At 33.3% G+C, this 68,111-nt stretch overlaps 14 protein-coding genes and 1 pseudogene across 17 annotated transcripts in view; 5 read left to right on the top strand and 10 right to left on the bottom strand.

Moving 5' to 3' along the window:
* LOC110224780 (disease resistance protein RPS5) overlaps positions 1-119 on the bottom strand; it is a 3,231-nt gene extending 3,112 nt beyond the window's left edge. The window contains exon 1 of the mRNA XM_021011883.1: positions 40-119. The gene's annotated coding sequence lies outside the window, so the exon portion shown is untranslated. The remainder of the gene's footprint in view (positions 1-39) is intronic.
* A 1,287-nt stretch (positions 120-1,406) lies between these two features.
* Positions 1,407-5,336, bottom strand: LOC110224135 (disease resistance protein RFL1). The gene is made up of 2 exons (XM_002889875.2): positions 5,199-5,336; positions 1,407-4,469 (listed from the first exon to the last, which is right to left on the bottom strand). The coding sequence occupies exons 1-2, from the start codon at positions 5,232-5,234 to the stop codon at positions 1,938-1,940; spliced, it is 2,568 nt and encodes an 855-aa protein (XP_002889921.2). The 5' UTR covers positions 5,235-5,336; the 3' UTR covers positions 1,407-1,937.
* Positions 5,337-5,631: 295 nt separating this feature from the next.
* LOC9328742 (flavin-containing monooxygenase FMO GS-OX-like 2) lies at positions 5,632-8,193 on the bottom strand. The gene is made up of 7 exons (XM_002889874.2): positions 7,527-8,193; positions 7,155-7,225; positions 6,889-7,041; positions 6,706-6,788; positions 6,451-6,586; positions 6,177-6,353; positions 5,632-6,078 (listed from the first exon to the last, which is right to left on the bottom strand). Exons 1-7 carry the CDS (start codon positions 8,086-8,088, stop codon positions 5,863-5,865), a joined length of 1,398 nt encoding a protein of 465 aa, XP_002889920.1. The 5' UTR covers positions 8,089-8,193; the 3' UTR covers positions 5,632-5,862.
* A 5,138-nt stretch (positions 8,194-13,331) lies between these two features.
* Positions 13,332-14,550, top strand: LOC9325984 (putative F-box protein At1g12190). The gene has a single exon (XM_002892633.2). It carries the CDS (start codon positions 13,400-13,402, stop codon positions 14,510-14,512), a length of 1,113 nt encoding a protein of 370 aa, XP_002892679.1. The 5' UTR covers positions 13,332-13,399; the 3' UTR covers positions 14,513-14,550.
* A 1,971-nt stretch (positions 14,551-16,521) lies between these two features.
* Positions 16,522-18,018, bottom strand: LOC9328741 (14.7 kDa heat shock protein). The gene is made up of 2 exons (XM_021011630.1): positions 17,669-18,018; positions 16,522-17,557 (listed from the first exon to the last, which is right to left on the bottom strand). The coding sequence occupies exons 1-2, from the start codon at positions 17,706-17,708 to the stop codon at positions 17,250-17,252; spliced, it is 348 nt and encodes a 115-aa protein (XP_020867289.1). The 5' UTR covers positions 17,709-18,018; the 3' UTR covers positions 16,522-17,249.
* Positions 18,019-18,995: 977 nt separating this feature from the next.
* Positions 18,996-20,200, top strand: LOC9325983 (putative F-box/kelch-repeat protein At1g12170). Its single transcript, XM_021011629.1, is given in 2 exon segments — positions 18,996-19,390; positions 19,392-20,200. Coding segments are annotated over 2 exon segments (1,107 nt in total). The 5' UTR covers positions 18,996-19,006; the 3' UTR covers positions 20,115-20,200.
* Positions 20,201-20,413: 213 nt separating this feature from the next.
* On the bottom strand, positions 20,414-22,636 carry LOC9328740 (flavin-containing monooxygenase FMO GS-OX-like 1). Of its 3 annotated transcripts, none has more exons than XM_002889872.2 (5): positions 21,985-22,636; positions 21,824-21,894; positions 21,585-21,728; positions 21,274-21,492; positions 20,414-20,924 (listed from the first exon to the last, which is right to left on the bottom strand). In XM_002889872.2, exons 1-5 carry the CDS (start codon positions 22,526-22,528, stop codon positions 20,496-20,498), a joined length of 1,407 nt encoding a protein of 468 aa, XP_002889918.1. In that variant the 5' UTR covers positions 22,529-22,636; the 3' UTR covers positions 20,414-20,495. The 3 variants fall into 3 exon arrangements, with proteins under 3 accessions (XP_002889918.1, XP_020867285.1, XP_020867286.1); XM_021011626.1 differs by having other exon boundaries at positions 20,414-20,915; XM_021011627.1 differs by having other exon boundaries at positions 20,414-20,894.
* A 353-nt stretch (positions 22,637-22,989) lies between these two features.
* Positions 22,990-25,140, top strand: LOC9325982 (WEB family protein At1g12150). The gene is made up of 3 exons (XM_002892631.2): positions 22,990-23,073; positions 23,295-23,493; positions 23,645-25,140. The coding sequence occupies exons 2-3, from the start codon at positions 23,323-23,325 to the stop codon at positions 25,118-25,120; spliced, it is 1,647 nt and encodes a 548-aa protein (XP_002892677.1). The 5' UTR covers positions 22,990-23,073; positions 23,295-23,322; the 3' UTR covers positions 25,121-25,140.
* LOC9325981 (flavin-containing monooxygenase FMO GS-OX5) lies at positions 25,093-27,335 on the bottom strand. Of its 2 annotated transcripts, none has more exons than XM_021011628.1 (5): positions 26,763-27,335; positions 26,579-26,643; positions 26,069-26,221; positions 25,782-26,000; positions 25,093-25,699 (listed from the first exon to the last, which is right to left on the bottom strand). In XM_021011628.1, the coding sequence occupies exons 1-5, from the start codon at positions 27,307-27,309 to the stop codon at positions 25,310-25,312; spliced, it is 1,374 nt and encodes a 457-aa protein (XP_020867287.1). In that variant the 5' UTR covers positions 27,310-27,335; the 3' UTR covers positions 25,093-25,309. The 2 variants fall into 2 exon arrangements, with proteins under 2 accessions (XP_020867287.1, XP_002889917.1); XM_002889871.2 differs by having other exon boundaries at positions 26,579-26,649; positions 26,763-27,334.
* Positions 27,336-27,669: 334 nt separating this feature from the next.
* Positions 27,670-30,076, bottom strand: LOC9328739 (flavin-containing monooxygenase FMO GS-OX-like 6). Its single transcript, XM_021011631.1, has 5 exons — positions 29,450-30,076; positions 28,992-29,059; positions 28,735-28,881; positions 28,394-28,612; positions 27,670-28,240 (listed from the first exon to the last, which is right to left on the bottom strand). Exons 1-5 carry the CDS (start codon positions 30,003-30,005, stop codon positions 27,818-27,820), a joined length of 1,413 nt encoding a protein of 470 aa, XP_020867290.1. The 5' UTR covers positions 30,006-30,076; the 3' UTR covers positions 27,670-27,817.
* Positions 30,077-31,942: 1,866 nt separating this feature from the next.
* LOC9325980 lies at positions 31,943-34,622 on the top strand. The gene is made up of 3 exons (XM_021013076.1): positions 31,943-32,193; positions 32,839-33,000; positions 33,096-34,622. Exons 2-3 carry the CDS (start codon positions 32,887-32,889, stop codon positions 34,464-34,466), a joined length of 1,485 nt encoding a protein of 494 aa, XP_020868735.1. The 5' UTR covers positions 31,943-32,193; positions 32,839-32,886; the 3' UTR covers positions 34,467-34,622.
* A 3,429-nt stretch (positions 34,623-38,051) lies between these two features.
* LOC9328738 (protein NRT1/ PTR FAMILY 6.3) lies at positions 38,052-42,941 on the bottom strand. Its single transcript, XM_002889869.2, has 5 exons — positions 42,714-42,941; positions 42,353-42,530; positions 42,220-42,259; positions 41,464-42,038; positions 38,052-39,151 (listed from the first exon to the last, which is right to left on the bottom strand). Exons 1-5 carry the CDS (start codon positions 42,823-42,825, stop codon positions 38,287-38,289), a joined length of 1,770 nt encoding a protein of 589 aa, XP_002889915.1. The 5' UTR covers positions 42,826-42,941; the 3' UTR covers positions 38,052-38,286.
* Positions 42,942-54,249: 11,308 nt separating this feature from the next.
* Positions 54,250-54,677, bottom strand: LOC110225034 (annotated as a pseudogene).
* A 4,395-nt stretch (positions 54,678-59,072) lies between these two features.
* Positions 59,073-59,915, top strand: LOC9325979 (14 kDa proline-rich protein DC2.15). The gene has a single exon (XM_021012565.1). The coding sequence runs from the start codon at positions 59,198-59,200 to the stop codon at positions 59,618-59,620; it is 423 nt and encodes a 140-aa protein (XP_020868224.1). The 5' UTR covers positions 59,073-59,197; the 3' UTR covers positions 59,621-59,915.
* Positions 59,916-66,286: 6,371 nt separating this feature from the next.
* Positions 66,287-67,173, bottom strand: LOC9325978 (KNR4/SMI1 homolog). The gene is made up of 2 exons (XM_002889868.2): positions 67,036-67,173; positions 66,287-66,845 (listed from the first exon to the last, which is right to left on the bottom strand). The coding sequence occupies exons 1-2, from the start codon at positions 67,048-67,050 to the stop codon at positions 66,444-66,446; spliced, it is 417 nt and encodes a 138-aa protein (XP_002889914.1). The 5' UTR covers positions 67,051-67,173; the 3' UTR covers positions 66,287-66,443.
* Positions 67,174-68,111: the final 938 nt, after the last annotated feature.

Below are 68,111 nucleotides of genomic sequence, written 5' to 3'. Positions count from 1 at the left end.
AAAGAGAAATAGATTTTCACTTGAGAAAGGAGCACTTACAAAAAATTCTCCACAGAGACAATTCATCATACAAGTGGTGTGCACATTGTAAATGATCACATAGCATCCTTTTACTTTTTTTCTATCTTATACTTGAGGGAAGAGAGAGCAAATATTAAGCAACATAATTTCACATTCTTCTCACTTAAAATACCATCATAGCTACTGGAGATACATACATTACAATGAACACTCACACTCCAAACACACAACCTCACTGGAGTTGTTGTTAGAAGTTTGATACAAATCATGTGACAGATGAAGCAAAAAGCAGAGCAACAGAACAAAACTAACTACACCCTTTTGAGGTTCAATTTCGAACGGCTAAAAAATTATATTTGACAAACCAAACCGAAAATTATAGTATTGGCCCAGATCGGGGAGTTGAAAACTAGAAACCTTTAAATAATGTTGTGCCAAAAAAAAAAAAAGGTTAGGCCCAAATGACTTATATATACGTAGAGCTAGGGTTTAGGAGGGCACAAGACAAGAATCATGGGGAAGAGTCGCTATAGCTTGGGCCGTGGAAGGAGCGGGTGTATGCCAAGTTCGAAACGTTCCTCGACTACTCAACGTAACTTTAAAAAACTTTATGCTGGAAGAAAAATCCGGAGGTGTGCCAAGGGATCGGATCACTCTGATAAATTTGATATTCAGGTTATTTTTATCTACTTTCTCTTTTCGTATAAACAAGCTTTGCAATTGAGGAATATTTCTCTGTCATCTAGGCTTTTCATTGAATTCATTGATTTGATTCTTAAATTACAACTAATATTATTATAACAGGAAAACTTGTCCAAGCTTACTACTATAGCTACCACCATGCCTCAGTAGGTGTCAATTTATTTTTGATTCTCTCTCCAATGTATATATACTCCTTCTGTGTCATAACAAGTGATATTTTAGTCAAAAAAAAATTTAGCATAGATAAGGATGTGATTCCTCCACTACAAGCGCAAAGCTTTAGGAAAGAAGAAGAAACTCTTGATGATCAAGCAGCGCAAAGCCAAATCCACCACCTAAGTCACTAATTATTTCCGCCTACTTTCTCTTTTATCCCCGGGAAAATGTTTTCCAATGTTTTGTAACTTGAAACTTGCTATGCTTTATGACTTTATTTCACTCCTATTCTTTTATACAACTAAGCAAAAGCTAACCTGGTCGAATTTCACCAAAAAATGTTGCAGTCTCAATCTTGTTTATGTAGATACATGTAAGATTATTAACCTGCCATGGTAAGGCGGTCACTGAAAGACCAGGGGCAATAGCCGGATGCATGTTTATACAACGGTCACGATTATCGTCGACCGCGACGGTCACTTTGCCGTTCATGTCAAGGAACGGCAAGTAATACTTATACCTGGAGATAATCAACATGATCAAAAAGGTCAATGAAAACGTTTTTAAAACATATTTATGTAGATAACTAACATGATCATCATAATTCATATGCAGTATTGTCAGTTTGTCTCTATGGATTGTGTTTGAAGAAAGAAGTTCCTCTGTCCTATATTTAAGCTGTATCTACGAGAAGAATTCCTCATTTAGCCTAGAAAATGCAGTCATGATCTTCAGCTCAGACAATGGACTTAGTGACTCACAATAAATGGACTCACTTAAATAAGGATCACCCAAAAATTTAAAAATCTTAAAAAGAGTTTTTCTAATGAAATTATACAGCAACATGAATAATTATAGGATTCTTTTCAAGCTAAATGAAAAAAAAAAAACATGTATTTATAGGTGTAGCATTGTGTTGCATTATTTCCAGACCATCAGTTTTGGGTTCACTAGAGATCTCATCCACCTCAGTAGACAATTCTACTTGAGAACTGAGACTCTCAATATTCCTTCACATCACAAGAACCCTTTTCCCATTTTTTGGGTCATGGGGCTCCTCAACGCAGCCTACAAGAAGGTAAGAAACGCTGTCGTGTCGCTTCGTCCTCCCATTCAACTCTTTCTATCCATTTTTTCTCCTTGTATTTTATGACAAATTCTTCAACTTTTACAACACTTTTAGAATCCAGCGGAAGCTTTCTCAGCTTCGGACAATTGTTTAGTATGTCAAGACATCTCAAACGCTGAAAAGGCAGAGCATTCCAGTAGATGCTCTTCAGCTCAGACAACTGATACAAGTTCAGGCATTCTAGTTTCTGGAAAGGAAGAATCTCCTTATCTAGAACACTCGCAGCTTTCTCTTTGCTTATTATATCCTCCAGATGCTTACACCCCCAAACGCGAAGATTAATAAGGTTTGGAGCAAACAGCAGCCACGTCAAATCCTTTAAACCATCACACCCTTCTATACGCACATTAGAGAGGTTTGAGAAGTTGGGACTTGTTAGATTTTTGTTCCATGGTGTCTTCTCTATCATTATCTCCCACATCCAACAGTTCCATATGGAGATGTAACAGAGATTAGTTATAGCTGGCAAAACTAATACTCCTACTGATTCCTCTGGACGGCCCCAGTGGTCCCTAATAAAAATGTGTTGAATACATCTCCCTACTCTGGGATAATATACCAATTCCCCAACCAAACTTGAGGAGATATTTGTGGTTATGAGTTCTAAATGTTCTAAGAGCTGTAGTTCTTTCATTAGGCTCGTCTCTAGTGTCGTTTTTGAATCTCTTAGTCTTAATGTTCTCAAACTTGACAAATATGATATCCCTGAAATGCTCTCAAGTCTCCTCGTCCTTTCCAGTTTCAGATGTACTAACTTTCTCAACTTTTGTAAACCATGAGGTAGTCGCTCTATATATGTCCCGGACAAATCAAGATACTGCAAGGACACCAACTCTGATATTTCTTCTGGCAGTTCACTAAGACTGTGATTTTCTGATAGATCCAAAACAGTTAGACTAGGCATACACCGAAAGAATTCCATTGAGATGACTACCAACTTGTAGTTATTCTGAAGGAACAGAGTTATAAGTTCAACGCATTCGGGACAGCCATATATGTTTTCAAAATTATTATTCATTAGCGACATCCTTTTCACAGCTCTCCAATTCTTGACTTCAGGTAGTTCATCTAATCCAACACCGGCTTGCACAATACATCGCTCTTTATGCTTTCCAAGATCAGATGATATCCACAGAGCCATCTCACGAACCACATCATGCATACTCACAAAATCTTTATCCTCCAACAATAAAGATGAACGGACAAGAGTACCGAGTATATCATAACCTTGGTTGAATGCTTTTTCTCTACCTTGCTTTTCTTCTATGAATCCCTCACAAATCCAGTATTCAATAAACATCTCTTTTCTGATTTTAAAATCTTCAGGAAATAGAGAGCAATATAGGAAACACGACTTTGCATCCTCCCCATTCAAGCTATCATAGCTATATTTTAAAATTGGAAGAACCTCATCTTCCATTCCTGAAAAATCTGTAGCAGATGAAGTCAAAACCTCAATTGCATGACACCATTCTTGTATTGTCCTCTTGCATGACATGGTCTCACCAAGAACATTCAGTGCTAGTGGTAGACCACGACATTTTTCCGAAACTTTGCGTGCAAGCTGGGGAATGTCTGGGTGGCTTCCTAATGTGTTTTCCCCCACTTTCTTTTTCAACAAATCCCAGGCGTTTCTGGTGTCTAAACAACTGACTTCCATCGGGTCATCTACCCCCATGCGTCCACAAACTTCCTTAGAACGAGTGGTGAATGCTACTTTGCATCCGTTTTCTCCACTCGGATACGGGACTCCAATCACATTTAAGTTCACTTTTTCCCATATATCATCCAACAACAAGACAAACTTCTTCCTCCTAAGAACGTTGTGGATGTCAAGGGCTCTCTGGTTTTTGTTTTTCTCGTCCCACTTCTTCCCAACAAGGCCTAGTTTTTCCCCGATGCTTCTTTGAATCTTATGTACTGTTGCATTTTTAGACACCACAACCCATATCACGACATCAAATCCACCACCTAGTTTAGAAAACTTATTGTTGATCTGCGTGAGAAGGGTGGTTTTTCCTACTCCACCCATACCATACAGACCCACAATCCCGACTTTATCTTCCATTAGACAGTTCCATACCTTGTCGAGCATCGAATCCTGACCAACAATTGTGGATTGAATAGGCAACTCTTCAACCTCAGCTATCGGAGTTGCCTCAGTCACCACATCAAATTCTCCTTGAGAGCTGAGACCCTCAACCTCCCTCAACAACACAATAACTCTTTTCCCATAAAGATAGCTCATTTTCATATTTTTAGAGAAAAAACCACAGAGACACAACCTTTGAATCTCAGCGTTACAAGTGCTAAGAAGATCATTGAATTGGTTTTCGATGGTTAGGATACGTGTAAGCCATACCTGGACTTGAGCAAGCCTTCGACGATGCCCAGTAAACTCTTCTCTATCTACCCTTCCTTGCACGTCATCTCGCTTAGCCTTGAGCACTCCCATGGCTTTCTGCAGAGAAGCCAGATTCTCAGAGAGGTTATGAATATAATTACCACTGACACATAAACACTGAGAAATCTGATTCACTACTCGATCACATGACAACGAGACAGAGATACAACCTCCCATCTCTGCAAAATGGAGGGAGAGAGAAAGAGAGAGAAAATACTTGGGGAAAAGGAGGAACTGAGAGATCTTTTACCTTCCTAATGGGAAAGTATATGTCAATGTATGCATCGTAAAAAAAATATCTAGGACTTGTCAATGTGCAGTGGAAAAACGCAGACTTTTATACAATTCTAAGATGTCACTGTATAATGTATTGACTATTCATAAAACAGAGAACAACCACAAATGAAATTTTATCGTCACTTCATTCATACAAAAGAAAAACAATAAACCCAATCTGTAGAATTTCAATCAGATACGGCAGTTAGTAAACTCACAAGCCACATTTCCATTTTTCTACGAGCACTCGAGAAAGTAGCACTTTTCTTCATAGAGACAATTCATCATACAAGTGGTGTGCATATTAGAATTGATCATAGTGTTTAACTCAACACTGGCGAAACCAAACCCTAGACCAACTGAAACATAAACACAAACAGAGAACAACCATTTTTGCAACCTCTAAGCAGGTGATGAAATACAAAACAACAACCCCAATCCTATAGAATTGTAAAAATATGATTACTTGTCTCCTCATGAATGAATCTCTTTAATGAGAAAATTAAAAACCTCTTTCACTGTATCTTTGTTAACTCTGTTTCCCATGTATGCATTTGCTCTGTTCTCGTCAACAAGTGACAACAAAGAAAGATCTGTTTATTTTTCTTTTTCTCAACCAAGCACACAAAATAGCTAATGATCAAAGTATTCAGAGCTTTCTTACCACTTTTTGTATCAGTGTTGTCACTTGTCTGTTTGTCACTTATGGACATATCTGACGCCTCATTGTGTATATTACTGTACTATGTTTAATGGAATGTTTTCTTTTAAAAAATGGAATTTGATAATAATAGATTATGTGAAAGAAAGAAAAAGAAATAGATTTAGTGGGTCCGTGTAACACAAGAAACAAGTCAAGTCGTCTTCAGAAAGCCATAAAGTCACAAGTGCCAACTGATGTCATGGGTGATGACTGCACACAATCATGCAATGGCAAATTTGCTTTTTTCCCTTATGAAAGGCTCACTGCATTATTACATATTTATAAAATCGTTCCAAACATTATTGTTTTACATTTAGTCCCCATATACATTCCTTTTAGAACTATTACTCTACTTTTTCACATTTTGGAAACATAGCAACCACAAGTGACAAGACACACTTGCAATTACATTACATACACTATATACACACGCATCGTGTTCACATAACAAAGCTCCCACGTCAATTATCATTAGGTTTTTAGCATCGGCAAAAGTTCTTGATAGCTTGACATAAATTTGACGAAATCATCGTATGCTTCTACGATGAGATGATCATCGTCCCAATTATCCCTATATGTAGCGGATTGTGCATATATTCTCTTGAAACCTATGTAAAACATTTGTTCTCTCCATTTCTCTATCCGGGGATATTCACATTGATCCGCAAGCCAATTGTCGTATTCAAACTGCCACAATAATTTTACCAAAAAATTGTTTAGTTTAATTTCAACAATTTTTATCTAGACAGCATGCTATGTAATGTAGTGCTACGAAATATGTCTACCTGAGAGTCATCAGGCATCAAATGTGTATATCTTTTGGGAATTCCCGAGGCTTCGAGTTTATCGTAGAACGCCTTAGTGTCTTCCCTCATCTCGTCTTGCGATGGGAGAGATACCCGGCCGGACAAAACTGCTGCGACCCACTTGCTTTGAAGCTCAAACATCGGGAATGGAGTGATCTAAGAAACCAAGTCAAACCAAACAATGAGATCATGTGCAAAAGCATGACAAAGATATTCACAGAAGCAAATCAGAAACATTATTAAGTTTATTAACCTGCCATGGTAAGCCGATAAACGAAAGGCTCGGGGCAAGAGCTGGAGGAAATACATGCTTATACAACGGTCCAACACGATTATCGTCGACAGTCACTTCACCTTTCGTGTCAAGAAACGGGAAGTAATACTTGTACCTGATGAAGATAATTAACAAGAGTCAATGATAACGTTTTCAAAACACATTTATATATTCCATGTTCTGTGTTTTGATGTTTAATCTCTTTTAGAGATTTGAGCCAGAAGTGTATCTTACCCGGTACAATGCATAATGGTATCCGCGTAAACTGTCTTTCTGTTCTCGAAAACCACCGAACCGTCTTCGCGGGCAATTTCAATCTACAATGAACGTCGCAAGAAATCATTCAACGGTCTTATATATGGATTAATTGAATCATCAAACAATCAACATCATTCATTGGCCGGTTAGTTAGTATACCGTTGAGTGAAGCCATAGATTGTCGTAACCGGTAAGCTTCTCGTAGGTCTCTGGTGAAGTTGATCTAGATGATACGTGGACTTCTTTCGCGACCTGCGCTATATCTCTGCATATATCAACTCCACTCGCAGAGCTTCCGATCACTATCACCACCTACAAACACAACAACAAGGAAACGATCAAAGAGTTTAAAGTGAAGAGAAACGTTGATATATATGAGATCACGTACAAGATTCAATATAGTGATATGATTCTTTTGCAATTACCTGATCTTTGAATTGATCAGGAACACGGTAATTGTGGCTGTGAATTTGCTTGCCTGGCCATGAATCTATGCCTGAAAAAAAACTATTTATTATTATTATTCCCAAAAGAAAACCTAAATCTTGATATTGTTTGACGAATAAGCCATCCCTCAAGGAAACTCTGTTTTCTATATATGTTCACAAGTGAAAATTTCTGTTTTTTTATTGAATTAATATTTTTCATAATAATTTTTCTTACTTTACGGAAAATATTTTAAACCAGTTCATATTTCGATAATTAATAGTGTTTTTTTACTATGTCCATAAAATTCTTCTTAAATTGAACAAATAAAATACATAACTCATGACACGAGTAAGGTTTTTCCTTATTACCAGTGATAAGAGCATGACGAGGCTCTGTATAGTGTCCGTTACAAACCACAACGGCGTCGTATATCTCGTTGGCAATACCATCGGAGCTTCTCGATTCAACCTTCCACTTCCCTCTCTCCTCCCCTTCCGCCGCCATCTGCTCGGCCTTAACAACCTCCGTCTCGAACCTTACCATCTCCTCGATATCGAATTCTTTAGCAAAGTCTCGCAGGTAAGCAAGAACCTCAGTATGAGCTGGGTGTCTTCTCGGATCCCTCGACCCGTCGTGTGGTCGGGTCGCAAAAGGGAAGTCGGTGAAACCCATGCATTCTCTGGGGATGTTGGTACGTAAGGATTTGTAGAGACTCGAGTGGACGACGGGTCGGGTCGGGTCGAGGCTAAGCGGGTCAGGTTCGACTTCAGAGGTGTAAACCCACACGCCTCCGATTTGGCTCCCGCGCTCTAAGACGACAACTGAGTGGCCTTCACGACGTAGCTCACGAGCAGCCACTAACCCAGCGGCTCCGGCTCCGATTACTGCCACGTGGCGAGAGGTGGTTGGATCAGGATGACTCTGTGCCATGTTAGGTTATAGTGAAGTTTTGTGATCTAATGAAGAATAAGATGAAGAGATTGCAATGTTAGCGAAGAGAGAAATTAGGTGATGGTGTGTTTCGATTATAACGATGTGTATTATTATATACGAGGAAAAAGGTGACTCTGACGATGACGTGTCACTTCAGTGTGGACAATTCTTACATAATCTCGTAGGAATATTAAATTAAATTTAGTAGGTAGCATACCTTCTGCAGGCTTGAGAGTCATGTTTAGATGATTTTATCAGAGAATATAAAGAATATTATGAATTTTGTATCACTCTAAAAGTGACTATCAAATTTGTAGTTTATAAAAAAAATAGAATCCATCACTGATCTACCAGAATTTAAACTAAAATTGATTGATTATTAAATTTGAAGATTCAGATAAAAATTTGCAAGTATACATATATTTTGTGGGACTTTTATAAGAATCATGATATAGAGCTTTAAATCATTTGATCAAGTAGATGCCCTTCCACAATACATTTTAAAATGATTGAAGTAGTATTAATTAAGCTTTAAATTCGTTGTAATTAACTTTCCTTTATATGTATCTTTTAAATTTTTGAAGAAGATTGGTTACTTATTTAAAAGTGCAGCCCAATGTATCTACCCACCCAACAGTATCCAGGATCATGTGTACTATTCAACATGGCAAACCAAAAAAGAAACTTTTCTATTATAATATGTGTAGGATTAAATATATTCTTGTAGATATGTGGATATGCCTCATAAAATATTCAACCCAGTATTCACATCATATTAACCTAAATCATTGCAAAAATATATATATATATATATATATATATATATATATATATATATATATATATGTGTGCACAAATATCTGATTTTCATACCAAGAAAATATTTTATTTATAAATAAGAAAATATCTCAACAATGCACCTGACTAGTATTATGAGTAATATCCCAAATCTCACAAAATATATAGACATATCGGTTAGCTCTCTTTCCTAACATATGCCTAAGATAAGACATTTTAATGTGTATATATATATATATATATATATATATATATATATATATATGTCTCATAACATATTTACTTATGGAAAAAGGTATATAAACGTACTTGAAAAGTAAAATAATATATTATCCGAATTATTTTGTAAAACTAGTTTATTTATATATTATAAATAGTACTTAAAAAGTTTCTTTTTCAGATTATAAATATTAAGCATTATAGACGTATATCTCAAGAAATTTGAAAGTGAGCTTTCTTTTACACAAAATAAATGTCCAGCTTTGAATTAGAAAGTCTGTTTAGATTAAAATTAAGATTGATCATGTATATTTGGTTTTAGATCAAAAATAATATACAGAAATTAATTTTACGGTTGGACTATATATATTACAAAATCTAGTAAAAGCTATGAGGAGACGGCAAATATGAAATGACTACGTCATTGTTCTTTGAAAATGATAGACGCCTAATCGGAAAAATATCCATCAAGTTGCAAACAAATCCATTACCAAAGTAGTTTGAAAAAATGGAAATGACGTCTCTATTTTATCTTCTTCCTTTGCTTTATGGACACTTTCGTCTTTTTGTACAAAACACTAGCATAGATTATATATTTATGGTAAACGGTTAAAAATACTTCTTTTGGTGAGCTTCTTTTCAAAAATATCATTTTTAGATGTCTATTTTAAAAAATGTCCTTTTTTTAAATCTGAAATTTTTATAAAGTTTTATTAGGTTTATAAGGTATTTATGGATTGTAACTACTACTTGAAGACTCGATCCAAGTATTTATAAGGTTTTATAAGGTGTTTTTAAAGGTTTTACAAGTTATTTTAAAGGATTTTTAAGGTTTTTCAAAGGTTTTACAAGATATTTTAAAAGTTTTTAAAAGTATTTAAAATGCATTTATAAGGTATTTATAAAGTATTTATAAGATTTTAGATACATCGAAATATAGTTTGTGTATGTTTTAATAATATTATATACATATTTGGGTAAATCTTATATTTTTAAGAGTATTTTTTATAAGGTTTTATATTTTTGAAAAGTAGCATTGAAAAAGTGGCATTTTTGCAAAAGCCTCTATATTTATATCAAAATTAGAGGAACTTCACAAAGATTGATCAACCAATTAGGATTTAGCTTACAATTAATAGGTATGGTTGAATTGACGTTGTACATATATCCTTTATCTAAAACGAAGATGCGTTTATATATTTTTACATATATTAAAAAATATACTACTTAATTTGCAATTTCGATTTGTTTTTGTAGTACTTTATGCAACAATTTTTTTTTGGTATGTCTTATAAATTAAAATATTTCGTTTTCTTACACAAAAATTCAAGTTTAGCTTGAGAATTAAAGTGAAAAATTTGCTGCCGATGATGTGAGAGGGAGTTGCAACGTTAGTGTGAAGAAGACAATTTCTCTGGTTCCAAAATAACATATATATTGTAGCTTGGAACTTGGAAGAGGATGTGGATCATAATTAAAGGTCCTTGTTTGTTAGTAACCTTTTTATTCTTCATCTTGATTTTCCGTTTTCATTTCTTTTTTCCTCGGTTATCAATGTTATAAATTTTAATCAACCATAAGGTCGCTATAACTCGTTTCCGAATTTACTAGCAAAAAGCAAATGCATCCTTCCGAGAGTTATCAAGTAATGGATCTATAAGATTCAAAAATGTATAAGTGGTACACAAAATTTTTCTTTGACAAAAAGGAGATACACAAATTTTTTGCTTATTATGAAATACTAATACAAATTGACTATCGTTTTGTAGTTTTTTTCAAATCAAAACAGTTTCATCTCAGAATTAAAATCTCTATAATCGTGTATATATAATAAGAATTCCATATTTTTGGACTCACGTGGCCATTACCATAAAGATGTTTTAAAATAAGAAAAAAGAAATTGTTGGTGCTGTCAAAAAACAAAACAAACAAATTGTTTGTAGATATCATAATCCATGAACTTTAATTAAAATGACTTAAGTAGTTAGTAGGCATGGGCACGAATCGGATATCCAGAAAATTTGGGATATTCGTTATTCGATTCGATTTAACCGAATACTTAATTTTGTGATTTGCTTTGATCCGAAAATTTCTAGATATTCGGAATATCGAATATCCGGATTTTTTGTGATATTTGCGGATATCCGCTTCGATACTTCTGCACTTATTAAAACCCTAAAAAGCTAAGCGCTCGCATGTAAAACTACGAAGAAAAATATAAAATTTGGGAAAAAGAAGTCGTCACAGGATTCCAACTTCTTATTTTTAAGGGATATTGATTTTTTTTTTAATAAATTCTACTTCACTAATAAAAACTATTAAATTGTGTCACAAATACATGTCCGAATGATAAAAAACTGAGTTTACAAATACAAGCCAAAAATATATTACGATATACATATATATATATATATATATCGAAAAATACGGATCGAAGCGGATATCCGACTTTTAAAAAAACAATATTTGTTATTTGCTTCGGTTTTTACGAATACTACATTTTCCTATTTGATTTGCTCCAAAATATTACGGATATTCGGATTTTTCGAATCGAATCAAAACGAATATCGAGTCGAAGCGGATCTAACGAATATTTTGCCTAGGCCTAGTAGTTAGTAATTTTTTTAATTTCAATAGCTTGTCAATTTCCATTTGACAACCAAATGGTAATTATAACAACACTTATTTTGTAAGTACGGTTAAATAACTGTCCATCCATGTTCCTTGAAAGGCGAATCTATTGTTGATCCCCGTAATCTCTAGTACGGGCCCAAATTCTAAAGCAAGAAGGCGATGCGCATGCAGTCTTTGCAAGCCACCCCTTGTATTATTATATTTTGTTAAATAAACCCCAATATTTGTTTTTGTTTTTTTTTGCCTTTTAAAGATCTTTTATTCATCTTTGATCTTTCCTCAATATTTGTTTCTAATACAATTTCCTCCCCTAATTAGTTATAGGGTTGGAACGCATGCAGTACGATGAAACACGAGAAGAATCATTGAGAGAGACCAAACTACAGTAGGTGAGAAGATTGAACTCAGTTCTGTAAATTCGTCCCTCCTTAATCATGAAAATGTAAGACTGAGAGCATATCTTTTGAATATAATATATTTGTTCTATTAAATGTTCCACTGGGCAGTTCAATGGTGAGCCAATTACACCGTTCGATGATCCAATCAAAATACTTAGAAATATCGTGGAAAATATAGAAAAGCAGCCCTTTTTGACGAGACAAAAGAAGAATTATTGAAGCCACTTATAACAAAGTTACTAAATAAATTTTAAAAGAGGATAAGTGCTTGCTTTATTGATTGATATAATGCACGTCGTATAGTTGAACTTTTGCCAAGAGCCTGCTCAGTTCTGAGAGTAGTCGGGGTTGGTCACTATTTTCAGTTTTAGAAGTCGGTGATCGAAAATCTGATGCTAATTAAAACATAGAGGATATATTAAGTGTGTGGTTTATGTGTGCATATAGTTTGTCTATAATAGGAATATGTTACGCATTTGTAAGAAATAAATCCAATTATTTTTACATAAAGTCTTAATTTCTTTTGTCTAACTCGAGTTCTTCCTTGTTTAATGTTATTACGAAACTTTTCTAGTTTGAAAAACCTTTTTCTGTTTTTTTACAGAATGAAAAACAAAATTATCTGTTCAACAGAATATAAATTTTTCACCTTTTTAAATAAGAATTGTTGTCAAAATTTATTTATTTATTTCAAGTTTGCACAAATGCTAAACATAACCTGGAGAAGTCCAAGAATGATGGATATGGAAAAGACAAAGGATGATGGATAAGTCTCCATCTGTTGGGAATCATATATTAGATATATAGAATGTGAAAATATATGACATAAAAAAAAAGAAAAAAAAAAAAGAAAATATATGACATGGAATTAACTTAAAATATCAAAATATATTTAAAACTTCTGTTAAATCTTTCATAATAATTTACTATATATTAATTAAGTTAATGAAATTTGACAATATGAAAAATCAAAGTATATTTATTTCTGAGTTTATTTAAATACATTAATAATTATTACAAATAATTTTTGTCAACTAATGACTACAACTTGTCTCATAAAAGATAACACTTACTATGTCATATCTTGGAGAAGTTTATCCAAGTATAGTAGTTATGATTTAAACACACATTATATTTTTAGAGTATCTAACTTAATTCCTCTATTGTAGGAAATAATTACCTTTTCTTTTTTAACTTTAATTTTCCCACCTCTTATTATATATTTTATTATGTTGTTAGCTAGTTAAATCAAAGACCAAATGGCATGTATGAATATTCCGGGGGAATTGGTGGAAGATATACTCTACCGTGTTCCATCTCCATCTATTTCCCGATTCAAAACCGTTTCCAAGGAATGGAACACACTTCTCAACGATAAGGCGTTCATCAAGAAACACTTGACTCTCATCCGTCCTCAGTTCCTTTTATGGACCAATTCCAAGGTTTATTCGGTAGGTGTGAGTCTTAACGATGATCCAAAAATAGAGCTGCGTGAGTTGCTCTTAGATATACCTGATGTAATTGATCATAGGACTACAAACTTTCTTCCTTGCAATGACTTATTGTTTTGTGCCTCATGGTGGTGGAACAATAAAGCCGCTGTTTGGAACCCGTCATTGAGACAAACTAGATTGATCAAGTCGGGGGAAGAACATTTCAGGTTTGGTGGCATAGGATACGATAATGGTAGACACGGAAAAGGGTACCATATATTTGGACATAGTCATAGTCGGCAAAGTGTTAATGGTAACACCTCTAAGTTTAATAAAAGATTTTCTATCTCCAAGTTTGAAAGCAATGCGTGGAAATGTATTAATGATGTTTCCGATGGAGAGAATTCCATAGGAGGAGATTCATTAGACAATAATGTATCTTTGAATGGAAATTTGTATTGGACTACTTATAGCTATGAGACTGATGAATATCTCATCCGAAGTTTTGATTTTTCCAAAGAGATATTCAAAATCTTTTGCGTTCTACCGTGGAAGAAGGATTCTTCTGATATTCCAATCCTCTCAGTTTTTAGGGGAGATCGACTTTCAGTATTAAATAAATCTAAAGGAACAAATAACATGGAGATTTGGGTGACAAAGAACAAGATTAATGAGGATGTGAAGAATTTGGTGTGGAAGATGTTCATGACTGTTTCAATACCGATTTACAAGGGCTCTAATCCAAGTTACTTCATCAATGATATCTACGAAAAGAGACTCGTCATGTTTTGTAGTGACGAAAATGGAAAGGCTTGCGTTTATATTGCGAAGGGCCATGCAAGGAAAAAGATTCAAATAGGTTTTGATGTTAGTGAGTTTAGTCATTGTTTCTATGATCCCAATTTGTTTCCTATTCCTTCAGAGAGTTCAGATCAATAGACAAACAATAGTTAGAAATTATTATTCTTTCTGTTATATATTGGCTTACTTTTTTTTTTTTGTGGTTTTTGTTATATATTGTCCCTATGTGGCTATGCTCCTAGTTTGATCTCAATTTCGGATCATGAGAAGAACAAAGAGTTGGAAATTTATTTTATTTTTAATTATATTTTGGCTTTGTTTGTGTATTGTTAATTAATATGAGCAATCTAACTTGATTTATGATTTAAGATCTAAGTCCATTACCTCCGGATATAATTTTCAAAGATTTCAAAAATAGCATTGGTGTAAATATATAAAATCTAAAATTTTATTTACTTGTTACTTTTTGTAAGACACATCTCTTGAGTAGTTGCAGCAATACAACACAACAACGATAACTAAGAGGATGTATCTTACATAAATTGACTAGTAAATGAGAAGTCCTTGATGGCCTAGTGGTTTCAATGTGACTTCTCACACACGACTGCCAGAGGTCACGAGTTCGACTCTCTGTCGGCGGGGTGGAACTGAAACCTCTCCAAATAAAATCCTGTTGTAGATGGCCCAAGGGTTTCTATGACGCATATAGGATTTTCCTGGATATGGGGCCTTTCGGGGTGGGGTCAGTCACTATAAAAAGTTTACCCTAACCGTTTTTTGAGAAGTCCTTGATGGCCTAGTGGTTTCAATGGGCTTTCTCACACACGACTGCCAGAGGTCGCGAGTTCGACTCTCTGTCGGCGGGGTGGAACTGAAACCTCTCCAAATAAATCCTGTTGTAGATGGCCCACGGGTTTCTATGACGCATTAAAGGATTTTCCTGGATATGGGGCCTTTCGGGGTGGGGTCAGTCACTATAAAAAGTTTACCCGTAACAGTTTTTAACCAGACGGTCGTGGTCTGGTGGTAAAGGGCTCACAGCTGTGAGTACCGCCACCAGGGTTCGATTCCTGGCCACTGCGTATTCACATTGGTGCTCCGCAGGCCTCCAGGAGCCAACACGTGGAGAGCCGTTTGGCCGCCCACGTGGCTAGTCTGTGCGAACCGATAGCTAACACGTGGAACCCTGCTCTGTCGGCTAGTGACAGGAAACCTGGGTTATCAAAAAAAAAAAAAAAAAAAATTGACTAGTAAAGAATTGTTTAAGCCCGAGTTAGAGTTTTAATGAGACTAACCGTTCCATGGCCACGCGGTGAGATCTAATTCGGTCTTGATGACATAGTCAAAGCAAGTCAACGAAATCGTGTCTTCAGGGTTTGACCATGAGTCCATGACGAAAGAAGAGGAAAGAGGCACGTGCCGAGTATATTGGACTGGGCCCAAATTACTCACATAAAATGGGCCTACATAATCCCAGGCAATACCATATACCACAATTTCCCTTATCTTTTTTTTTTGTAATTTTTTTCTTGATATTTTTTTTTTTTTTTTTTTTTTTTTTTTTTTTTTTTTTTGGAAATTTCACCTTACATCTTTAATATATTAACTGACAAAACAATTAAAGATTATATCATTCAACATATTTTGATAATTACTATTTAACATGTTGACTAATATAATCGTTTAATATACTATTTAAGTTGTGATATTCATAAGCATCATCAAGTGGAAACTTATCCATTCAAATTTTTGTGTATCAACATGTAGTCACTCCATATGTATTGTGTTGTTTTAGCTAAATAATCTGAAAAATCTGAACCCAATGTAGGTTGGCAAAGAAATGTTAAAGTTCTTGCATTCTCTCTTAAGTTTTCACCCTTTTATAGTTAATCTACTTTATGCAATTTTTTTCCACTGTAGGAAGAACTCACACGTATTTCTAACTAACCTCTTTAAAATATATATACTTTTTACATTGTATAGTTTGGAGAGAAATCATATTTTCCATTATAGATCTGAGATCATCTTATTGTCTTTGTCATCTTCTCTCCTTTCTTCTTTCTCTATAACCTCTTTTTCCATTTTTGGTTTTCGGCCACATTTTTCAACGAAATATTGTCAAACGTCGGGTTAGGTACATACATATGTCATATGGTAGAAGGAATATTTTCCTTTCTTTATAAACCCATTAAACTTATTGCTTACTCCTTCTACAAATAGACATCTTCGAAATTCAATCCTTGCAATTTAATTTCCCTTTAAATTTGACTAAGTAAAACATCTAATTAACTCTTAAAATTTTCAGATATTTGTAAGAGAATAACAACCTAATGTTTCTTTTCCCTTTTGTCATTAGCACTGAGTTGTAATGCAAATTTCGTTATCAATTATTTTTAACCAATTTTCAAATGTCAAAGATTCTTTCTGTGCAAATGGTAAAGCTTCGAAATTTCTCCCACTTAGTCATTACTCAGCCATTCCAAAAATAGAACTATATCTATACTTCCAAACGCAGCGTAAATGTTCTTTTTTCAAAAGTCACACGACTTAAAGCATTTAGAGACGCTGAGAGAAACTAACAATGAATTGACGGTGGATGAAATTCTTGAACTTTAATTTATTTACGGTTAATTTTTAATATTTTTTTTATTAATTATATGATAAAACAAGCAGAAGAGTTTAATAACCATAAAAGATAAATAAGCTTGCTGGATGTAACAGCTAGCGACACACCATATGAAACCCTAACAATAGACTGCACACATCGATTATAGAGAAACCCTGACAACACCGACCATGCATGGTCCAAACAGATTTTTATTATTCTAGTTTAAATACGACATAATTAAACAGCATCGTACGGTATTCTTCTTGATTAACCTTGGCGGTGTTGTTTCCTAGGAACGGTGACCCAGAGCACGCCACTATCAACCTTAAGTTCAGCATTCTTCGGATCGTAAACAGTTGGGAACTTGACGAAGCCGGAGTATGTGCGTAAGGGGTTGTTGTTCTCGTCTACTTCTTCTGTTCGAAACCCTACGTTGGTTTTCTCCAATGGGTGAACACTGGAAAATCTTGAACAACCCGGAACATCTACCCTTGCAATGCACGAATCCTCATCAAAAAAATACCGGACTGGTCCTTTACCTCCACCGTATTCTTTTATCTCCACTTTGAAGTTTCCTGTTGTTGTGAAACAAAACGAAGAACAAAAATTAATGAAACAAAGATTGGTTACGGATTAAAAGAGAAAGGAGATAAGCAACATTTTGATAACAAAAAATGTACTATCACCGGCGGCGGAGGTAGATTCTCTGGAGGAGGATGCACTCATTCTCGAATTTAGATGCCTTTGGAATGTTTTGAGTTTAAGAGTGAGTTGATTGAATGATGCTAATGGCGATGATCTAGTTGCTATTTATAGCCGGAAGAAGACCAATGACTAGTTGGGCTCAAAAAGGTATGGGCTAAATTATAGTGGGCCAAGTCGATAGGTCCAATGTGTCGATCAACCTAAAACTAACTAATGGACGGTTTCAAAATCTTAATAACGTTGATGACGAACGTCTCACTTATCCTCCTAATTCTTTTATAATGTTACCAAATCCAATGACTAGTTTACACGCGGTCAATCAGATTCTTATGATTTTTGTTTGTTTTTGCACCATCTTTTATATAGTATAGATTTGGATGTATTAAGTGAAAAATCTTCGTTTCACTTGAGGTGGAGTATTCGGGATACCGTTGTTTTGTAGATGGATCATGGAAAGAAAGTGATAAGTTCTCCGGTACATGCTGGTTCTGTACATCGTCAAATGGAGAGCCGCCAACCATAGGAGCTGCGAACCTCCGTAGAAGTCTATCTCAACTACATGCCGAATTCGAGGCCCTTCTCTGGGCGATGAAGTGTATGATTGGTGCAGATAATCAAGAGGTAGCGTTCTTTACAGACTGTTCAGACCTGGTGAAGATGATGTCTTCTCCAACCGAATGGCCGGCGTTTTCAGTGTATTTGGAGGAATTACAGAGCGACAAGGAGGAGTTTTCATCTTTTTCTTTATCTTTAATTTCTCGTAGGGCTAATGTTAAGACGGATAATCTGGCACGAAAAGTTCGTACAGAACCGCTTCATATCACTTATGTAAATAACATTTCTCAGGAATGGCTCTTTTGAGCTTTAATTAATTTCGGATGACAAAAAAAAAAAAGTAAATTAAAAGTATTTAACTATATGACATGGAGCTAAATAATATACACTAAAATATATTCAAAAATTATGCTAGATTTTTGTTTCTTAATTTCTTTAAAACTTAACCTTATATATATAATTAGATATATTATGTACAATATAGTTAGATATATTATATATATATGTGAAAACATTAAGGTAGATTATATCAATTTTACATTAATTGCTACAACTATTGTATAAAGATGTAAGACGTATTATATATGTCATATATGGAGAAGGTAATCTAAGTTTTAAGCTCATATTATGATTTTAGATTATGTTATTTAATTCCTTTTTTAGGGGAAAAAAACTCCTTTTTCTTGTCCTTTTTTCTCATTTAACTTTTATTTATATTATATATTGCATTATGTTGTTATCTTCATGGTTACACCAAAGACCAAATGATGCATGTAATCCTTCCGTGGGAATTGGTAGAAGAGATACTCTATCGTGTTCCGCCTCTATCTTTAATCCGATTCAAAATCGTTTGCAAACAATGGAACACACTTTTCAAAAGCAAATCGTTCGTCAACAACCACTTGGTTCGTGTCCGTCCTCAATTCCTCTTATGGACCGATTCCAAGATGTATTCGGTAAGCGTCAATCTCAACAATGATCCAAAGATAGATATGCGTGAGTTACCATTAGATATTTCTTATTTGAACAATTGTACGCGTACCAGCTTTACTCCTTGTGATGGCTTATTGTTTTGTGACTCGTGGTCATGGGAAAATAAAGCTGCGGTTTGGAACCCGTGGTTGAGACAAACTAAATGGATAAAGTTTGTCTGAGGACAAACATTTCTTGTTTCGTGGCATAGGATACGATAGTGGTAGACCTGAAAAAGGTCACAAGATTTTTGGGTCAGGTACTTGTAAGCGAGAACTCAGTAACGATACATTCGGGCCCAATACAATGCCAGTATACCGAAGAGTTGATATCTACAAGTTAGAAACTAATGTGTGGAAGAGTATTAATACCTTTTCTAAAGCAGTAGAGATCCGCACATGTAGTGATGTGTCTTTGAATGGAAATTTGTATTGGGTTCTTACCAATCACGATACAGATGAGTATTTTATCGAAAGTTTCGATTTTTCGAAAGAGATATATAAATTTTTTTGCGCTCTACCGTGGGATTATAAATCTTTTGCTTTTCCAGTCCTCTCAACTTTCAGGAAAAATCGACTTTCAGTGTTAAAAAGAATGACCGCAACAAATAATACTGAGATTTGGGTGACAAAAGACAAGATTAATGACGATGGGGAGCATGTAGCGTGGATAAAGTTCATGACAGTTTCAGTACCTATTTCTAGTTACTCTCGTCCAAGTTACTTCATCGATAATGTCTACCAAAAGAGCCTTATCATGTGTTGTGAGGATGAAAATAGCAAGCTTTGCATTTATATTGTGAGGGGTAATGCGCTGACGAAGACTCAAATTATAGGTGTTGATGCTAAACATTTTATTAATTATTGTTCCTATGTTCCCAGTTTGATCCCAGTTCCTTGAGAGAGTTCAGATTCAAGAACTAGTATTTTAATATTTATTATTTTGGCTTTCTTGTTTTTTTTACCAGTTATATAAATTGATTTAAAAGTTTGTTCATTCAATAACTGTTTGGTTAAAGTAATAATATATTTCAATTAAAAAATATGTAAAGAGTCATATTATCTTTAAACCAAAAAGATAAAATATGAGTAGACATAAATAAAGAACAGATGTTTACTTAAAATAAACATGTAATATAGCGTGTCGTTAGATCAAAGTCTAAGCAATGTACGTATAGGTGATAATGTCTTACAAGTTACTTGTATGTGACAATTGCACTTCCCAATTTTCAGATTTTAACTTTCCCTTGTCACATTTCAATCATCTTCTCGAATGGATAAACTAAGAAGAACAATCTTGGTTCGATTTCAATTTGGCGAATTCGCCGTACACTTCTTCGATGAATTGATCATCGTCCCATTGATCGCGATAACTGTCGCCACCAAAGAAAATTTTCTTGATGGCAACATTGTATAATCGCTCTCTCCAACGTTCTATGTACGTGCAACGACACTGTTTTGCGATCCAGTTGAAGTAATCGCTTTGAGAGATCACAACTGCATCCTCCGGTTTAAACGTCCCGAGCATTGGATTCCCTCGAGGATCGGTTAGAAAATGTGTATATCTCTTAGGAATCCCCAAATCTTCAAGCTTCGTGTAGAAAGCTATAGCCTCTTCCATCATCTTATCCTCTGTGGGAAGCTTAACCCGACCCGACAAAACCGAAGCAACCCACTTGCTCTGTATTTCAAACATAAAGAACTGAAGCCCCTGGATTATAAGAACAAGGATCAAACCAAGTAACGAGCACAAAAGAAAATCGAAGTCCTTATTTGAGTATTAGACAATATACCATCATGTAATAATAATGTTACCCTTTAAGTAGTTTTGCATTATGAACAAACACTTGATCCTAAGAGATTCTATAGCTAACAAAAGGTTTTCAATATTATCCTAATATTCCTCTCTTAGAACTTTCATAACTTTGCACACAAAAAAAAGAAAGAACTTTCATAACTACCCTGCCATTTAATACTAACCATGAAAGGTATTCCAGGATTATCCAAACATTCAAAATCTCTTAAACTACCATTTCTATCTAACATGTAGGAATACTAACCATGAAAGGTAAACCAATAAAGGAGATCCCAGGCGCAAATGCGGGTGGGAAAACATGCTTGTAGAGCGGTCCAACACGGTTATCTTCTACAGTAACGTAACCGTTGTTTTTAAGAAACGGGAAATGATACTTGTAACCGGTGCAATGAACTATAGCATCAGCAAAAACCACTTTCCCGTTTCGGAATACCACGGAACCATCCTCGCGGGCGCGGTATATCTACAACATATCAAAGGGAAATTTAAGAAATCAAATGATCACATATATATTCACATTCTCAGTTGTCTTTTTTGTTTTTTTCATTGTTCTACCGTAGGGTGAATCCGTAGGTTGTCGTAACAGCCGTATGAATCGGATGCAACCGCTTTAGACGAGATATGAACTTCTTTTGCAATGGTTGCTATGTCTTTACTAATGTCGTTTCCACTGGCTTGACTTCCTATAACTATCACCACCTACAAAACATGTCAAACAACAATCAATGTAGAGATCTTAAGCAAATCTATAAAGAGCTTAAATTATGAGGAATATAAAAGATTTTGCAAAAGACCTGATCTTTGAATAAATCTGGAATCCGATAATTGTGGCTATGGATCTGCTTTCCTGGCCATGACTCTATCCCTAAACGACTAAAAACGAAATAATTAAGAAACTAATTAACCATTGATTACTAACTAATCACACTTTTAAGTAACCAAAAAAGTTACTTACCAGGAATGTGAGCAAGACGAGGCTCAGTGAAGTGACCATTACAAACTACGACAGCGTCAAAGATTTCTTCGCCGGAGACACCACTTGAGCTTTTAAATTGAACACTCCAATTACGGTTATTCTCCGGCGTCGGCTCCACACACAAAACCTCTGTATCGAATCGGATCATTTCTTCGATCTTGAACTCTTTGGCGAAATCTTGAAGGTACATCAAGACTTCCCTATGATCCGGGTACCGTCTCGGGTCGCCCTCACCGGATCGTGTTACGAATGGAAAGTCACTGTAACCCATACACTCTCGTGGGAGATTTGTGCGGAGGGATTGGTAGACGCTCGAGTGTACGATGGTTCGATCCGGGTCAACGCTAAGTGAGTCTGGTTCGACTCTATCAGTGTAAACCCAGAGTCCACCAACATGTTTCTCACGCTCGAAACCGATGACGGTGTGACCTTCACGACGAAGCTCTCGAACCGCCACGAGCCCGGCGGCTCCGAGTCCGATCACGGCCACGTGACGAGCACGTGAGGTGATTAGGCTGGTCATAGTGTCAAGTCAATTAATGTCAAACTATTTGGACACTACCAGTTTCCTTAAAAACGTTGTGCATATATATACTAACAGACCCTATATTATGGAATCTTTATAAATTCCACCCCACAATAATGTTTAATAAATATACGAACCCACAAATTTCCAAAGACACAAAATCTTTTCTCTTTTAAGTTTTCCTAGCCATATATCAGAAAAATGTGTTTTCTTTTGTGTAACCAGAATTTGTTTATCTTGGTAGTTTGTTCTTATAACATTTTGATGAAAACTTCCGGAAACTGAAAATTTCTGAAGAGCTTTTAAAAGTCATTAATTAAGGGAAAAAAAAAAAAAGGAGATTGAGACAGAGAGACGTGGGTGCAGACAGAAGAGAAGGAAAGGTGTCGTGCCATCAACTAAGTTTCTATAAATAGATTGAAGAGACAAAAAGGATTAATAACCAATCAAAAATCCCGTTATTGTAGACAAGAAAAGGGATTATATAACAAGAAGGCAATAAGAAAAAAGCAACCAAGAACACGAAGAAAGAGAAATTCAAGGTACGTATACATTGTCACCTTTCGTTTCATCTAATATCTCTTCCAATTGCTTTCCATGGTTTTGTTATGTAAAAATATTTCCTGTGGTTGTTAGTTTATTGGATTAGATACAAATTGGGGATTGTAATATGACGATCACGTGAGGATTATGATATTTCTTCATCTACGATTCGTGTTTTCTTCGGTTTTTGATTCGTTGAGAATGTTTGTGTATGCATTAGGTAGGGGCAGAGAAAAGATCTTAAGAGAATGGTGAACATTAGAGTACAAAAAGGTCCGGAATCTCCGAGGACGATGGAGGTGGGAGAAATAGACACAAGAGCACCATTCCAATCGGTGAAAGCTGCGGTGAGCTTGTTCGGAGAAGTTGCAGTCTCTAGGCAAAGAAGTACTCCAAGGCGATCACGACTTTCCTCTGAGGTAAGTAATCCAAGAACAACAACGTGGATCATTAAAGTTTGATCAAGAACTGGTTCTATCATGTTTTAATACATGTCTCTAGAGATATATTTGTCTAGGTAACGGATTGTAATGTATACAAAGCTAAAACCTTTCCTTTGTTATGTTTCAGAGCGTTTGCGACAAAGAAACACAGCTAATGCTGGTGAACAAGGAATTCATGAAGATCAAGCAAAAGCTTGCCAACGCTGAGAGCACAAGATCTCGTGCTCTTGACGATCTCTCAAAGGCAAAGAAGACAATGGAGGATCTTAGCAACAAACTTGAGACTGTCAACAAGTCCAAGCAATCCGCTATTGACACCAAAGAAACTGTCCAACAGCGCGAAGAACAGCTTGAGCATGATAAGTGCCATGGCTCTCCTCCTCACCACCATGAACTTGACGTCGCTAGAGAACAATATATCTCTACCACCGTTGAACTCGATGCTGCGAAACAACAGCTCAACAAAATTAGACAGAGCTTTGATTCCGCTATGGATTTCAAAGCCACGGCCTACAACCAGGCTGCAGAAGCCCAACGTGCACTCCAAGTCAACTCCGCGAAAGTTAACGAGCTTTCCAAGGAGATATCGGATATGAAAGACGCGATTCATCAGCTCAAGCTAGCGGCTGCTCAGAATCTGCAGGAGCACGCCAATATTGTGAAGGAAAAAGACGATTTACGAGAGTGTTACAGAACTGCTGTTGAGGAGGCAGAGAAGAAACTGCTAGTGTTGAGGAAAGAATATGAGCCTGAGCTCTCAAGAACTCTTGAAGCTAAGCTGATAGAGACAACTTCGGAGATTGAGGTTTTACGGGAAGAGATGAAGAAAGCTCATGAATCGGAGATGAACACGGTTAAAATCATTACAAACGAGCTTAATGAAGCAACGATGAGGCTACAGGAGGCTGCTGATGACGAATGCTCTCTCCGTAGCTTGGTGAATTCTCTCAGGATGGAACTAGAAGACTTGAGAAGAGAACGCGAAGAGCTGCAGCAGAAAGAAGCAGAAAGATTAGAGATTGAGGAAACAAAAAAGTTGGAAGCTCTCAAGGAAGAGAGCTTGAAACTGGAGCAAATGAAAACAGAAGCTATGGAAGCAAGAAAGGAAGCTGAAAATATGAATAGGAAGATAGAGAGTCTGAAGAAAGAAACTGAGGCCGCAATGATAGCTGCAGAGGAAGCTGAAAAGAGACTAGAGCTTGTTATAAGAGAAGTTGAAGAGGCGAAATCTGCTGAAGAGAAAGTCCGCGAAGAGATGAAAATGATATCTCAGAAGCAAGAGAGTAAGAAACATGATGATGAATCATCTGGTTCAAAGATAAAAATCACAATTCAGGAGTTTGAATCTTTGAAACGTGGAGCAGGGGAAACAGAGACTGCAATAGAAGAGAAGTTGGCAGCTATAGCAGCTGAGCTAGAAGAGATCAACAGAAGAAAAGCCGAAGCGGATAATATGTTGGGAGCGAACCTGAAAGCGATAGAGGAGATGAAGCAAGCAACGGAATTGGCTCAGAAGTCAGCAGAATCTGCAGAAGCTGCAAAGAGAATGGTGGAAAGTGAGTTGCAGAGATGGCGTCAACAAGAAAATGTACAACATGCTTAATGGTGATTTCGTCTGTATAAAACCTTTTTTTTTTCCAACATTCAAAGATAAAAAAAGACAATGAAAATGTTTAAGAATCAAATCTCAGATACCAAGTGTTTATCAACCTATATGGCTTTTATTTTACACAACAACAAAAGAACAACACACAGACAGGTCAACCATTTGTCCAAGGAATCTTCATCATCTTCAGGATTCCAATAACTGAGAAGGAAGACTACTAATCAACTTCTGTCTCAAGAAATCCTCATAAGCCTCAACAATGAGATGATCATCGTCCCACTTATCACGGAAAGTGTCTGATTGTGTAACAAGTCTGTAATATCCGCCATCTATTTCCTGATACCGCCATTGTTCACCGGGTGGTGCGCCAATTTGCTCAGCTATCCAGTTGAGGTATTCAACCTGACCGCCACCAAGTCGATGTGTGTATCTCTTGGGTTGCCCGTAGGACTCACGCTTTGCATAGTAGGCGGTCACGTCTTCCATCATTTTGTCTTCTGAAGGAAGTGTGACCCGACCGGACAAAGCTGCAGCCACCCACTTGCTTTGAAGCTCAAACATAAAGAATTGCAGCGTCTAATTTAAGATATAAATATCTGATTAGACGATGAAAACTCCGAAAAACCCAACGAAAGTAAGATTGAATGAGAAACTTAACCATCCAGGGTAAACCGATGAAGGAAAGCCCGGGTGCAAGCGCAGGCGGAAACACGTGTTTGTAAAGCGGTCCAACACAGTTATCCTCGACAGTAATATACCCATTTGTGTTGAGAAATGGGAAGTGGTATTTGTAACCAGTGCAATGCACAATGGTATCAGCTTGTACAACCTTACCATTCTGAAAAACAATCGACCCATCTTTGTGTACGCTATCTATCTGCAAAAATTGAATCAGTGACCATCTAGTATGACCAAAATATCTCTTTTTGATCCTTGTTTATTTACCATAGAGTGAAGCCATAGATTGTTAGACCCAGTAAGTTTTGAGTATGTCGTAGATGGATTCGATCTAGACGCAATATGGACTTCTTTCGCCACTCCCGTTATGTCCCTGCTTATATCAGCTCCACTCGCAAAATTTCCTATCACTACCACCACCTTTCATAGATTTTCCAGACCAACAATGTAAGATAGCTGATTAGATTTCAAACACAACACCAACATACTTGAACTAATACCCAATATTCAGACTAACCATCCAATACCCTACCTAAACACCAATCCCTTACGGAAACTATCAACAGAGTAACTACTAATACAAAATGAGAACTAGAGAAACAAAAGCTTTCCTCATGTGTATAGAATGAAAATGAAAAAGCACTTTTTCATAGTTGGCTAATAAGAAAAAGCATCTTTCTGTTTTCGTCGTTGAAAACGCATAAAGGGTATGGACAAAAGATAAAGATTAAAAAACTAAAATTAAGTAAAGGGTTCATATATTCTGCAAGAACTTACCTGGTCTTTGAATTGATCAGGAACACGGTAATTGTGGCTATGAATCTGCTTCCCTGGCCATGAATCTATACCTAAAATAACAAATTTCTCATCAATCAAAAACATAAATCACTTCAAAATCATCGAATCTAAATTATAAAAAGACAACCCAAATTTTAGCATTGGGTTTAAGAAATTGAAGTACCAGGAACATGAGCAACTCTAGGTTCTGTGTAATGTCCATTACAAACAACAACAGCATCAAAGATCTCATCTTTAGAGATCCCATCTGAATTTTTGGATTGAACCTTCCATTTTTGACCTTCAGGCTCAACAAGAACTACTTCTGTCTTAAATCGAACCATCTCCACAAGTTTAAATTCTCTAGCGAAGTCTTCGAGGTAAGCAAGAACTTCTCTGTGACTAGGGTACCTTCTCTGGTCTCTTGATTCGTCATCTTCAGGTCGAGGCACGAAGGGGAAGTCTCTGTAACCCATGCACTCTCGTGGGAGATTGGTTCGGAGAGAATCGTAGACACTTGAGTGGACGATGGTTCGGTTTGGATCGAGACTAAGTGGGTCTGGTTCGCTGTTAGGTGTGTATACCCAGAGACCTCCAACCTTTGAGTCACGTTCGAAAACGACGACGGAGTGATTCTCACGGCGTAGCTCTCGTGCAGCTACGAGTCCGGCGGCTCCGGCTCCGATCACTGCCACGTGGAGTGAGTTGACTCGTGTTCGTGCCGGTGCCATTTTTTGTGTGATGCTCTGTTCTCCAAATTGGGTTTATTATATAGTAGAACTATAGAAGCGTCTTTGGTTCGGATTAACCGGTTCGGTCTAAAAACTAAACCAAATTTTTGTCTTAATTAAGAAATGGAATTAGAACCCAACTGAACGAATCGGTTGGCAATTTAATGACATTAACGTGTTGCAACAATTATGCAGTAATTGACTAAATCGAGATCTTATTTAAGTGTTCATATATTCTCTTTTTGATTAAAATTTATTTTGTAAATAAAATAGTGGTAATATATTCTATAAATACAAAAAAAGATATTGAACAGTCAAACTTTGCTAATCACCTTTCCGATTGGAACCAACCGAAGAAAAAACTTTTAAACCTTTCAGATTAATCACCTAACAACCGCATAAAAAACTTTCGATTTTGTGGATTACCAAAAAGTTTTTGTAACCTTTATTCATAACACCAACATCGAAATTTTAACTCTTGTCTCAAAGTGCATTTAAAGTGGGTTTATTATGTAGAGCAACAAACTTTGGTCGGTTTGATTTTAGCAAAATCCCGGTAGGCTTCTTCGATAAGATCATCATCATCCCATTCGTCACGAAAAGTTTCATCATCTTTTTTTATGGCTATATTGTATTGTTCCTCTCTCCAACGTTCGATGGACGGGCTACCACACTGTTCCGCAATCCAGTTGAAATACTCAGTTTGCGAGATCAAAACTGCTTCATGTGGCTTAAGCTTTTCGAACATCGGAGTCCATTGAGGATTAGTTAGAAAATGCGTAAATCTCTTGGGAATACCCAAAGATTTAAGCTTTGCATAGAAAGCTATGATATCTTCCATCATTTTGTCCTCCGACGGAAGCTTAACACGACCCGATAAAACCGAAGCGACCCATTTGCTTTGGATTTCAAACATAAAGAATTGCAACGCCTGGATTAAGAACAAAGTTCGAACCAAGTAATGAGTCCAATGAGTAATCAGAGTCTATTATCATGAAATTTAAACGAATACGTACAAGATCAATTTGAATCAAAAAAATAAAACCATCATAATCAGTTGTATAGATATATAAGATTTACTAACCATTGAAGGTAAACCGATAAAGGAGAGGCCAGGGGCAAGCGCTGGCGGAAAGACATGCTTGTATAATGGTCCAACACGGTTATCTTCAACGGTCACATAACCATTAGTTTCAAGAAATGGGAAGCAATACTTGTAGCCGGTGCAATGTACTATGGCATCCGCAAATACCACTTTCCCGTCTTGGAAAACAACCGAACCATCCGCATACACGCGGTCAATCTATAACATATCAGGGTGGAGGAAATCAAGTAATCATAAATCAAAATTAAATTATATTTTTATTAATTTTCTCTGTTTTTTTATTAATTTCTCTGTTTTTGGTTTTCATTATTTTTACTTACCGTCGGATGAATATGTAGATTGCTATAAATGGAACTTTCCTTTTCGTATGCATCAGATTTAGCTGCAATATGGACTTCTTTTGCCAAGGTTGCTATGTCCCTGCTAATATCACTTCCACTGGATTGGTTTCCTATCACTATCACCACCTACACATCTCAAACAACGACATTGTTGATCTCAACCTAATCTATAACGAAACATTTAAGAAACTGAAAAGACTAAATAGTCAAATTGATTTGTGGGCTTTTGTAAATACTTGATCTTTGAATGGATCTGGAACACGATAATTGTGGCTATGGATTTGCTTTCCTGGCCATGACAAGAGAAATTACAAAATATGCGCCTAAACATTCACACATTGGGATTTCAAAATGAGTAATTAACTACGATTGATGAATAGTGAATTAGCTAGTGGAATAAGACTTTTTCTTATAGTTAAAATAATTAACATGTAAAATATGTCAACCAAAGCATATTGTTCAACTTACAAAGCATAATCGTTTACACTAATCTTTTTGAAAATTAACAATATCTTTTACAACTTAGAATTGAGGAAATATAACATGTTATTCTTGAATTATATATCTCAAGAAGATGAATAGAATAGATGATTATGCACGATTTTGCATTTAACAACATTCTATTTGGTGTTCTTTTTGATATTTAAAACTCATTTGGACTTCTAACTGCAAACTAATTACGCTTGAAATTACTTACCAGGAATATGGGCAAGACGAGGCTCAGTGAAGTGACCATTGCAAACTACGACTGCATCGAAGATATCTTCGCCGGAGACACCATTTGAGCTCCTAAATTGAACTCTCCATTCACGACTGTTCTCCGCCGCCGGCTCCACACGCAAAACCTCTGTCTCGAATCGGATCATCTCGTTAATATCAAACTCTTTGGCGAAGTCCTGCAGATACCTCATGACTTCCCTCTGATCCGGGTACCGTCTCGGGTCCCTGGTCTCGTCGTCGGGTTGGGTCACAAACGGGAAGTCACTGTAACCCATACACTCTCGTGGGAGGTTGGTGCGGAGGGATTGGTAGATGCTCGAGTGGACGATGGTTCGATCCGGGTCGATGTTCAGTGAGTCTGGCTCGACATTTGGAGTGTAAACCCAAAGTCCTCCTACTTGTTTCTGACGCTCAAAGGCGGTGACGGTGTGCCCTTCACGACGAAGCTCTCGAGCCGCCACAAGCCCGGCAGCTCCGGCTCCGATCACGGCCACGTTACGTGAGCTGATTGAGTTAGGCGGTGGTGTCATTGTATCAGTCAAAGTATTTGTTTCGTGAAGAGTGTGTTACGATCCTTATACATATAAGTAAATGGTCTTGAAATTGGACCGTTAACTTTAACAAAAAAAAAAAAATTGGACCGTTAATTAGAGTATTTCCAAATTTCACTACGTATGGGGATTACAAGTTCGATAGACGATAGTGCAACCTCTTTCTCGCACGTGTAAAAGTCATACACGTGTTCATGACCGTATACTTTCTCAAGTTTTTCTCAGACGATAAGAAAATTTAATATTACCAAAAAACGTAAAATTGTATCACTATTTAAAATTAAATAAACATATACTTCCTCCGTTTCGTTTTAGTTGTCGTTTAAGGTTTTTTCACACAAATTAAGAAAAACATTAAATTTTCTGTTTTATCTTTTATTAATATATTTTATAAAAAATTTATTGACCAAAATATTAAAACAGTAGAGATAAAACTAGAATTTTCACCAAACATTTGCATTAAAAACCTAAAACGATAACTATTATAAAACAAAATTTTAACTATAAAACGACAAGTAAAACGAAACAGAAGAAGTATCGTATAAATTTCATTTGTGAAAGTAATTCACTGCTCTATTTATATATGATATATCCATTAAAAAAAAGGAGGGTTATTAAAGAGAAAACAAAATGTAGAAAACCAAAAAAAGTACAACTTTTTACTTTGAGAAAAAAAAAATCCGAAAACCAAGACAGTAAAGAAAAATTCTATTCCCGTACACCGAACGCTTAAAAATGATAGAATCGAGAAAGGACCCATCTCATAACTTATATAGTAACAAGTATAGTACACTAGTATTGTTTAAAAAATTATAGTAGTAGAAATTAAAAGGGATTATTGTTTAAAATGCCCTTTTTTGGGAAAAACTTATGAAAATGCTCTTTTTTGAATAGTTTACGGATTTTGCCCTTTTTTAACACTTAAAAATGTACGTATTTAGGATTTTTTTTTCCAAAAATACGTACTTTATACCAAATACTAAACCCTAAGAACAAATGGAACCGACTAAACCCAAACATAACGAGTGAAACGCATGTTAAATCATATTTTTGGAGCATGAAAAAGGACAAAATGCATAAATTATTCAGAAAAGGACAAAATCCACAAATACCCTTATGAAAAAGGACAAAATCCGTAATTTATTCAAATTAAAATGGTTTAATTTAGATCGTACGAGAGAGGTAATAACATAAGGAAGATAACAATAAATATATGCGGGGGAATGCTGCAATTAAGAGAAAAAGATGGAAAAAGCTGGAAACTGGGCTACAAAGCCTTCTACTGTCCCAACACTTATGTTTGGTCCCTCTTTTTTCTCCAACCCACACAGATCTGACCATATAATCTCCCACTACACGACACAGCTGCGGCTGCCTACAACAAATACTCTTTTTTTTTTTTCTTTTTTTTTTTATTCAATTTATTAATTTTCTATTTAAAGAAGAAAAAAAAAACACTACTCCCTCTATTTCACAAAAATTGTCATATTTTTCACACAAATTAAGAAAAATAAACAAATTTCGTTTTTACCTCTTATTAATACACTAAATAATATTCTCTCTAATTAATAAGTTAAAATAATGAGGATAAAAAAGAGAATTAGTCTAAAACTGCATTGAAAACACAAAATGACATTTTTGTAAAACGAGATTAAAACCTTAAAATGACACATTTTATAAAACGGAAGGAGTATTATATTATGGTCACCAATTAAATGACTAAACAACCCAAATTCGATCATAATTAGGATAAAAGGAAAAAAGTAAGGAATCCTAAACACACACCTAAAAATCTTTGTCAAAATAGTAATTTTGTTCTTCTTATAAAAGTTTTATTTATTATAAATCTCTGAAAAAGTTAGCTGATGTTTGCACACTAACCACTAAGAGACCATTTTTATCTCTCTCTATTTCTGAGATTTGAGAGAGTCTCCTCTCTCTCTCTCTCGCTCTATCGCTCCTCATGATCCGATTTTTATATTTATAAAAAATTTATGTGATAATTACAGATACACGTTATTTGTGTGTATATTGATGGAGACAATAACCATTGGAATCTGACCATGGATCTCTTTTCTTCTTGAGATATTTTTTTTTCTCCTGTTCTCGTCTCCCCCAGATCTGTTCCTCCATTGGAAAGCTTCAAGCTTTTTTATTCTCTCTCTGGGTAATTCTTTAATTCTAAGAAAATTAATTCATATTGAAATTTTTATAGATTGTTATTTTTATTAGTTTTTTTTTTTTTTATCTAAAGTCGAAGCAGTACTATGTTTCTTTGTTCGTCATGAAGTTGATGCTTTTACTTTTCCTCTTATAGTTCTTCTGTTGAATTCGGGATTTAGGAATATGTTTATATCTATCATCAAAATGTGAATAATGAATTTATATACGATTGTTTCTTTTTATGGAATCACTTATTGAATTTTTTTACTTATTTGCATGCTTTGAAAAGTTATATATCAGAAGCCTCAAGATTTTTGTGTTTGGATTATCAATAAACACTAGGTTTAGTTTTCATCTAATGACTTAGGAGGGTTTAGCAGAGGTTTTTAGAATCAAACCATCGAAAATTTGATTACATAGTAACAGAATCTGATTCTTTTTCAAGATCACCAAATTTTTTTTGTCCAATTATGAGCATTGCTGTTGTTGTTATACTTTTCTTGTTCTTTGTAGAATGACCTTGACCTTGCGTAAACTCTTATTCATGAACTGATATTAGAATGTTCATGTTGATCCTTTTATACAGTTTGATTTTAGGTATTGATCATCTCATTTTGCCCTGTGTATGTGCGTTGTTGGTATTTGATAGGGACGGGACCATTGTATAAAAGAGTTAGTTAGACTAGACGGCGGCACGATGTATTTCTTCGGTTTGTCCAAAGAAGAAGTGTTGTCACAGAAACATGTTGTATCATATAAAGAGACTTCTAAGCAGACTCCAATCAATATGGTCACTCTGTTTGGGAGACAGGTAGAGATTGTGTAGCTTATTCGGATTCTAGTTTGTTTCAAGTTTTGACCTTTTTTGATGTGTTGTTAGATTGTTCACAAGATTTTTCATTTCAGGTGTATCAGGTGAAAAGCGAGAGCTCCAAGTCCGACGATGGATATCAGAGACTAAACTCACCTAAGCTGCTGGCGAAAGATATCGATCTTCGGCTTCCTGCAGATCACTACGCTTATACTAACTTTCATGAGACACTTGGTTCTGGGAAATTTTACGGCATTGGTGGTTACCGAGATACCGTAGAGATGAGATTACATTCGGGGCACGATGCTAATAATGTGAAGGAAGCATCAACCACAAACTGGAGTGGGAAGAGAAATCCAAGAATTGTTATTGATCTTGAAGAACCTCCTCCCACTGGGGTCTCCCATAGAGAGACTACAGAGCATGCTGCGGCTTCTGTTAGCTATGTTACTGTGAGAAATCCTGAAACAAAACCGTTGTTCTTTGATCGGATCAGCTCAAACATTCTGAAGGTGGTGGATCAATCTCTCGTTGAGTATGATAGTGATAAAACGACTAGCAAGGAGCCAAGTTTACTGGATCTTAATAGTACCCCGGTTGATGAGTCTGTTTCCGAACCTCATTATTGTTTCTTACAAGATCTGAACTGTCCATACATCGAGGAGGAGACAGAAACGAGCTGCGAGAAGAGTGGAATAGATGATGGTCCTACACCGCTTTGCTCTCCTCAATGCCAAAATGTTCATGAAAAAGACGGCACAGCATCTCCAGCTTCGTATACTTCTTGCTGCACCACTGAAAACAACTCGAGGACAGAGTCAAGAAGAAGTTCTTCTCCTCGAGCACTGGAGCCTTCTTGCCGTACCCGGCTTGAGTTTACCAACACAGAAGACTTACTGGAGGGGAATGGATGTTGTAACGAGGAGGAAGATTCGTCTGAAGTGATTCAAATGGCAGCTGAATCATTAGTCCACATATCGGAGATTTCATATCAAAATCAAGACTTGCAATCAAAGCTTGTGTCAAGAATCAACAGCTCATCTCAAGATCAAGACTTTCCAGATAAACCCGAGATGGGTAAAGCGGAACCGGGATGTTCTTGCGATTCATATGAGCGACACACATTAGGAATAAGAGAAACTAACACTGAAGAAGACTTCTGTGTGTCATCAGTGGCTCGAGATGAGCTGAATAACATCACAAGAGATAGCAACAAAGAGATTGGACTCAAGCTGAGAAGAGGGAGAAGAATGAAAAACTTCCAAAAAGAGATACTCCCGAGCTTAACGTCGCTTTCCAGACACGAGATCCGAGAAGACATTAACATCTTGGAAGCAGTTTTGAGATCAAGAGAGTACAAGAAGTTGCAGGGAAAGACGAAAGATGTCAAATTCAGAGCAAACCCAAGAAACAAACGTTCAGCACCACAGAGGTGCTTTGGTAAAAGAAAGCGAAAATCCGAGTGATATCGATACCTTCCCGGATTCAGATTCTTTCATACAATTGCTTCATCATGTAATCTTATAACAGTCTTTGTTTTCGATTTATTTGTTTTAACTTATGACATTGTTTATGATAAGAGGAAAGGCTAGTGAGACGATGACATTCATTTTCTCATTCTCTCTCAAATTGTTACTTAAGCCTATCATTTCTTATCTTTACATTTTCAAATTGTCAGTATAGATCGTTGGAAGTTAAATGCAATCTTCAACTCCATGTGGATTAGTAGTCCCGGTTTGATTTTCCAAGTTCTAATCAACATTGTTGATTGATTCTACCTCTTCTGCTTTAGAATTGTCTTTGGTTATTTTCATACTGTAAATATTTTTGAGTCATAAACGGTTTAAGCCCAAACTCAAAACCACCACTCAACAATCATGAAAGTTTAAATAGGCTTAATTATCTATCTACCTCGGCCCACTTTTATGGGCTAAGCTCCAATGCGAATGAGTTAGCAACCCAATTAACTTGTTTGATCTAATCAAGTCCATGTCGAAAAAAGTTTTCTTAATATAAAGATGCAAGTCTTACACTAAAATAGGTAATTATAAATAGCCTTTTTATCATTCTTTTTAATGTAAATATCAATAAACTTTTATTTTCTTAATATAAGCATGTGATATATTATTTTAAAATTACATATTATCATTTAGCACATTAAACATTGATTTACAGAATACCAACTTATATATCTTAAAAGTATATTCAATAAATAAACGCTTTAAAATTTACCCACGGTTTTTAGGTGTTGTGGATTAGGCATGGACGTTCGGGTATCCGTTCGGTTCTGGTTCGGTTTCGGTTCAGTTCCGGTTCTTTCGGTTTTAGAGTTTAGGATCCATAAAGGAACCAAACAATTTCTGTTCGGTTTCGGTTCTTTCGGTTATGAAGTTTAGGATCCATTCGGATATTTTATTTCAGATGTTTTTAGGTATTTTGGATATTTTTGGGTATTTTTAGATATCTTGGTATTTTCTTAATATTTGTTGGTATTTCGTGTATTTTTGGTTATTCGATCTAAAAATAACCAATATTTTTAGATATAATCTCATACTTTGGGTATTTTCGGGTACTCGAAATATTTCGGTTCGGTTCCGATTCTGGTTATTTCGGTTCTAAAATTTAGGATCCATTTAAGTATTTAAAAATTTTGATTCGGTTATGGTTCGATTCTTTTTGCTTCGGTATTAATTCGGTTTTTATGATTCAGTTATTTTGCCCAGGTCTAAGTGACCCTATCCTAGTTCGATCTTTTTTAAAGAAGTTGCGGTCTTTTTGTGACCAGTAAACAGAAAGAAAAAAAGAAAAAAAAGAAAGACAAACCAATGGAAAGATACTCTGTTAAAAAGAAAAAGTTAATTCTTCCCCCTTTCATGTCTTTTCTAAGTCAAATAAAGACACATTAAACTAAAGTTGCTAAACTAGAATTCTTTAAACCAAAAGTTCATTATTACACGTTGTGATTGGCTACTGTAGTTTCCAGATCCAAAAAGTCTCATTTCATCATTATTGCTCTTCCACCAATCATTACAGTAAATCATATTCATATGTTTACTTCTCAAGATATTTCTAATTTTGTTCTCTATTTTTATTTTTCACCACTAGTTTTGTTCTTTAATTGTCGCGAATATAGTGGAGAATATGCAAATTACAGTATATTATATTGCTGGCATTTAATGTATTTGGGCCAACTAATATTATTAAAATATATGACTAATTTTTAATATATATATATATATATACTCAGAATGGAAAGAAACAAAAAAAGAGAGAAGGTTTGTTAGTATTATAATTTCCTACAAATATTAAATAAAAATCATAAAATTAAATGAAACTAGTTTAACTAATTACTGTATGCTACAATACTATGTCCCAGCTCCAAGCCTCCAATACGGTAAAGAAAGTTGTTGAAAGAAATATCACAAGCATATATATATATATGGTTACTAAATTTAAGTTTTTAGTTCACGAATCGATGGATTTGATTAATTAATGTCCATATGGAAGAATGGATTTAATTATATTGATCTATCTAGTATCCAGGCCAGAAGTGATCAATATATATGAGAATTATTATTTTGTATTTGAAAACTAGATAAGATTTGGGAGACAGCAGTTAGACAAAGAAACGTGCACAGAACATTCCTTACTATTTTATATCGTAAGCAAATTAAATACAGTGCAAAACAAATTAAGATCCCTACAATTAGCTCATCTTCTATAATTTTGGAACAACTGCATGAGGGGTTTATCTTTATCTCGAAATTAAGACCGATTCGATGACGATTCATCATGATTATAACTATACTAATTACTCTCTCTGTTTCAGATTATAAGATGTTTAAGGTAAAAACACATATATTTAGGTTTTGTTTTTCTTTTAAAAAATATGATTTATATTTAATAAAGACAAATCTCACCAATCATAAAAAATACTGCAGAATATAAATGGTCACAAATGATCAAATGCATTTATATTTGCGACATAGAAACTTGCAAAACATGTTATAATATGAAACAAAATAAAATGTCTAAAACATCTTATATTTTGAAACAATAGAAGTATTTGTCTAGTTTCTCACACCTAATAAATAAAATAAAAACTAGATCATTTTAGGCAATGAAATCAAAATCTTTGAATGTAAAATGGTTTTCGTAATCATAATGGATTTTATTTCCTTAAAACCAGAATCTTAAACAAAACTATATATTCTATTTTAACACTATACTATGTTGCATATGATGATATGAATAAGTTCAATTTTTTATATTGATGAAATAATCATTAATTCTTTATAGTATTTCGTAACTATATATTCGCATAACACATTGTGGACACCGAAGATTCTTTATCCAATCAGCTATATAGTAATATAATACTCCCTCTGTTTCGTTTTAGTTGTCGTTTTAGGACTTAAATTTTGTTTTATAATAGTTGTCGTTTTAGGTTTTCAATGCAAATGTTTGGTAAAAATTCTAATGTTTTGACCAATGAAATTTTTTATAAGATATATTAATAAAGGGTAAAACAGAAAATTTAATGTTTTTCTTAATTTGTGTGAGAAAACCTTAAACGACAACTAAAACGAAACGGAGGGAGTATAAAAGTAACAAGTGTAAGATAAAGGGATCATAGTAAATCATATTGATCTTGCCCAACAACAAAAAAAAGTAAATCATATTTGATCATTGTCATATTTTAATAAATTATATATGTATTGGACTTAATCATGCAGCTCCTTAATAATTCAAATTAATCACTTGACCAGTCGTCATCGAGAGACAATTGAGCCAGTAAATTCTCAGAGCTCGGTCATGAATTCAATTCTAGTATTAAAAACAAACTTTTCTGTTTTGTTTACCAAGATTACAAAAGGTGTGTCCACTAGCTAGTCGCCTAGTGCTGCCGTGCTGGTCCAAATTACTCATATTTGAAAACAATAATGTAAAAATAAGTGAACAAATAAATCGTTGATTGCATGTTTGCATCAATCTCAAGTCTTGAAATTTTTAAGTTTTTTGACATACTGGAAAGTATATGAAAATGGAAATTCAAGACAAAAAGACGTTAATTGCGTCAAATCTTAGGAAATTTTACAATTTCTGCTTTTATACAGAACCTGATGGGAAAACTTTAACTTTTATCCCTTATCGGTCGGTCCATTATTTGTCGACTCGGAAGCAAGAGGTAATTAAGAAAAATCATCATAAAATATACCACAAAACTCAAAATCAAAGCAAACATATCAACATAGACATGCACAGTGTTCATCATCATGATGATGATCAATGACCCATTGGAATACTCGGCTCATCATCCAACTCAATCCCGACATCAGCTAGTCTTTTTTCTTTGTAAACGTACCACTTAGAGAAAACGAGGAAAATAAGGAAGTTCAAGGCGACAAGTACGGCCACAAGCCAATAGAAATTGTAAAGACGGCCCTTGTTGAGATCATCGGCAATCCATGGATGAGCTTTCCCGGTGAATTTCTCGACGATGGTCACGAGAACCGAGCTGAAGAAAAACCCTAATGCCAATGTGCTCAGCAATAGACCCGTGCTCATCCCTTTCATACCTTTAGGGCACTCTCTCAAGAAGAAATCTAACTGTCCCGTGTAGATTAACGCCTCGCCGATACCGACAATAAGATATTGTGGGATGAGTAGATAAAACCCTAGAGGAAGTGTTTTGACCGTTGGACCATGGGAATTCGCGGTTCTAAGACGTTTTAGCTCTACCAAAGCAGCCACAGCCATAGCCATTGATCCGAATAAAAGCCCCAAACCGATCCGTTGAAGCGGTCTAAGACCATGGGGGTAGTTGAATAGCTTTTTGCATAGGCGAATGGCGACACGGTCATAGAGGGCGGTGGTTAGGAGGAGGCCACCGACGTAGAAGACTGCCATCGATGCTGGAGGGATCTCAAAGCTCCCGATGTGACGGTCCATTGTCTCGGATTGTGCTACTGATAATGTCGTTAATTGGGCGTGGACGGTCCAGAAGAGGATGCATGTTGCCCAAATTGGTAACATCCGCACGATTTGTTTCACTTCCTCAACATCTGTTAGTGTTGAGAGTGTCCACTTGTTGAATATATTCGAGGTAACTCCCGCTTCCTGATCCCTTATTGCTGCCTTATCCAATGAACTGTGGTATCAAAAATGATATATAAGAAATAGTTATAATATAATTGTAAATTATGTAAACCGGAGATAAAACTATTTTGTTGGATTAAAGACAAGTCTTAGATTTTTGACAAAAGATCTTTTGTGTGTTTCTTAGAAAATGTGAAATGTCCCTATTTATTGAAATTTCATAGATTTATTATTATTATTATCAATAATACTTTCTTTTTTGGAATATAGCTTACGCATTGAATATTTGAATCAACATGTGTGGAGATAGTTACGTGGAATCTTTTCAAGATAATATACCCTTCACACACATGCATGAATACTACATATCCACATACGTAATTGCTTTTAAAATAGTGTAGGAAAAGAAAAGTTAGAGTTTGAAAATATGGAAAAATGTAAAAGTTTGTTTTTTCTTTAGTTTTCAACTACCTTTTAGAGAGACCCAAACGAAAGACAAATTAAATGAAGCACCGAGCACGCAAAGCACGTGTCGTGCATGTGACGCTAGGGTTCTTAATTATGCCTAACTTTGGGTCTGTCCCGGTGAAGGTGTAAAGTAGTGGAGGTACGACGACACGAAATTTGATCGTTTTCACTACAGACAAAATACCTGTCTCCCTAACTTCTCGTCTCATCTTTTTTATTAATTTTATTTCCAAAAAGGAAGAAATTCAAATATCTAGAGATGCTAAATAGATTTCCATAAATTATCTGGAATTAAAAAAAATTGATTCCTTTGGATTCTTTTGTTTCTATGTAGGCATGCATAGGGATTGATGGATAAAAGATACTGTACTTAAGTTAGCAAAAATAAAAGATACCGTACTTAAGGGAAAAAAAACTCAACGAGTCAGTGAATGTGTATTTAAGTTAAGCACTAGAGCAGTTTCTTATCCAGAAATTTTCTATTAAAATATAAGAAAAATTAGAAAAAGGATAAAAGAGAGAAGAAATTTTTCTCTGCAAAGAAACCTCTAAATATCATATCTACAGATGATTTTTTTTTATTGGTTCAAACTAATATCTAATTTATTAAATAATTGAATCATAAAAAATATTATTATTATATTGTTTAAATACTTAAATGGGTATGTAACTGATGGAAGTGGCCTTAGTATTAGTTGATAATAATAATATAATGATAAATAATAAATTGATGTATTTAATTTTTCGCAATGATATGAGCTTGATTGGCAAATGCTTTAAAGTATTTACAAAGCAAAAAAATTTATAAAGATTTGAAATACATCCAATCAAGCTTTAGAAGCTTTGATTTTTCTTTTTTTTTTTCACACCCAAAATATTTCTTTAATTTATTTATTTTTTGCTATAGAAAACCTTTTTTTTCTAAAGTACATAATTTTCAACTTTCCAAAATTTTAAATTCTACAGCCAAAATACTACAACAATAAAATTTACAGCCATAACAAATAAACCTACAATCATATTTCTACAGCAAAAAATGTAAAGCTAAATATGTTACCAATCAGACCCGATGAAAATACTATTTGTTTAAAAACCAAATATTCTACGAGTGGGTGTTAAATTTTCTTTACAATTATTCTATAGGTAAAAAGTAAAGATGGAGAATTTTAACCCCACTTGATATTTATTTTCTAACCACTTGCATATACTTATTCATTTGTTTATCTGAATTTATTTTATCATTATGAGAGACTTCTTTTCTTTTCCTACCTATTATATGAACCGAACTTAACGTGTTATCTAACAAAGATACACATGCACACATATATATACACTGATACACAGAGAGAATTCTAAAGAAAAAATCTACGATATAAAATGACAAAGTAGGGACTTTGAACCCAAAAAATCCAAAAATGTTGTAATTAGCTGTAAAATTCGAATCATGGACCAGTTTCGCTGTATGGTCGAGTAATAATATTATGAAAATAATTTATTTTTCCCATAACAAAAGACAAAGAAAGATATTCAAGACCTTTTAATTAATTTCTAATGGCTGTAAAAAAAAAAATTGATTTCTAATGCCAAGTAGGCATATAATGAGAAATATTTGTGGTCCCACTATAATTAAAGGACACGAGCTTTTCGAGTTATTTCTCACCCACACAACCCCACTTTTAATTTCACATTTTTAAAGTCTAGTGATACGATCACATTCAATTAAGGGAACCAACACCTCAATTATTTGAAATTAGCCCTTAAATGAAAAAGAAAAAGTGTCAAATTTTTATCTTAAAATTATTGTAAATTTTGGGAATCGTACGTGGGATCTTTTAGTAAAATATGTTAAAAAAATTTAGTGGAAAGCAAATGATGATTTAGTTAAAAGAATCGTACCGGAATTGTTCGGTGTGTGGCAGCTTTTGTTTACCCTTCATCGAACCTTCCGCCGCAATAATATCGTCCACGTCGTAGAGATACGACGGATCTGCCGGCAGCTCGAGCTTCCTATTCCTCCACGCTGCCACGATAACCGCAGCAACCTGCGTCATCGGACTACCGATCAACTTCTTGAAACGGTAGCGGTTTGTGCCGGCCAAGAAAACGCTGAGTGCAAGCACGATCGCAAACGCACAAATTCCATAGCCCCATTTGCGTCCAACATCGTCTTGTACGTAGACAAGAACCGTCACGGCTAAAAGAGAGCCAACGTTGATACAAAAGAAGAAACGGTTGAAGAAATATGTCATTTTTGATCGTTCTTTTGGTTCGGTCTCATCGAATTGGTCCGACCCGAAACCCGAGACACTAGCCTTCACGCCTCCCGTTCCTAGGGCGGTGAGGTATAAGGCTAAGTATAGGACCGTCAATTGTATTCCACTTGCTTGTTCGCAATGAGACGACGTCGTTGGGTTGCATCTTGGTGGTCGAAGTCCCGGTATGATTGTTGATAGAGTTAAGATTGAAACACCCTGATATCATCATAGTCCATAACATAAATATTATTTTTTCGGAAAACTATAACCAAATAAACGACTTATGTTGTTACTATTTCGATTTGTTTATTAGACTAGTCAACTTTTTTTTGTTTAATCTCTTCGTTTTCTTGGTTATAAGTTTTGGTAAGGAGAAAGGGACTTTTGAGGTCCTTACCGTGGCTTGGATTGCGGCGAATATAGCAATCGTTAGGTACCTATACAAAACAAAATGAATGAACTCAAATTATTATTTTAAAAAGAAATTGAATGACTTTAGTTAAGTTATGTATATATATTTATATACAAACCTGCCGAGAAAGGTATCAGCGATGAAGCCACCGAGGAGACAGAGCATGAAAGAGGTTCCGAGGAAATTGGTAACGGTGTTAGCCGCCGTTGCATTGCCTAAATGCATAGTTCCCGTCAAATACGTCACCAGGTTAACTCCGATACCTAATGTCGTCAGCCTCTCCACCGCCTCAATACCTTCACACAATTTTTTTTTTGTTAATTAAAAAGTTCGATACATCAGGAAGACATAAAAAAGGAAAATGATACCCATAAGAATATAACTTAGTAAATGCCATTAAAAAGTTGCAATTGTTGTCTTCAGCATATATATTGTTGGTAGCTTTTTCTCCAGAACTTTGCTTTTGTGATTATACTTACAAAGAATCATGGCGGCGCTGGCCCAGCCGCCGGTTTTTGAGCGATCGGCGGGGCGGCCTTGGAAGTCCCAAGCATCAAGAAGGACATCAGATTTAGTTTCAGGAAGAGACATATCTTGAAGATGGACTACAAATCCCTTTTTTTGCAGTTTTTGGGAGTGTTTTGTTCTTATGGAAAAGGCTGTTTTGTTTGAGAGCTCTTGGTTTCTTTTGTGGTATGAAATGTGTTCATCTATACATCTATTTATACCGGGAAACTTGCCAAGTTAAAAAAGTTTTTATTGTTTTATTTTGATTTTTTATACTAAAAAATAAAATACTGAAGAAAAAAGTGACACATGTGTGACTCTGATGAGTGTTGTTTGATTGGGGAGAGAATAATTAATAAAAATAAGTAGTAGTATATATTTGTAGAAAGAGAAAATTGAGAGAGAGAAAGAGACCACACCTAAATTTTACCACTTCCTCTACCTTTGGAACTGTGGGCTTGAACTTTTAAGTCATTGGTTATTTTGTCAGTGACTCAATGCATAAGCGCATCAGTTTTACCCCCCAATTTTACATTCGTTCTATTTTTTAGAATATTAGGTCTGACTGTTAGAGCAACTTCAATGGAGGTTTTTTACAAGATACTTTAACATTAAAATATTTAAAAAAATTGAAAAAGAAGAGAGAGAACAAGAGACATACCTTATATAAGGAATGTTTCTAAACATTTTAGAAACCTTTTGTACATTTGTCTTCTTTTTAGTGGTCTATTTATTTTTATATTAAAATATTAATATTTAAAATATAAGAAACTCAAAACTTATTTCTAACCATTGTGGTTGTTCTTAACCAAAAGCCAAAAGTTGTACAAGTTTCTTAACTGTTAACTGGAGCTGTAAGCTTTACCGGAATAGTGCAAAGTTGTATGAAAGAGCTGTACAAAAAAGGTGAGAATAAAACTTTTGATAAAGTTTTTGTGATTGGTAAAAATAAAAACTGTACCACTTGTAGGTCTTTATTTTTGTTCACCAATCAAAGCCATTATTTTACTTCCATATAAGATAATAATTTATTTTTTACGTCTAAACTATAATATATGCAAAATAAATTCGGTGTTAAAGACACATTTTCATCAATATTGTTCATTTGGATCTGTATTATTGTCAAGGCATCATATCTATTTCATTTTTTGAGTTGCCCGAAAGAAAAAAAAAATCTATTTCGTTTTTTTTGTTTGCTCAATATCAACTTTACTTCTTGGCCCATTCAATTGTTCCATGGTACAACCACATTTTATTTTCTAGTTCTAAAAAACGTTATTATGAGGAAGGTTTTTCGATGGTAAAAAAAGAAGTCTCTTGATAATCGACTCATATTAAATGGAGATTCATGTTTTCTTTCAAATGTAATTATCAAATTATAATTTTATTGCATAGAGTTTGAGGAAACAATTAAATTATAGGAAATTCAATCAAAACATCTAAATAGAAGTCAATAAATTAGGCCACTTTTTTTTTGTTTGTCAAAAATTTAGGTATTTGTTACAAAATTGAAACCAAAGATTTGTAAATGTTGGTATGATTACATTTATGTACCAACTTTTTTTCTTTTGTGTTAATGGGAAAGTCTACCTTGAGATTTAATGGCTCAAAATGTATGCTTCTTAGACGCCACTAAAATAAGTCATGCTGCAATATGATTATTACCTTACTTTTCATTTATTTAACGTATAGTGAAATAAAATACAATAAAGGGTATGGTCACAGGACTTTCATGAACTACATATATATTTAGGAGTCTCGCAACTTCAATGGTTCTCTTTCTCTCTTGAGAAAATATATAGGAGTATAAAGAAGAAGAAAAAACGGAGAACGACTCATTTTCATTCAACAATTTGTAAGAGAAGGTAAGTTAGTTTTGCACAAAAAAAAAAAAGGTAAGTTAGTTTTATTAATAAGTCTCAAAGTCTATGTAAAATATCCAATATAAAACGAGTCAATTAATTATCAAGAAAACCAAGAATTATATGTTACCTAACTAAGACATACTTTTGAATCAGTTTTTTTTTAAAAAAATTATTCATTAAGTAATTGATGAATTTCTATCCTCAATTAATTTATTTTCGAAATTCATAAAATTTATTGTATACTTTGTGTCATGATCCATGTCTTTCTGAATTATTGATATGCAGATCGATGAAATTTCAAAATTCAAACCCATCAATAACACTTTTTTCGTTGCTAGTTTCATATTGAGTATATCCCCGACAATCGATTATTTTGTACACATCCAAAGATTGTGGAAGAGCGAGAAAAAAAGTCACAATGAGGAGTCCCATCTAAAAAGAAAAGGCGAACGAGTGGTGAACCCAAATATATTATCTTCTATTGAATTAAATTAATAAATGAAAAGGAAAAAGAAAATACTTTATAAAGATAAACCCTAAATTCAAAAATGGAAAATAAAAATGAAAATGGATGGATCAAATGTTTTGGGCGGAGCTGGCTTTTGCTTATAGGTATATTATTATCTCAGGGCCCAGATTTTTGGCACGTGACAGTTGGTAGGACCACGTGAGATTCTCCCCAGCGTTGACTCGGTCATTTCAAGAGGATGAATCTTAATCGAGTTTGATTGGTAACAGCTAAAACTCTACAAAAACATACAATTTTGACAGTTACTAATCACAAAAACTTTATCAAAAATGTTATAACAGTTTTACTTTCAATTTTTTTGTACAGCTCTTTCATATAACATTGTACTATTCCGGTAAAGCTTACAGCTTCAGCTAACAACTAAAAAATTTATACAGTTTTTAGTTACCAATCAGATCCATTAATAGTTAGCACGAACATGGAAACTACCTTTTGCTTCTATTTTAATTTTGATTTATACATTTAAAATGAAAATTTACGGTTCATAACAAAAGTATATATAAGTCACTAACGAATAATACATTCTTTTTTGGACAAACCATCAGAGAAAAAAAAATTCTTTACAACAAGCTTTAAATTCTCAAGAGATAAATGATGATAGACTTAACGTTGATACCAAAAAAACATGATGATAGTGCATGTAAACTATTTTTAATGTTGTTAGGATAGAAAGAACCCCTAAAAATAGTTTAAATTCAGATAAGATATTGATAACAACAACAAAAATTACTAAACTATATGTATATCCTAAATTTTAATGTTATTAACTGGTTACTTATTTTCTTAGCTTGATAGATAAAATTAAATAAAGTTGTAGGCTCTAAATGTGTAACATTGACAAAACTTCATGATTTATTACTAACTATGATATTTCTAGTCCAGCAGGTGCGAAGGAAGAAAAAAAATACAGATTCAATTTTTTAAAAGGATTGATTGAATCATGTAGAAGAAGGGTATCGAATTAAATAATTGGGTATGGAATCCTTCTGAGTATCCCAAAGGCCATGGTTGACCAAACACAGGAATGACAACTTGTTCAATAATACAATGTTATATAATATTGTAAATATAGTATGTTTTTTGAAATTGTATCCTTCTTATTATAAAAGGGATTATGTTAGAATTATCGGTTACGGCTTCTTGATTTCGTCACTAATCATGAAATTAATTAACAATGTGTTTAGGAGAAATAGATGGCTAACCAGGATGGTAAAGAAGACGTCCAGTTGTCACAAAAAGGTGAAAATATGGTTTTTTATTTGCTTAATTTACGTCAAATTTGATTTTTGTTTAATGCACCCCACTCCCTCGTATCTGCGCATAAATCATATTTTTTACTTCTCAAAAGTTTCAACTCGAGAAGACGAGAATACGAATTAAACCAAACATTAAGAAAAATGTAATTTGAGTTAAAAAAAATTTAAACACACAATAAATTGATTTGAAAGTTTGAACCAACAACCTCCCCATTAAATCATTGTAGACACTTGCATGTACAAACGAAATTCATAATAGTTTTAAGGGGTAGTTGTGATAGTGATTCTATCCGAGTTGGTGTACGGATAATGAGAGACTCCAAAGTTAAAATTTAGAACTCTGCAAAACTATTGCATCTCTCTAATTTGATTTTTCATAAGTTTACAAGGCTATTTAGAAACTTTTAGAACTCTGCAAAACTATTGCATCTCTCTAATTTGATTTTTCATAAGTTTACAAGGCTATTTAGAAACTATTAAATGTCTTATAATTTTTCATTCACAGCATTTACAGTGGTCAATCATTAGTATCAATATGTGTTACGTGCCTTTGCTAACCACAAGTAAGTTGACATATGTTATTGAAATCATGAATAAGTATATTGGTATGATCATCTCTTTACGGGATACCAAATTTTAGAAACACCAACATATGTTCCTTTCTTTCTCTATATATTTTTCAAAAAGAGCAGAATCATTTTCTAACTCAAATCTCATGATATATTTAAACAAAATTCATCTAAGTAGGTAAGATAATCACATTTGAAGTATGGAAATAACTCAACTGTGGTTTTCAGATCACGAAGTTAGAATCAGCTTAGAACTCAAATTTAACAACATCTAAACGGTACTCATCCGGTTAATTAAACCGTAGTTGAGTTATTTAATAACTTGGGTGTGTCTAGTCGGACTTAATATCTAAAGAATTAAAGTTAAGAAATTAGATGACCGATGGGCGGCACAAGCTCTCTCTCCTGATAAAGTCAAATCCTACAATAACTAAATAATTGAAATAATTGTTTTTGACTTACGGGGACAAAACCAAATTATCACGTTTTATTACGAGGACATATGAGAACTGGATGTATTATACCCAAAGAAGGTGATATGTCGGGTAGCTTTTGCGGAATCATGACCGGATCCTGGGTACAAGTTCAACTAACAGCGGAAAAAATCATTAATACTTATTGTGATCTTTGTTAAAAAAAAAAAAATCCATTATATATTGGTTATTCTTTTTAATATGAAAACTTCGAATTTAGATCCATTCATTTTCCAGAATCGAAATAAGATTTTGATAATCCTTTCTAACGAAAATCGAACTCATGTTCTCCTAAATACCTAAATATAATATGTGGAAGTGAATTCGAATGATGACATTTTATCGATTATGCTACATATACTGAGACTTTAAAACAATGTTTATGTACATATATTTGTTAGTGTATCTTTCATTTTCGATTCCCCTCTTCGCATTATCTATTCGTAAGTTTTTTATCTAATAAATTATCGAAAATGAAAGATATCTTCCCCAGACGCAGTTTTGCTCTCTCACTCATGTGGCCACCTGGGAATTTACCTGCGGATTTGCTCAGGCGCCCCAGACCACCAGTTTATAAGGGGGCCCTTAAGTGGATGCTTAAAAATCCCTGTGACGCGGACTTAGGCCCAATGGGCTAGTCAGATCATTGTGTGGTCTGGATACTGGGTTATCAAATGAAAATGAAAGATACCTTACATCACTGCAAAATAAAATGATATTGTTAAGTACGTTGTGTCTTTGGAAATTAACCATACATCTAAATATGGTCTTTTTGATGTACTCAAAAGACATCTTTTAGTTATACCTAATTTTAATTAAGCAAGACAACTTAATTAGAGTCGTTTGAAATAAACGTTCACAATGTCCAAGAACGAACGCACAAGTTCTTCCTTAGTTTAATTTTGGTAAATAAACTAATAAATCTTGTTCGATTACTGTCTATACAAGATTTCAGATATTTCCACAGCTAGCATTTCATTTTAATTTATTTGATTCCTATTTTAGCAGCTAAACGGTATACTAGCAGTTTTTTTTTTCTTTTTCTTGTTTGGCATAAAAAAATAATATACCCGTTTAACCGTTATAAATTTGTTAGAAGTTTTGATTTTATTGAATACTAAAGCTTAAGAGCATGTTAAAGTTAATTTATGATTGTTTATTAGTATCGGCATGATCATATCAAAGGATATATATCAAAAACTTGGTAATACCACTCCGAGTGGTTGACTTAATAATAAATAATAATAATGCTGCATGCCACAAAAACAGCAAAATAATATTCTGATTATTTATTCCATTCTTTATGATGAAGCTAAAGTTATTGAAGTTGTAAAACGGTAACAAAATGCTCCAAATTGTTTTTTTAATTAGTATCATCAAAAATCAATATTATTTCTACAATATCGCCGTTCATATAAATGTGTTGAATATATATGTATATATAATAATATTTGAAATATAGCGGTCAAACCAAAAGTAATACATACAATTGTTATGATTAATAATTTTTATGATTTTGTTTTCTTGATTTTTTAAAAATTGTACTAGAAAAAAGGTTTATCAAACTGAAAGATGTTGCATTTTGTATATTATGTTATCTAATTTATGGACTGACTAAATGCTTCATTCAAGGGGTGCTAACAAAAAAGGTAAGCAAATAACGCCTTAACTGGTATAGAAGATTCTCTATCAATATCGAGATATCACCAGACAGGAAACAACTTATTATGTGGCCAACACATTCTATCAAATGAAATCTTTTGATCTTTATATTGTTTAATCCTAAAAGGTTGGATCTTACCCTCTTCAAAACTTATTATTGCTTATGTTGTGAATATGCATTGCTTTTCTTCTTTCTTCTTCTTTTCCCTGATAATCTCAGCTTTTTAGTTAAACTATTTGTCTCTTCTCATTTTTCAAGGATTTTCCAAAAGTACTCATCATATCTTACAATTAGATGAAACTCACTATTAACATTAATGATTACATATTGAAAAAGAGATGATATCTAATAAACAGAATTTATAAGACTTACAGTAGATTATATTATATCTGTCGTTGCCAAAATTTTGAAATTGAAATTCATAAAGGTTCAGAAGTTAGACGGAAGATTAATACCTATTTCAGAAAGAAAGTATACCTATGCTCTTTTTTTTAATTGCATGCCTTTAACTTACTAAAGTGTGGCAAAAATTAGCTTGTTATGTATACACAATTTAATATCTTTGAGATTGATAGATTTCTTACTTATAAGTTGTAACCTAGCCCCACGTCAAAAATGGAGAGACATATATAACCTATCTATAAGTTCCTATAGCTGGATTTCATGTGGACTAGCGTGCAATGAAGTTTGCACGTCTTGGATACTATTAATGTGCTAAAAAACATGTTAGAAACATATAACAAGATTTCATCGATCATATTGTCTCGTCTTGGTTCCAGTACATACAAACACACACACACACACCCCTTGTATATACGCATATACATAAAAACTAAAAAGTAAAAAACCACCCTTGACAAATCACTCACGGATTTAAAATGAAAATGTTTACCTTGACAAAGTAAAAAACCACCCTTGACAAGGTTGAATTTGTTTATCAATTACTTTCTTTTTTTGAAAAAATAGCTAAATATGACAATGATATAAAAAAACAAAAAAGACGCCCATTTGTGAACAAAATGTGTAGACAAGTGTATAATTTGTTTGTGGGGTAGTTTTCAATTTACTAGTTAACAATATTTCTACGTACATCACATCTGAGGTTCATATCTTAGAAGAATATGAAAATTCTTGTAGATCAAGGGTTTTTTAGCGACACAACATATTATCTGAAATTACCCAGATTGATTTAAAACTGGGCAATAATAACTAAAATGACTCCCATTAGTAATAGATAACTAGACTAACACAAATTTTGTGTAAAAAGACCAATTAACCTTAATCAAGATTTCTACAACATTTCTATTCACAAAAAAAAAAATTATTTGATTTTCGAATGTTAAAAAAAAAACAGAAAATTTAAGAAACAAAACAACTAAAGCAAACACAAACTCGATTTAGGTTATCTTATTTTCCCAAAATCAGACTTTTCTCTCATGAGGCCACGTTTTTTTCACAAAAACTAAGGAGGCCACGTTTTTTTTATACAAAAGCCCTAGATGTCGACATTTAATGTTTTAGTGGTAAATATGGTAACTGCTCTAATAAATCTGTCATTACAAGAAAAAAAAATTGTCACCACTGTAAATATTATTATAGCAAAAAAAAAAAAACATTGTTATCAAAGGAGTTCACAATTACAAATCTGTCGTAACATACAAAATTATAAAGGTCATTCCAGTAATTTTTTTTTACTTTAACAAATCTGCCATCAAACGACAGATTTGTGGTAATATAATTTTTATCTGTCATAACATAAAACAAGTCTGTCATAACATAAAAGATTATATTTTGAAAAACAAATCTGTTGTAACACGACAGATTTATGGTAACATTATAAAAATCTGTCATAACATATAACAAATCTGCTACCATTAGACGTCAATCTAGTTATTAATTTTTAGTCAGCAAATCTGTACAGTTACAACATGACAGTTTTTTTCGAAAATAATAAATCTGTTGCTTCTTACAAATTAAATCAGTCAGACATTACAATAAGTCTGTCACAAATTGTTAAAGTTTGGGGTTGAATGAAAAAAAATCTGTCAAGAAAAACAAATCTGCTAAAATTCGATAAGTCTGTCGTAACCATATTCTAAAAAATCTGTCACAAACAAATAAGTTTGCAGTTTATAAATTAATCTGTCACAACTAGATAGCAGATTATTCTAAAATTGCTGGAATTTTTTATGAAGGGTATTTTTGTATATTTTTTTTTACACATGAGACAAGGGTATTTTAGGCATGAAAATAACTCATTTAACCCAAATTATTTGTGAGTCAATCTAGTAATTAAACTCAAAATTTGGGATAATCTAGTAACTCATATATAAAGCTCCTACTTTGCTGTTGAAAAAGTCTCTGTGACTTTTAAACTGTTGTAACAGTAGTTGATTATAATATAATGGTATCTTTAAAAAAAAAAAAAAAAAAAAAAAAAGCGGCAGATAAGTCATTTTGTAAGATGCAATTCATCCCTTTTAAGTATAAGTAACATTTTAAAAATTTAAACTGTTGTTTCATTTTATATTATTGATACATTATTATATATATATATATATATGAAAGAGGCTTGTTGAACCCAAAACATAGGCAATTGCAGTTTTGCTAAGAGTTTCAAGAAAGGCGCCTAAATGATGAACTAAAATCATTTCCTGGAAATTAAGATCAATTTGTTAACCCAACTATTACTTTCGTTCGATTTTTTGTGTACTCTTAATTACATTTACATTGTTTTGCTTTCAAACTTATAATATGTTAATTCATCAAAAAAAAAACTTATAATATGTTAATATTTTATAAAATAAAATAAAAGTTGTAAACTGCATGGTGAATTTCTTTTACGTCTTTAATTTTATAGAACATAAAAATGCATTTGTTCAAAAAAAAAAAAAAAAAAAAAAAAAACATAAAAATGCATGTGTTTGTTTTTTTGCTAATAAAATGCATGTGTTTGTTTAAAATTAAGTTTTTACCTTTTAGTCTTACCAGCTCGAAGTTTACACTTTAATAATAAGTTTTTAACTCGAGAAAATAATATGAGAACACTATTCAAACACGAAACATTCGGCAGCTATTCGCATTCATATTATAACGTTGAAATTAATCAAAGTTATGAGTCAAAATTTCAAACCCAAGTTTTCGCGTCTCGCATCTCTCTATTTGCCCTTCGAGGGGTTACCCAAGAGACACTAGCTAGAAGCTCCCATTACATCGACATTTCAACGTTATAGCATTAATTAATAACTTTCTACAATTACATAATATTTCAATGCCGTTGAATTATTAGATTTTCCGCTTCACAATGACGCTCAAGAAAATAAATGTCGTCAATGAAACATGCATGAACTTACATTACATATAGTATTTTAAAAAATTAATGTTGGAATTCATATCTAGGATATTCTATTGCAGTTATGTTAATATTTTCATGTGAAAACGTAAAATCTCGATCGAGTTTTCGCATCTTATCTGATTTCCAGTTTCTTATTAATCTGAACGACTTTACGTTTTAAATAGTTTTAATGAATTGGCCGAACCCTCTTACTAATGGGCCACAGTAAATTAGTTGTTGTAGTGTTTGTTAATGGGTTTAATATTTGATGGGCCAAATCTGTCTAGTTCTTATATATAATATTATAATTTGTAACTTGGTGGTTTTATAATATCAAGTATACAGTATCTGGATGTCAAAAAAAAAATTATATTAATCATATCTATATCTTCCTAAAATATAAAACGACCACGACTTATTATAACTTAGTAGTTTGTGTTAGTACTTGACTCGAGTTTATATAATAGGTCGCCGAAATTTTGGATATACTTCTCTAGATTTTGTGCTCCAGTGGTTTAGTTCCTCTTGATAGTATCATGAACAGACTTTGTTGTCCATTTTCGCATGTCAGTGATGCGGATAATTGCCTAGGCTGGCCACCTCTCGTATCGGTGACGTGGTCCGTTTATTTGGCTTAATTATCGAAGGTAAATATGCTACTAGCTAGAGTCTTCCGATGATTATTTAGTGTCCTTCAAAAGATGCTACATGTAAAGCATATCATACTACCTATGTGCATATGAACATCTGAAAATTAATCTGTTTAAAGTGATTTTATATAATTCTTTGTTTGATCATTTAATTTGAAACGGGCTCCGATCCACTTAGTTTATGATCCATCAGGTCCGTAGTAATAGGCCGATATACCATTTTTAGTTTCAGATACAAAAATAGAAATATTTGGTCCACAGCTTGGCTAGTTCTTGTAAGCTAGTATGAACTATATAGCCACTAGCTCTCTAGGTCTTGGATTTATATGAATATACAATTTTGAAGTAATTGGATTTGCAACTTGCATTATCATCATCAGCATCATTTTATCCTTTTAAATTAAACTTATTTTATAAATTTTCGAAGAATTTTGTTATAGAATAAGGGGTAGAGATCCAGCCATGCACGTATACGTACAATTTACTTTAGTTATCTTTTACTTCTTTAGGTGGTGGCATGCGCTGACGGGTCGTGTCACGGGTTCCCATTTTCCTATTTTTATGTCAAGTTATTACAATAATGTTAAAAGCTCCATTATATTTAAGTTTTTGAAAGATTAATATAAAAAGTCTGTCTGGTCCTGCTTTGGCACTATTTTTTTGTCAGGGTCTCTACTGATCCATTTAACCCCACTGAGATGAATTTGGAGTGGAACACTTGTGGTCTAAAACACTTGTCCAAAGGTGAACGGGTCTTTACACAAAAAAAAAGGTGAACGGGTTGCCAATTAGATATACTACGCCTAAAAATTCAAACTAATTCTAAAATCACCATATATAATAACCGCCGGGACCTGAGATCTTTTTACGCCATGATTAAATATGTGCTTTCTAAATCGATACTTAGTTTAACGGATCATAATATTATGTAAAGTATGTTTTAATTATATTATATTTGTCGGAATCTAAATTATCTGGTAATCCAGCTAGTTGCACGTTTTCTATATTTAGGTGGTAACTAAAGATCAGATATTGTTATCGGATCACTAGCTATATTGTCATTACATTAGTGGTTTTTAGTGGTAAACTATCTACTAATTACCAATTTACCTATAGTTGACCCTAATTAAAACTTGTGAACTAAAGGCATGAAACAGATAAAACCAAAGTAGGAAACAAGAAACTTTCAGACATGGCTAAAACAAGAATACATGCGGGTTGAGTTAGGCGAGAACCGACCAAACAAAGAGAAGCAAAGAAAACATACGAAAAAAATAAAACTACTTGCTCGATTCATCCTTATACTATAGGGAAGTTTTTTGCCGCAAGTATTGATGAGCAAACTCAACGAGATTAATCCCGAGAATGTTAGCTTTAATGGCGGTGCAAAGACATATGGCTGCTTCAAGATCGACGACCCCTTGAAGAACTTAGCAGCAAGCGTGTCGTGTGGGTTTCCAATGACAGTTCCGACTGCACCGTCTAATACTTTGGCGCAAACTCCAAGTTTTAGGGCGTCTCTTGGGCAGCTCTGCTTTGTAGGATTGTCTTTAGAGCTAAAGATATGATTAGCTTTGGGACTAAGTGTGACAGGCAGTTAGGGCTTATATAAGAGCAAGTGTTAGGGCTCCCGCTCCCCCGTGAACCATAAGACTCGCCTGTGTCAAGAAAACTAGTGTAGACTGTGAAGGTGCTATATTAATTACCAAGTCGTAACTTCTTATAAGACTATGTATAGTCTAGATGCATTTTTCGATGAATTAATTGGGAGATGCATGATAATAGAACTAATTTTTATTATCTATACGTATAATTAGCCTAATAGCTAGCTTTGCAAGTAAATTTAAGCTAGGGATCATATAAATTACAAACTTCAGTTTTTTCTTAAAAACGTCAGTAGACACAAACCGCTTGATAACAACTAATATTTTTCGTTACCTTTTTTGTTATATAAAAATAAACCGATAATTTTACAGATCCATTACCAGGATAAAGATACTTTAATATCATTTGATGTCCAATGGATCACAAGGCGAACCAATGGGCGATTTAGAATTCTTATGTAATCCCGTGAAGTGAATAATAATAAGAATATTTTTATAAAAAATAATTATAAGAAAACAAACAATAATAAGAATCATGTGTGGGGGCGGAAGGCCAAGTTGCATTTGCTAAATAGTACAGTTTGTAATTGTGATTTCTAATGCAGTGTGTATGACTCTAGAGTTTGATCTGTAATCAATATGTAATCTACTGGTTCAACTAAGATCCTTAATCTTTTTCCAGGTTTGAATATTGTTCGACTGTTAAACTTTTAATATAACAAGACTTATTTGCCTTATTCGATTCATAGTTGTTTATTTTTTATTTAAACTCGTAGTTAGTCTTTTAATCTTATTATGATTCTTCATCACATAAAGCATGTTATAATTAATTTCTTATAATATGGTTTTTATGTGTAAGTAGGGTAGTTACCCCCTTTTGGGTATAGGATAGATCATGCATGCATGTGAAGTTTATAGATTGGTACTTGATTTGTGGTGCTTATGATTGCACTCGCCTGATTATAGAATTCAAGGCATTCCATGCCCAATAGTATAATAAACTTAGGCTAGCCAATGAGAATTAGTTTTATGAGCTTAACTAGTGAACAAACCTATTCCAGTTTCTCACTAATTAGTAATTACGTAGATTATCAATGGGATTAGGTAATTAATTAGGTGATCAGTGAAGGTGATTAAAATTATTGAGTATTTTATTTTTTTATACTCATTATTAATGATCATGTTTTAGGAAAATCATTTGCTTACTTTTTTTTTTGCCAAATCATTTGCTTACTTTTTTGCATTCATTCATTGTAATTTGATACTCCTAAGCTCTGTTTCACAATATTAGATGTTTTAGATAAAAACACAATGTTTAAAAAAGTAATTAATTTTGAGTTTTTTACATTAAAAATACAAATTAATATCTATTAAAAATAATTTGACCAATGATATAATTTACTACAGAATATTAATAATAAAAAAACTGTTTAATTTAATGGTTTGTATAAAAACTTGAATTGTTTCCTTAAAAAAAAAAGGTCTAAACATCCTATAATATGAAACAGAAAGAGTATGATCTATCGTTGATTGATTGATTGCAAGTTTCTTTTTTCTAGTTCCCATTATTTCATAATTGCTAGTTTACTTGATTTCCTTGTTTAATTGCTTCTTTGGTATAATTTCATTTGCATTAATTTTTGCTTGTTATTAATCCTGTCTATGCTTATTCAAACAGAAAATCCCAAAACAAATTCAGTCCTTTAGTCTTAACTCTTAACTTAGTTCAATTTTCGCATTTTAATTTAGTGTGTAACAATTTGGTCTTTTTAATAAATACTACATCTACATTTCATAGAAAAGTTTTTGAGTTAAAACTCGGTATAACATCAATGGTAGGATAATCTTTTATCAACATGTCTTTTGATAGTGCTGACATATTAATTTTCAATTAAAACGTAATTATGATCGAATTTGATATCAAGTAATCTACTAATCTGTATATACAAAGATCTCTTATTATATACGAATTTTAAATCATTCAACGATAGCTAGACGAATGTACGTAGATGAGATGTCTTTGGTATATATATGTGTCTGCAGTGAGGCGCTTCGTTGTACTCTCATGATCAATCTTATCTTGTTTTACATTTGTTTGTGAAGGGCACAAGAGAACCAGCATTGTCACTCGCTATCACATGGTTTCTATGGCTACCATGCATTAATAAAATATCTTGGCAGATTGCGGATACGAAAAAAAAATACTTGGATTCATTCTTAGGGGTAAACCCTATTATTCACCCCATTTAATCAATCATAATCTAAAAAAAGTTTAATATTAAAAAAATAAAATTAATAAATTATAGGGAAATTGTTAAAAATGCCCCTTTTGGTGTGCTCCTTTTCAAAAATACCCCTTTTAGATGTCCATTTTCAAAAATGCCTCTTTTTTAATTTGAAATTTTTATAAAGTTTTATTAGGTTTATAAGGTACTTATAGATTGTAACTACTACTTGAAGACTCGATCCAAGTATTTATAAGGTTTTATAAGGTGTTTTTAAAGGTTTTACAAGTTATTTTAAAGAATTTTTAAGGTTTTTCAAGGTTTTTCAAAGGTTTTACAAGATATTTTAAAGGTTTTTAAAGGTATTTAAAATACATTTATGAGGTATTTATAAATTATTTATAAGATTTTAGATACATAGAAATGTAGTTTGTGTATGTTTTAATAATGTTACATACATATTTGGGTAAATCTTACATTTTTAAGAGCATTTTTTATAAGGTTTTAAATAAAGGGCATTTTTGAAAAGTGACATTGAAAAAGGGGCATTTTTGTAAAAGCCCCTAAATTATATATCTATTTGGGTTTATAAAAAAAGGTTAGAGTTTAGATTTTATAATAAAACGAAGTTAACTGTTGGTTTGAGCTTATAAAGAAGAGTTCGTGTTTACAATTAAACGAGATTATATGTCGGTTTGAGTTTATAATGGATTGTTAGAGTTTATATTTCACAATTAAACGAGGTAATATGTCGGTTTTAGTTTATAAAATACGATTCGGATTTAGATTTTACAATTAAATGAGATTATAGAGTGTTTATATTTTCGTATTGATTTAGGCGAGAATGTACATTTATTTTTATTAAATATATAAAATATATATTTTCCCCTCATAAATCAAACATATCATTTTTAAGATTATAGAGTGTTTACATTTTCGTATTATTCTTTCATTTTTTTTTGTCAATTACATTATAACCTAGGGCTGATATGCAAGTTTTGATAAGGCATTATCGTCGCTATGTATGTAAATTTAATAAATAAGTCTATACTAATATTTTACATAAATATAATGATGAATTCCACGGAAAATCATAAGAGGGAACAATGACAAGGAACTCAATTAATATTTCTTGGATTTAGTAAAGGGAAATGATTTCTTTTATATGTGGGAGGTAGAGCTGGTTTTAGGATGTGGCCAATATGGACTAAGTAGAAAAATAAAATTAATGGAAGCAAAAAATAGTGGTATATGTAAAAAATTTGATTACTTATTTAATATGAGTTTTTTTGAAGAAAACAATGCATGATAAAACGTCTCCAACCCATAATAACTCTAATTCAAATGATCATATAGAATAGGGTAGAATATGTGTAGCAATATTATAGGAACAGGTGAAGAAAAACAAAATCTATGTTATTTTTACACACTAATCAACAAACTTTTGTGTGTATTAAGGTATAAATATTTACATCATATTTTTTCTTGAGTTTGGTTACGCGCAGTACCACTCTATACTAATGTTAGGTTCTGATAGATGATTAGACCAAAAGGTTCTTTGGTATACTAAATAGTAAATACATATTTAAGAGAAGAAAAAAAAAAATAGTGAAAAAAAAAAAAAAATAGTGAAAAAAAAAAAGAACATTCACAAAAGACTTCATTTTCTAAACTAGAAAGACTAATTAAGAACTTCTAAACTTATAAATCGCAAATTTTCTGTATCTAAAGAACTTAGAACTGTGACATGAAAATCAAACTTATTATAAAGCCAGCAGTCGTAACTCGTAACAAAAAAGTACATAAACATCTAGCTAGTTGAGGATCGTTCATGTTTCGCATCGATTACAACGACAACGAGTTTATGAGTTTATCCCAAAACTAAAAGAAAAGAACAAATTTATTAATACATCTAGGCAAAAAATTCAGATTGTAGACAAAAAACAAACAAATTGACATCACAGTTATAATACATTTCGTATCTTCATATACTTAAATTAATGACAATGTAAAAACTTCCGTCTACATAATTTTAATAATTCAATCTTTTTTTATATAATTGTAATCAACAAAATTATGATAAAGGTAGTCAATCATTCATATCTATTATTATAAAAACAAATCCGATAATATATATATATATATATATATATATATATATTTTTTTTTCTTTGGACGCTCTTGGGTTTTTCTTGAAACCACTATAAAACCCATCTCAATTCCCTTCATTTTCTCCACACCCAATTCACTCACAACGTAGCTAGTGAACAGTATCCTCTAAACAAGAAATGGCTTCAAGAACCACAAGCTCCATGGCCCTTTTCTTGGCTCTCAATCTCCTCTTTTTCACAACAATCTCCGCCTGTGGTAGCTGCACTCCGTGCGGTGGAGGTTGCCCCTCTCCCAAGCCAAAGCCAACTCCTAAACCAACTCCAAGCCCTAGCTCTGGCTCGAGCAAGTGCCCTAAAGACACCCTCAAGCTCGGTGTCTGCGCTAATGTGCTCAACGGCCTCCTTGACTTGACCCTTGGCAAGCCACCTGTCGAGCCATGCTGCAGCCTCATCCAAGGACTCGCTGATGTTGAAGCAGCCGTTTGTCTCTGCACCGCCCTTAAGGCTAACATTCTTGGAATCAACTTAAACCTCCCAATCTCTCTAAGTCTGCTCCTCAATGTTTGCAGCAAACAACTTCCTCCTGGCTTCCAATGCTAATAACCATATTGATATATAATTTAAATACACTTATGTGTGTATTTATCTTCTTGTTTTAAAGAGACAAGGTTATTCTATACTCTTATTATTGTGTCTTCATATATCTTGATCTGTGGTTTCATCTAGTCTTCTTGCTCTGGTGTTCACTGGAGTCTCTGTCTGTGTGATCCGTAATCCTGAAGTCTACAGTTTCTTTATTTCCCGTTATATATATACTCTTACCATTGGGGGTATTTCTGTATTGGTTTGTAACTTTGTATTATGATTCTATGAATTAATAAGAATTTAATTTTTATGTTGTGGACTCAATATATATTTTAGTGAATATTATGTTTTATGGTTTATACTTTATATATACTGTATCTTCTACCAAATATTTTGGTTCATATTTGTATACAAGCACTACTTTATCTGAAGAGAAGCCTACCATTACACTTTATCTTATTATAAATTCTTAGGAAAAAATTAATATTAGTATATTTCTAACTAATTGTATTAATCATCCAAAAATATATAGTAGAATAAATTTCTTAAAATTGTGGCAATAACATGGAAGGCGATAAGAAATGTTATGTATATATACCGAAAAAATTTACTAAATCATTAGAATGCCATAACATTTGGGTTATCTACTGTTAAAAATGGTGAATCACGAAAATCTTAAATTTAAAATCTGAAAAATACACGTCAAATATAATATTCATAAGAATATACACGTATACACAGTGAGATATTAAGTTCAAGTTTTAAAAAAAAAAAATTATAGTAAGTAATAAATCATCTGAATTTACTTGAAAATTAAATTTATGCACTAAAAAAAGGCGAGTTATTTTGGGCCACAAATAAAAGGAAAGATTTTAGCAGACTGTGCTCTCGGGCCTGACGTCTCGATCAATCTTTAAAACGCTGCGTCCTTATTACCATTGTTTTCATACAAAAGCACAAACTGCATTATTCATTTAATCATATAGTTACCAATATATATATATATATTAATATATACTATTGATATAATAAATAAGTATATATATATTATATTGTATATGTAATATTGAAGTAAGAAAATATTTATAGATGCCTAAACATCAATATACATACAAACAAATACCGCCAAATATTTATATAAACAAATGTATTTTGACATGTGTGGAGAGCAGAAAATCTACTGTATACAAACAGGGATTAATTTCTTTTTAGAGGAGAAGGATGAATAAAGTTATTATTAAAAAAAGGAATTAATTTACTTGTTCTGATCATAGAAAAAAAACATCTGGTGTCCATAGATTGGTTTACTAATCCATAAAATATTTATAGGAAAAGACGTATAAGGTTTTACGTTCAAACGCTTAGGATTGATGATGAAAAGTATTTTTTCTATTTTTGGTCCGAGAACAAAAAAGAATTGTGTAAAAGAAAATCATAGGCTGATATATTTAGACATTTCAGCAAACCCCATTTTTTTTTAAAAAATTGACATACAATATAATAATATCTAGCGTTCCAAAAAGTCAATATGAAATGTTTATTAGGCCGGGACTATCTAAATATGTACACATTATTACGTAATTTAGTCTATTTGTTTTTCGACGTACAGAATTTAGTCTAATTTTTTGTCGACATAATTTAGTCTAATACTTGAGTTTATCATAGAAAATAGTTTTCAGCATACATGCAAATGATGGTAAAACAGACCGTAATATTTTTTATTGGTGATTTATTTCGATAAATCTTTGAACACTCTCTAGGATAGTGATCGATTATAAGATGAAAATAGGGCTACAAACTGTGAAGAAACAAAACAAAAACATACATATATAAGATCTAATTGTAACAAACGATTCTTTCCAGTGAATAAAGAATCTAGTGAAGGATATATTGAAGAGTAAGTTTATAAGATCTCTTTTGGTCGTCACATGGGACTAGGAAGGAAGTGGAGAACAAACTAAACGTGTGTTTTTGTTTTGTTTCGTCTTTTCGGGATAGTAGTCACTACTTCAATAAAGTTGAAAGATTCCAGACCACATATGGTCTCAAACCACATGCATTTCGAAGGATCGCAGAAAATGATCCTTATACATATATGATTGGCTACGATATTATACATATATAAAAACTAATTATAGCAACTTTAAATCCGATCTTCTCTAAGGTACGTAAAACATTGTCCAATATTAGATATGGAGACAACGGATTTTTCTTTTTTTTTGGTCGGACGATGAATACAACGGATTTCGTTCATATATCAAAGAAAACGTAACAATTAATATCAAAGAAAATAAAATCAGTACTATAAATGACTTTTTTTTTTTTTTTTGAACAAACAGTACTATAAATGACTAAGTCTCAAAAAATAACAATGATATATATATATATCTCCTGCGGACCTGCGGTTGTAAACGCTTAAAGGTTCGAATTTTAGCTTTGCAATTGGCTGCCATTAGATATTTAGATGAATAAAACACATATAGTAGATGTCGTAATCAATCAATGAGGAATGTTCTGTGACAAGGCTATAGATACTGTAACACTCAAGATTTCATATTCTAATAGATGTTTTAGTTTCTCATTAATTGGTTATTAGTGGATTAACACATATTTTTATTATATACCTATGTGAAATTATGTGAAATGTTAATACGTTCCCTCTTTGATGGCTATATCATTCTATAATGAATCCAAACTAACTCTAGGATCCATGATATATCATGTTTGAGTAAAAATTTTGAAATAAAATTTAATAAAAAAATTACCAAGTGTCAATAGCTCAATTGGTAAACATTTTTAAACAAAGTTTAGAAGTCGCCGGTTCAAGTGGCACTTGAGAGTAAAATGAACATTTGAGTAAATTGTTTTTATATAATTATGGCTTTTTAGCTCCCTTTTTAATATAATTAATGGATTGATATATATATATATATATATATATATATATATATATATATATATATATATATATATATATATATATATATATCTTTTATATAGAATGTGAGATTCTTCCGTGATCTCTTTAGCACTACTACAAGACATACACGAGAAAAAAATTGTTTACAGGATCACCCTGTATTTTAATACCATTAAGTCTCACATGCTTCTCAAAAAAAAATAAATAAATATATATATGTGGATTACTCTCATTTATGCGATATCATAGATCTCCTCTCTTTTTCTGTGAGAAGATATACATAAAGGCATATTATTCCATTCTTGGTAACAAAAACAATAGTCAGTGATCCTTTGTGAGACACATAATAATACTACTATTAATCTCATCGTTATATGAGGTAATCAACATATTAGATGCTAGTAGTAAATATAGATTCATTCACTATCATTCTCTCGGTTATTTTTAATCCTCCAATAACTAATCATTAAATGTATATATAGAATAATAGAAATAGTCATTTAAAACAAAAGAACTTAAATTACAATTTGTGAGTTTGTGTCATCACAGTTTGCTGTCACAATGTATTGCGTGTCATTTCAGAGTTGGATGGTCCTAAGGAGCAATTATAAATTCGGTGGATGCATGTTGAGCCCGTGAACTCTCTTTGTTTTCTTCTTACTTTTAGCTCAATGAATATCTCCTAATTATATATAACGTGTATATCGACCAAGCAAGGAACAGTAGGAGAAGGAAAAAAAAAAAATGGAACAGTAGAAGCAATCTCCATCTTTTGATTTTGAATCATGAACTTCAAGTATCATGGGCTAAAATCCAAAAACAAACTAGTGGATATTGGAGCATATTTTCTGCGACGTACGTTTTCGTGAAATTTTAGCAATAATTTCATTATTGTAAACAGATTTGGATCTTTAAGTATTAACTTGTGAAATGACAAATTTTGTTGATATGTTTTGATATAATTAGTTGTTGTTTGCAATACCAATATGTTTTTGTAGACGTACACTACAAAAAAAATTAGTGTATTGTATCACTTAAATTGTACTCTCTCCGTTTCATAATATAAGGTGTTTTGGACTAAATGTTTTGTTTCACAATATAAGTCGTTTTCGAGTTTCGATGCATATTATATATTATTTTAATATTATATGATCATTTATATTATACAGTCTCTTTTATGATTGGTTGAACTTTTTAAAAGTAGATCTTCTTAATCGGCGTGCTTTTATCTAAAACGACTTATATTTTGAAACGGAGAGAGTATTTACAAAACTAACCGATACAAATATTATTTATAATTCTTTAACAAAAAAAAAATATTATTTATAATTACATCAGTTGTTAACAAAATGATATTAATTATTTGCATCACCACTTTCAAAGTCTTTTATTTAAGTGATGTAATTTTTTTTTCATCAATTATAAATTTATACAAAAATTTAGAATAAATGATACAAAATGATATTTTTCTTGTAGGTTATCAGGCAAAACACCGTTGATAAACTACGTAAACGTCTTTTGTGTGCTTATAAAATATAACTATCTCACATCTATTATTTCAATAATTTTTCTTTACAATTATATATATAATATTATTTTTACTAAAATCTATTGTAAATTCCGTTTTCTTTTCTTTTCTTAACCCACATGGTGGTGGACGAGTGGTTGGTAGGCCATGGTTGTTTGGGTGAAATTCTCTCCATCCTGGCTTCGACTCCACCTGCTGTTATCAATATTATTGTGGGTAATCTGTCAGTTGGGCTTTGGCCCAATTGGTTTACCTGGTAGTCAGAAATGTAGGCGGCCTGACTACCCCTGACACTTAGTCGGAAAGCATTCCAAACTCGGGATAGGCAGAGTGGTAGCCCCTGACCTTTAACACGGTGGACCACTCCACTATATAGCACCTCGGTGCGTTCCTACCGAGGCAGACCGGGTTTATCAGAAAAAAAAAAAAAAAATCCTTTTTCTTATCACATACAGACAAACATAATTCATAATTGTGATAAAAAAAAAACTTCCATGAAAGTGCCAAGGTGGGCTTGGGTCATATAACATTGTTGCCTACTGATCTCGCAGACGGACTAAAGAAGGCCCAAAAACATAAACCCAGACGGACTAAGTGAATTCTATAAACGATATCATCTTTTGGTCTATTTGACATCCACATAACGCACATTATAGACTTTTGAGTCTTTGACTCGTTCTACTGCAACCGTTTGTACTCGTTCTAAATACTTAAAATAAAAGCGTAACTTTGTCGACGTCTGAAGTGGCGAATGGTTGCGTGAAGAAGAATTCACCACACCAAAGAAGAAAATACTAATTTACATGCTCGACACTCTGACCCGAGGAGATTAATATAGATTAATAATCCCAGAATCTTTTGGTAAATCAACAAATTGATTCATTTGGGTAACTTTGTCTGATTCAAATTTATAAACCAAATTATTAGGTCTTTCACCAAAGAAAATAAAATAATAAGAAAGGTCGTTTGCACTCAAGAAGATTGCACCATTGACCTCTTTGAAATTACTCCTCTTGATAAAATATTATAAAAACATTAAATTTCATTGATTAGATTCCTAGGTCTCATGTTTAACGTTTACAACTAATATGAAAATTTCCAAATAAAATTACAATCTCATAGTAATTAAGACAATTTTCATCTGTATTATTATTAGGGAGACTCACAAAAATGCCCCTTTTTCAATACCCCTTTTCAAAAATGCCCCCTTTGGATGTCTATTTTTAAAAATACCCCTTTTATGTACAAAATGACTAAATTACCCTTCTTTTAATAAAAGATATCATAAATATATAAGAAAATATAACAAAATTAGGTTCACAAAATACAAAATATTTTTTTCACTTTTCCCGCAAAAAAAAATTTTTGGTGGGAAAATTTTTTGGCGGGAAAAATTTTTACGGGAAAATTTTACAAGGTTTTTTAAAGGTTTTTACAAGTGTTTTTGCGGGAAAATTGCGGGATCACTTTTCCCGCCAAAAAATATTTTGTATTTTGTGGACCTAATTTTGTTTCAAATAAGGGTAAAATGGTCATTAAAAATTAAAAGAGGGCAAACTTAAAAATGGACTCTCAAAGGGGGCATTTTTGAAAAGGGGTATTGAAAAAGGGGCATTTTTAACAATTTCTCTAATTATTATTATTATTATTATTATTATTATTATTATTATTATTATTATTATTATTATTATTATTATTATTATTTTATTTTTTTTATTTTTTTTATTTTTTTATTATTTTTTTTTTTATAAACCCTATCAGCTATCCGGTCGGCCTCGGTAGGAACGCACCGAGGTGCTACATAGTGGACTGGTCCACCGTGTTAACGGTTAGGCCCTTACGGGCTACCACTCTGCTTATCCCGAGTTTGGAATGCCTTTCGACTAAGTACCAGGGGGTAGTCAGGCCGCCTGCATTTCTGGCTACCAGGTAAACCAATTGGACCAAGGTCCAACTGACAGACTTCCCAAACAAATGTGTTTTTGTTTTCAGAGAGAATCGAACTCAGGTTTAAGAGTTTCATCCTTTCCCAAAGCTTTCTCTGCTACTATCTGTATATTTTTTTAAAAATATACACATTATTCAGTTTTCCATTTGTATATTTTTTTATGGAAAACTGAATAATGTGTATATTTAAAAAAAGGATGTAAATTTTTTGCATTCAAACGCAAACGGTTTTAATCTTCCATGTTCTCGGTCTTAAAGTTGTACTTTGTAGCTACGACCAAGCATGTAAACAATGTAGCACCCATTAAAAGATTCAAACATCTGATTTCACCATAACAAACCCAACAAACATAGAAAATACTTATGAAATGTTGATAAAATAAAATAAACAGAAAACGATATGAGACCAAAAGAGGTCATATATATAGCTTCTTCCTTCCTCTTTACTCCTCGGTCTTCTCGACGGCGACTTCCTCAGCAGCCGCAACTTCAGTCGGTTTCTCCTCCACCGCCTCTGTCTTCTTCTCTTCCTCCACAACCGCCGGAGTTTCTGTCACTTCCTCAGCTTTCTTCTCCTCCTCCTCAACTGCCGGAGTTTCCGTGATCACCTCTGTCTTCTCCTCTTCCTCCTCTGTTTTCTTCTCGGTTTCTTCATCTTTCTTCTCTGCCTCTTCCACAACCACTTCTTCGCTCGTTTCTACAACTGGTGCTTCGGATTCTTGTTCTGTCACGGCGGGGACGGATTCTTCCGGTTGTTGGGTCACCTCTGTCTCCACCACTGGCTCCTCCACTGTCTTTGTTGGTACCTCAACGTTCTCTACTGCTACTGGAGTCACTTGATCAACCTGCAAGCGAAAACATACTTATTAAACGGAAAAATTGCATGCCGTTCCATCTCACTTGATAGAATCATAGATAAATGATATTCTTGGTAAAGATATTGATATTAATCAAATCTGGATAATATTAACAACTAATGAATCATAGGTATAGGATTTATAATTTGACAAAAAAACAAAACAATTAAGAGAATACCTCAACGGTGGCCATTTCGAAATGAAAAAGCTAAAGAGGATATCTAAATATATAGACAATAAGGAGAGGAGAAAAATAGAGTATGTGATGCTTTGGTGAGTGAAGATATTTGATCAAGAGGGGTATTTATAGTAGAAGCAAATGATTTACAATAATATTTTTTTAACTAAATATATAATAAAAATATTAATTTCTTTAAAGAACCATGATGATGAGTATTGCACATGAAAGAATCTTTTTTTGCTTATATATAAAAAACATTGTACTATTTTACACCTCATTCCACATAGATATAGTCATATAGAACATCACCACTTAACCATTACTTGTCAAGTTGTAACTAAAAAAAATAGTTTTATCATTTTTAAACTAGGAAATCAAATTCTATGTTACATTAAAAAAAATGATATACAATAGAAGTTTTTTGAGAATTAAGCTTTTTGCTTCCGTCTGATCTGTGACTTCAGTGAACGTTACAACAAACCTTTCATGTGATTGACGTTGAAACTCTTATTAAATTGAACGTTACAACTTCTCATTTGAACGTTGAACTCTTTTAGAAATTCCAGCAGTTAAACTTGCGTTGATGCCTGTTTATTCTTAAATTCTTTATTCTTTATTTTTTTATTCTATATATAAAACATAATATAGGCTTTATTCTATTTATTCAAAGGTAATTTAATTCAATTATTCACTTCGAACATCTTCCACACATCTCCCACGTATATGATTTGCCGTTGCCATTTCTCTAAACGTGATTTTTTTAGAAATAAAATACAAGGATTCTTATGCAAAATTTTAAAATTGCAAAATTAATTTTTTTTCTCTAAAAAACTATCAGAATTAATTTTATATTTCTTTATTTATGTGTGACATCAAACTTTTATAATGGAAATGCAAGCTTCCAACGATTTTTGAAAGTAGATTTACCGGAAACGCCACGCAACAAGATTCGTAAAGCTTTCGATTCTGAAATAGGAAACGATCCTCCGATGAAAATTTTGTGCTTCCTACTAAATAGGATAAAATTCGTTGTCAACTAAAAAAATAATGACAGAGACTGAATTTTGGTGAAA

Source organism: Arabidopsis lyrata (genome assembly GCF_000004255.2).
Source record: "Arabidopsis lyrata subsp. lyrata unplaced genomic scaffold ARALYscaffold_1, whole genome shotgun sequence".
In the NCBI taxonomy this organism is placed as follows: Eukaryota; Viridiplantae; Streptophyta; class Magnoliopsida; order Brassicales; family Brassicaceae; genus Arabidopsis; species Arabidopsis lyrata.
Note: the sequence above shows the minus strand (reverse complement) of the source record. Positions and strands in the feature narration are given on the sequence as shown.

What these genes read in the sequence shown, in the direction of transcription:
- LOC9328740 (XM_002889872.2), bottom strand. Translation starts at nt 22,528, where the DNA reads ATGACCAGCCTAATCACCTCACGTGCTCGTCACGTGGCCGTGATCGGA. An exon ending in CAGATTTATTCAAAGATCAG is followed by an intron (nt 21,729 to 21,823) that starts GTCTTTTGCAAA and finishes CATGTTTTGTAG; the next exon opens with GTGGTGATAGTTATAGGAAG. An exon ending in ACCTACGGATTCACCCTACG is followed by an intron (nt 21,493 to 21,584) that starts GTAGAACAATGA and finishes GATATGTTGTAG; the next exon opens with ATATACCGCGCCCGCGAGGA.
- LOC110224135 (XM_002889875.2), bottom strand. Translation starts at nt 5,234, where the DNA reads ATGGGAAACAGAGTTAACAAAGATACAGTGAAAGAG. An exon ending in ACAAAGATACAGTGAAAGAG is followed by an intron (nt 4,470 to 5,198) that starts GTTTTTAATTTT and finishes GCTTCTCTGCAG; the next exon opens with AAAGCCATGGGAGTGCTCAA.
- LOC9328741 (XM_021011630.1), bottom strand. Translation starts at nt 17,708, where the DNA reads ATGAGTGCATCCTCCTCCAGAGAATCTACCTCCGCCGCCG. An exon ending in AGAATCTACCTCCGCCGCCG is followed by an intron (nt 17,558 to 17,668) that starts GTGATAGTACAT and finishes TCACAACAACAG; the next exon opens with GAAACTTCAAAGTGGAGATA.
- LOC9328739 (XM_021011631.1), bottom strand. Translation starts at nt 30,005, where the DNA reads ATGACACCACCGCCTAACTCAATCAGCTCACGTAACGTGGCCGTGATC. An exon ending in TCTTGCCCATATTCCTGGTA is followed by an intron (nt 29,060 to 29,449) that starts AGTAATTTCAAG and finishes TTTTGTAATTTC; the next exon opens with TCTTGTCATGGCCAGGAAAG. An exon ending in CAGATCCATTCAAAGATCAA is followed by an intron (nt 28,882 to 28,991) that starts GTATTTACAAAA and finishes TGAGATGTGTAG; the next exon opens with GTGGTGATAGTGATAGGAAA.
- LOC9325982 (XM_002892631.2), top strand. Translation starts at nt 23,323, where the DNA reads ATGGTGAACATTAGAGTACAAAAAGGTCCGGAATCTCCGAGGACGATG. An exon ending in GATCACGACTTTCCTCTGAG is followed by an intron (nt 23,494 to 23,644) that starts GTAAGTAATCCA and finishes GTTATGTTTCAG; the next exon opens with AGCGTTTGCGACAAAGAAAC.
- LOC9325979 (XM_021012565.1), top strand. Translation starts at nt 59,198, where the DNA reads ATGGCTTCAAGAACCACAAGCTCCATGGCCCTTTTCTTGGCTCTCAAT.
- LOC9325980 (XM_021013076.1), top strand. Translation starts at nt 32,887, where the DNA reads ATGTATTTCTTCGGTTTGTCCAAAGAAGAAGTGTTGTCACAGAAACAT. An exon ending in TCACTCTGTTTGGGAGACAG is followed by an intron (nt 33,001 to 33,095) that starts GTAGAGATTGTG and finishes TTTTCATTTCAG; the next exon opens with GTGTATCAGGTGAAAAGCGA.
- LOC9328738 (XM_002889869.2), bottom strand. Translation starts at nt 42,825, where the DNA reads ATGTCTCTTCCTGAAACTAAATCTGATGTCCTTCTTGATGCTTGGGAC. An exon ending in CAGCGCCGCCATGATTCTTT is followed by an intron (nt 42,531 to 42,713) that starts GTAAGTATAATC and finishes AATTGTGTGAAG; the next exon opens with GTATTGAGGCGGTGGAGAGG. An exon ending in CCACACACCGAACAATTCCG is followed by an intron (nt 39,152 to 41,463) that starts GTACGATTCTTT and finishes TTGATACCACAG; the next exon opens with TTCATTGGATAAGGCAGCAA.
- LOC9325981 (XM_002889871.2), bottom strand. Translation starts at nt 27,309, where the DNA reads ATGGCACCGGCACGAACACGAGTCAACTCACTCCACGTGGCAGTGATC. An exon ending in CTGATCAATTCAAAGACCAG is followed by an intron (nt 26,222 to 26,578) that starts GTAAGTTCTTGC and finishes AATCTATGAAAG; the next exon opens with GTGGTGGTAGTGATAGGAAA. An exon ending in TCATCGGTTTACCCTGGATG is followed by an intron (nt 25,700 to 25,781) that starts GTTAAGTTTCTC and finishes ATCTTAAATTAG; the next exon opens with ACGCTGCAATTCTTTATGTT.
- LOC9328742 (XM_002889874.2), bottom strand. Translation starts at nt 8,088, where the DNA reads ATGGCACAGAGTCATCCTGATCCAACCACCTCTCGCCACGTGGCAGTA. An exon ending in ACCATTATGCATTGTACCGG is followed by an intron (nt 6,587 to 6,705) that starts GTAAGATACACT and finishes TATCTTCATCAG; the next exon opens with GTACAAGTATTACTTCCCGT. An exon ending in TTATCGGCTTACCATGGCAG is followed by an intron (nt 6,354 to 6,450) that starts GTTAATAAACTT and finishes TTGGTTTCTTAG; the next exon opens with ATCACTCCATTCCCGATGTT.
- LOC9325984 (XM_002892633.2), top strand. Translation starts at nt 13,400, where the DNA reads ATGGCATGTATGAATATTCCGGGGGAATTGGTGGAAGATATACTCTAC.